The sequence below is a fragment of the Lottia gigantea genome (assembly GCF_000327385.1).
Source record: "Lottia gigantea unplaced genomic scaffold LOTGIsca_20, whole genome shotgun sequence".
NCBI lineage: Eukaryota > Metazoa > Mollusca > Gastropoda > Lottiidae > Lottia > Lottia gigantea.
The window spans coordinates 1,709,097-1,781,185 of NW_008708401.1; the positions used below are offsets into that span (position 1 = coordinate 1,709,097).

The 72,089-nt window shown below is 34.5% G+C and overlaps 3 protein-coding genes across 3 annotated transcripts; 2 read left to right on the forward strand and 1 right to left on the reverse strand.

Annotated features, from left to right (window-relative positions):
• Nucleotides 1–21,678: 21,678 nt before the first annotated feature.
• LOTGIDRAFT_69759 (hypothetical protein) lies at nt 21,679–21,996 on the reverse strand (the record flags this gene model as incomplete). The annotated part of the gene is made up of 1 exon (XM_009053586.1): nt 21,679–21,996. A coding segment is annotated over one exon (318 nt), but the record flags the coding sequence as incomplete, so codon positions are not given.
• A 9,125-nt stretch (nt 21,997–31,121) lies between these two features.
• On the forward strand, nt 31,122–38,882 carry LOTGIDRAFT_159405 (hypothetical protein; the record flags this gene model as incomplete). The annotated part of the gene is made up of 7 exons (XM_009053723.1): nt 31,122–31,224; nt 31,340–31,374; nt 31,542–31,734; nt 32,229–32,908; nt 33,223–34,554; nt 35,629–36,985; nt 37,108–38,882. The coding sequence occupies 7 exons, from the start codon at nt 31,122–31,124 to the stop codon at nt 38,880–38,882; spliced, it is 5,475 nt and encodes a 1,824-aa protein (XP_009051971.1).
• Nucleotides 38,883–47,103: 8,221 nt separating this feature from the next.
• LOTGIDRAFT_231563 (hypothetical protein) lies at nt 47,104–56,150 on the forward strand (the record flags this gene model as incomplete). The annotated part of the gene is made up of 5 exons (XM_009053724.1): nt 47,104–47,254; nt 48,153–49,144; nt 49,470–50,813; nt 51,846–55,864; nt 55,995–56,150. The coding sequence occupies 4 exons, from the start codon at nt 47,104–47,106 to the stop codon at nt 55,131–55,133; spliced, it is 5,775 nt and encodes a 1,924-aa protein (XP_009051972.1). The 3' UTR covers nt 55,134–55,864; nt 55,995–56,150.
• Nucleotides 56,151–72,089: the final 15,939 nt, after the last annotated feature.

The following is a 72,089-nucleotide window of genomic DNA, read 5'->3' on the forward strand; positions in this document are numbered from 1 at the left end:
AAATCAAAACACACATCAAACATTTAAAGAAGCAATTTCTTGGATTTGTATTTTCACTTTAAATATTCACTAATTTTGTTCTTACGGATAATATTGAAACAAAGGGCACAATTCATAGTGATTATTTCGATCACCTGATGGTGAAGGAGTCCACTGCTATACAACTTTTACTCTCGATTTTGCCATACGAGATTTTGATTGACGGAATTGTCAATTGTCCAGTGTGCAAACATTTGAAAGCACTTGCACTCTATCTCAGATAACTCTTAATACAATGGGTAATATGAGTACGAAGAGGAGTAGATACTTTTTTTATTTACCAAAATAAAACCCTACTGTAAATCAAAGGACTAACAGATGTTATACGACAATAACTTCAAACTTAGGTTTCAGATTGCAAAAACATTATGATTTAAAAGTTCTATAAAGAATTATATTTAAAAGGTCATTATGCCCACGATTGGTAACTAAAAAGCTTAGAAAAATTAAGCCCTGACACTTATACCAACAAGGCGGTCCCTATAGTGTGTAAACTTATGGTAGTTTTAAACATTTACAACGTTTCAATACAAAAACTCTTTTTATCAGAGCGATGAGAAACATATTTGTACAATTAAAGGTATATTCAGCTTAAGCTAAAACCTTTTTCTACAGCTTTATAAAGTTAAGCACTTACAGATCTGGCTGAACACTTGGGGTTCTAGTATACTATTATCAGGGAGGGACTTTTAAGAACCCTGGGGGTTCTCTGGAGAGAGAGCTTCGTAGACATTCCTGTTTAGTTCTAACTTTTTAACTTAGTATCTATGCGATATAATATAACAGAACTATTCGCATTAGTGCTTCCGATAAGCCTATTTGGTAACACATTACGAATGTAGCAAAAATATTTGTCCTCGACAATAACGAATACGGAAAACATATCTGGCCTTGAAAATAACGAATGTAGCAAACATATTTGCACTTGATAATAAGGAATGTAGCAAAAATATTTTGTCCTGGATAATAACGAATGCAGCAAAAATATATGTCCTCGACAATAAGGAATGTGGCAAAATTATCTGTCCTGGACTATAACGAATGTAACAAATATAATATTTGACATCGACAATAAGGAATGTAGCAAAATTATCTGTCCTGGACTATAACGAATGTAGCAAATATAATATTTGTCATCGACAAAAACGAATGTAGCAAGCATTTTTTGCTTCAACAAGAACGAATATGGCAAAATATCTGTCCTCAATAACGAATGTAGCAAACATATTCGGCCTCGTCAGTACTAAATGTAACCAACACATTAGTTCTTGACAATAACAAATGGAGCAAACATAATTGTTTTCGAGAATAGCGAATGCATAAAAATGTTTGTCATCGACAATAGCGAATGCGTAAAAATATTTTTCATCAACAACATCGTATGTAGCAAAAATATCTGTTCTCGACAATAGCGACATTAACCATATTTCAGTAGTTAAGGCGTAAAACTTCAACGACAAATTGTGACATCACATGGTAAATAAACAATATACTCGACGAAGTAAAAGAGATTCAACTGAAACTGTATGATTTGATTGTACCACGCACGTACAGTAGAATCTGTTTGTAAATCCAGAGAAGGAATGACACACTTCGACATTTGGAAAAGAAAAACATTCCATGTAAAACCTGTTACATGTCAATATTATGGAAAGAAATAAAGATAATTCGGGTAGTAAGGTTATATCCCTAGCTTATTTCATCTATCTTATTTTATTTAGTAAAGTTCGATAGAAATTAGTTAAGATATCGCATTCTATTAGGTTGTATGGGCCATCTTACATATAGCGTGTATTCTCAATCAACAACCTTCGATCTCATTGGATAATCCTTCCCATTCGTGTCACTATTGATGATCACTTGTAACATTGATTTTAATTGGACGAAATCCCACATCGTAATTCCATCACGGACGCGTGCTGCTTGGCAAGAGTGTTCCGGTAAGTGGGTGGATTCCGTAGATTAACATAGGGCGAGTTATTGATCACGTGACAGGCTACTATATAGAGAAAATTGCCGAAAGAATCTAAAAGGGAACCAAATAGAGGCCAAGTGAAGGGAGCATACTTTTAACATCGTAACAAGGACTCAAACAGGAACTGAAAACAAGAGAATACTATTTAGAGAATACGGTAAGCTTCATTTCTAGTATTTCATAATTTACAAACTTTTTCTACAGCATCACACAACCCGCATTATAGACTTTATCTTTCAGAACTTATCATGTCATTAATTATCCTTAGTTATGAATGGAAATAAATGTTTTAATTGATGATGTTCAAAAGCTAAATTCTATGATTCTTGAAAAGTTTCTGCCCTTGACTATCTCTGATTAAGATGGTGATAAGCGTTATAGCGTCAAGAACTGAATCGTTCATTGCAAATATTGAATGGCTATGATCTGGAATGAAAATGAGCAGAGTTTAACTTTTTCAAATGATCAATTTGCATGATATGATTTATTTTCCTTTCTGTCTGAATTTTCTGCGCTCTTACTGGTTTTGAGAAACACAAAACTAGACAATGCAGGATACAAAATATATTTGTAAAATTGACAGTTCCAGTTTTATGAAATATCATCATGATATGTTCGAAGTTTGTCCGTTTCCTTGTATTTGAACAAAATTAGACATCTATATTGAAAGAACCGAATTCTGTTAAAAAAAAGTTCCTTAATTTCAATTATAGAATTGCTTGTCTTTCACGGCATTTAAATGCTCTCACCTATAAGAGTTGACGTAATCGAACATACCCGTATTTGGTGTGATTGCCGCCTGTGTGATTATGACGTTTTTGATATAAATCATGACAGCTATCAGTTTAGTCCTGCAACAACATTTCAAATGAAATAAATGTAAGACCATTGGGAAATATCTTGAAACTTCAAATGGATTGAAGAAAACTAACTATTACGAGATTGTCTTTCGAAATTGCAGAACCCGCATCACAAATATAACTTATTGTGCAATTCTTGGCCGAGTTACTTCAATATAATTATATTCCTAGCCATAGGAATGGTCCTTAAGTTATTGTAACAAGCTGAACATAATTCTGTAAGTCGGGAAATCCTTAAATAAGTAATTTAAATTAATGAGTACTCCAAACTAATGTCACATAATTGTATCAGATGAAATAATCGCAGACCCTGGAGATAAATGAATTTTATTTTTTAAAAAAAAAAACGACTGTCAGTTACAAATCAGAAGATGAAAGAAAATCACTTTTAAAGGTAATTTATAGCTTAAGAGATTTGAATGCTTTTCATGTCGAATAATATGAATAAAATAATAATCTAACTATGATTTACACTTCTACATTGATCATAGCAAAATGAAATAAAATGCATCAATGTTGCACTAAGATGCAACTCCGTTACTCTAAAGGTCTAAAAATTTACAGAAACGTATCATTGTCGACAATGCGCCAGTATGTTCATGTTTTCCAATTGCTGTACTTATCTAATCTTGATCGTGCAATGAAGGAGCTTTTAGCCACGGCAATGTAGCTATATATCCCTTCTCGAACTGTCGCAGGATTTATAGCGTACACATTCTGCAGCACACGGTGTATCGTCCCATTCGAACGACAAGAAACATCTACCGACTTGCATGATGACTGAGAGAACTGGGCTTTAAAATCACATTCTTCGTCATGATCGAATTGAGAACCCTCGAGCCTGTGGTAAGGGCTTATCCTTTTTTGCAAAAATCAACTTCCTATAACGAGCGCAAATAAGATCCAGCAAAATATGACAAATCATGGCCATCATCGCACTGTTTGAAGGTAATATATGACAAATCATGGCCATCATCGCATTGTTTGAAGGTAATATTCAAATAAAAAGTTGTTATAAATACAAAAAGACAAGAGTCGAGTCGTGACTCACTAATCTTTCCCACCAGAATAATTACATTTTTTCAATTGTTAATAATTGTCAAAATTGGGAAAGAATTTGAAATAATTTCGAAATTCTTTCTTACATTGGATTTCCTAGTTGAATTGTCATTTTCAGAAATTTCGTGCCAGTTGATTTTATGAAACACAATGGGAATATTCTATATCAATATCAATATTGCGATTTAAGCTATAATTTACTTACTCTGCATTTAAAACAAAACTTATTGCTGGGAATTAATACACATAAATATAGTTGGCTAATATTGCACATGGTAACAATATGAGCCCAGAGAGACCTTATTCCATTTTCAAAAATAATAGAAAAATGTTATTCTTCCCTCGTGGACATGCTGGTGGAAAGTAGTAAGTCTCAACCACCCATTGGGATATTTGTGGGTAAACAGCTTGTCCCTTCCTGGGGTATGACAGAAAACAGACAATATATAGGGAATTGCGATTTGATAGGTTACTGAAATATAAAGGCTTTATTCTTTTGGTGTGATAGGAGCGCAACATGAGTGGAAATGTATAGGCATTTCACGAGGTAGTCTGTCGTTTGTTTTGACTGGAATTAGAAAGTCTAAAGATGTTTAAACATGTTATTAACAGAACGGTTTGACAGAAAAAGGTGAAATAGGTCGGTAAATCTCGTCTAATGCCTTAAGAACCGCAGACGTCTGGTAGACTTGAACTCACGGCCTCCTGCTCAATACCAATATCTTAACCCATTGAACCATGCCTGTGGCAAGAATATGTACGGGATTTACGCTCTGTTTCCATTATCATACTTTAGACGAGCAATGTCAACATGAGAACAAGCATAATAAGCGTCAGCCTGATTCTGAAACCGTTTTCATACTCGATAACAAATCTGATGTCCACGTATAGAGAAAATGTACTAGAACAACTGTCGAACATTTCCCATTTTGGTCTACAAAGACCTAAAAGGGTTGTTGTCAACCGTCATTAATTCATAAACAAACAGCAGATGAGTTTTACAGTTATGAAGCCTGAAGGTAGGATTAACATAAAAAATCACACGTTTCATAAATGAATGTAACCTGCACCAACCTTCCACTAGCTAACTGAGCTCTGACCTCAATGACCATTAGCAGATTACACTTTTAATACACTAAGCCTGGAAGGTACGAATAAATATCAATTTCCTCTCAATATTCATTATGAACTATTTTTAATGTCAGTGTTTTGCAAACCCCAACAGAGTAGGTTTTTGTATGCAATCAGACGTGGGTGATCATCTCTTCGGGCGTGTCGATCTTCTTTAGTGCTAGGGTGATATGGAATAAAATTCCTATTATAACCAGGGACAGAGGTCATTCATAATGTGAGGTAACTTTTTTCTAAAATTATAGTTTATTCGATGCAATGTTTGGGTTCAGAACATTCAAAACCGTTTCTTTATGTTTTTGTCACAAATGTTTCTACAACCTTACAAGTTTGAAACGATGAAAATTATGGTTTCCGCTTCCGCTGAGGATAAGCTCGATTCAGTATTCACCAATGCTCCTTTTAAGACAAGAAAACACAGCTTGTGCCGAAGAAAAGGGGTCCCGAGAATGTCAATCTTATATTTCTTAAACATTTGAGTTCGTTCTAAGATTCCTTTCAGTTGTCACCAAGGATGGGTTCGATTGTTGGTGTTGCAACCAGTTATTAAAAGTTATCTGCAGTTTTGTTGTTATTCCAATGAAAAAGCATCTACTGAATGAAACGAGCAAGTAATATATTCTACTACAAGAAATTAGCTCTACAAACACATTGCTTCTGGCAACATTTCTAATGCTAAAAGCTTCTTTTAATACCAAACCCATTATGCACTAATATACTTATACCATAACTGACCAAGAACCACTACAAACTTAAGTTTACCATAACATATTCTTCTCATGGTTTACCAATTTTTGTATAATATTATAGAATCATTTTAAAATCTAATTTACTCGATGCGTTCGTCAAAATACCAGTAAACCAGTAGCTTTTGATTTTGACCTTCATAGAGGGCTCTTGTTTTGACTTCTTTAAAGTATCTCATTTTAAAAAAAATTGATGTATCTTGCAATATTTCAGCTTTTGGGGATCGTTATTAAACTATCTATATAAATTTGCAACATTTGAACGATTTACATTGCTATCATTAGATATATTTTTAGGTAAGGCAATAGAGTTTCGTAGCGAGAATACAATAATGGTGCTATTTAATGTAAAGGAGAAGAAAAATTATTTTTGAAACCTAGAATTGACGTTTAACGGTAGCATGCAAGATGTGGTTTTTCAAAAACTCACGACATATTACATCTAGTCAGGATGCAATTGATGAACGGAAATCCTTAATTGGAATAATAATAAAAAAGGGAATCTAATTAAAAGATGAAAGAGACCGACAATAGGTATGATTATAATAATTGGCTCCTACCGGTGTTATATCATACACCAATTACGCAGGGCACTTTGAGGAATTTTTATATCATACACCAATTATACAGGGCACTGTAGGGGATTATTACAATTCCAGGTATGTAACTTATGATGTGTAACTTAATTAAAGCGAAATCTAATCCAGAAAAATTAGACTTATACATTTCTTGATATTAAACGCAGAAGAACAACACCACATGATATTAGATTCAAATTATTAAATATTAAAAACACACCACCAACCTAGCTGTCTTTCTGCATTCTTTAACCAAACATTCTACACTTACATGTATTTCTTCACCTTTGAAGAGAAAATCATTTCTGCATTTTGGGCTTAATAAAACTGGACTGGCGCCATTACCGTCGAATAGGTTTGGATAGAATTGAGCAAAGTTTTCAATTTCATTGTACATTGTGAGTCGTTTCTCTCATGGTACCCTGCTATGTCAATATACATAACTCTTTATAGGAAACTTTGTTTCGCCAGCGACACTAACCACAGTGCATAGCAGTGCATTATAGTGGGGACAATGCATTGAATTATTTAGAAAATGAAATAAATGTAGTTTTACGTCTTACTGTATTGAATTATTTAGAATCAAATACTGAAAATATATATGTTCTCACTATTCCCCGATGGTGTGATTATTTCGTAACTTGTACTTTTAATAGATAGTCTAATAGGAAATTGTTTGGCTTATCCTCCTATATTTAGTTTTGATCATTGAAAGTTGATTTAATCTTCCGCCCACAGCTTCCGTATTACAGTTTCGACTTGAAACCAATATAAAGAATTTCAAGTCAACGATTTGTTCCATCGCCGAAGAATGCAGGGACTTGGTCAAGTCCAAAACTTAGCAAAGCTGACTTGGGCATTAAAGTTATTTTGTCGACCACAAAAAAACGATATGGCTGTTAGTCAAATGGCGTTGCAAAACACAAAACGATACATTTCCATCACCTTTTTGTTCGATTACGTACATCAGCTGAAGACTTCACAGAGCCGACTGTATAATGTCAATATTTTCAACATTTCTAATTATGTTAATTAACATCATAATTTGCATAATGAGAATATTTTTGTATTCATTTTTTCTTTGTTGACACTGAGTACGCTCGTACAACTCAATCAAATGACAAATTCCGTTAAGGAACCTGGTCATGCAGAAAACCAAAGGCTCAAAAGCAGTAAACATTTAAAAAGTTAGGCACGGAAAGGATCTCAATGTAATTATTTTATGTTTCTTCATACATAATCTATTATGTCTTTCCTCTTTTTGAATTATGCACAACTTCATTCAATATGAATGAAAATGGCATGACATGTTTGATGATTGAATTTGGCAAAGAATATCCCGGAAAACAAATGCCCCACAGCATAGAAATAACAAAAAATCATATTATATAGCACAGGCTCGGGATTTGCTTTTAATTAATTTAATGTTACGTCAAGCATAATTCATTGCCTTTTTCTCTTGTTGATAGACAGACAATTACCCTATTCAATACAACCTAGAACTGAATACAAATGACTTGACATGTTCGATGATTGTACTTAATTAATCAAATTATACAAGACATGTATTTTAATACAATATAATAATCAACCCGACAGCACATTCTTAGCTTATTACTATATTTATCAAATTTTGATGGCAATATTTATTTCTCATTTGGAATTCAGCATGTTAGCTGTCTGGCCTCTGTCATTCTGAACATGGCGTACTAATTAACCTAGAATTAGCTAAGTCTGGATTAGATAATATTGTCAAAACATGAACTGAATTTCTTTCTTAACTAAGTGCCTTATTGGTCTAATGAAATAGAAAATATGGTAGTATCTCCGCAAGGTAGCAATGCGACGTCGTTTATATAAATTGGAAACCAAAATAAATTACTATTAGCTAAGTGGACTACTTAGCGGATGCTATTAAAAAGTAAACCGACAGGAATATCCGGACCATTTCAAATGAGTGTAAACAAGAGAATATTATTGTTTTAAAATAGAAAAAAAAACAACTGGACAATGAGGCCTTTAGTCGAAATATTAACTGAAATCAAAAGCGGTTTAAGAGATATAATAATTTAAGTAACAAATAAAGCTGAATTTTAATAAAATGACTAATCAGTAGAAGATCAGGCTGAACAAAGCTTTTGTGAATAGGACCCCTGAAGATAATATAACTCAACCCCTTCACACCCTCCTCATAGCTCCTCAGCTACGGCATTGGATTAATAACAAATAGGTTTAAAAACAATCTGCTTGGGAAGTATCACATAATAATTCGGTTAATGTAATCAACATCCGAGGTTAACCCGCATTCACCGCAAAGCAGTTTCAATGACTATATATGGAAGTGATTTTTGAGTAGGCACAGCCACAGGCTAAGTAGATAATCCAAATAATGCGACCTGATACAACGATATTAAAACGATATGTCGAAAGTCTACATAAACTTTAACATTTCTGTAACCATAATTTAAAACGGAAATGGTGTCTGTAAAACGTTAATTCTATTTCGCTTAACCATGTTGTTTGTTTGATAAGTCTTCTAGATATAGAAATTAGGGGAAAGGTACCATCAACACAAACTTGGTCTGAAATGAAAGATAACATTGGAATGCGCTCCACAGAACTGTGCCACATTGTGAACCCCAACTTCTAGTCAGTCTGCTCCCCCCCCCCCCTCCCCCCCTTTAATAACATGTGCTCCCAGTCTCGGGATGCTGGTCATGTGTTTTTTTGTGTCTAATATCTCCTTTTAACGACAGCTTTAGAGTTATGAAAGTTATTAAAGATGTCACGGGAATGGCAAGGTCAATGGATAACTAAAATATTATTTTGGCCTTTCGATTTCTTTTATCATATCATTGTTTTGTTTATAAACTGAAAAACAATTGTTATTGGTCATGATGGAGTTTCCAGGTTGTCATGAAAGACATGTAAATTCAATAGTTACTGTGTTAAATTCCATCATTTAGGCTGTGAAAAGACCTTGTTATAATTTGTATTAAACTTCGTTTCCTTCAGAAAATTGTGTTGAAAATCATTCATCGTTAAGTGAGAAGCTATTCTACGCCTTTTCTCCATCATTGCTTTATGATGAAATTTGATGGGTTTAGATGTGTTAAAACTTGAACTCGACGATGGAATCGAGGGTTGTATTGTGAAGGAAATTGAATTTCTGTAACTGATAATTCTATTACACTTCCATTTAAAAGACGAACACAACCGATTTCACTGTAAAGTTATTGAAGAAAATAGATTCTTTTAAAAGGAAGAATGAGATTAGAGAAATTGAAATTGTCATCTATCAGACAGCGATTATTTTTTAATATTTGTTGATTTGTTTTCTTTAAATTTTTTGCTGTTGATTTTTGAAAATGATTGCAGGCGATAGTGATTTCTGTTCATTCTTTGCCATCAGTTTAAACGCATACTGTCTCAGGAAAAAGTTTCAAAAATAGTTTTAGTGTATACACTATAGTAAATGCTACAGATATTTTGAAGAGACGTCAAACTTTATCATAATTTCTGCCAAATAAATGAAAATAGAAATACTTATACTTTCTATTGTTCGTCGTCTAATTTGTGTAACGAAAACTGGATGCAAAAATGTTATTTTAGGGTAAAACAAATTGTAGCCAACATATTTTTGAAGAGACAACAAACGTTTATAATAATTTCTGCAATTAATAGAAATACTTACATTTCCTAATGTTCGTCGTCTAATTGAAATACTGAAAACGGGATATTACCTACATCTTAATTTGTGAAAGCTGATTTCCGAGTAAAAATATATTACAGTTTGTTATTAATAATGTACTCTCGATTATGGAGTTAGCAAAAACACTAGAAATCATTTTACGAATTTATTTCTGCAGGGATTTCAATAAATCCATTAATATTTCATACCAAATTGAATTAAATTCATCATAATTTTACCATACAATGAAAGCAACTATTGTTGAAAATTGACATGAAAATAGAATAAAAGACTCCGGTAGGAAATTGGTAAAATATTGTTGGGGAATTACTCTAGTGTAATGTTTTACTTCCGTGAAACAATTTTTAAAAGTAGCTGTGTATTATAAAAATTTAAGTAAATTGTTTATAATCTTTTATAATCTATCTTGGCGATACATACACAATTTCAAACGGTATATTATGGACGTAGACTGATCACACGGTCTTGTCTATCAAGACAGTCGCAGTGGCTCGGTACCTTTGCCAACCTAGGGATCCAGGGTTCAACTCATGTCGATATATACCCTTTTTTCAATCCGGTTTTTCCTGTTAGCTATGCAGGGCTGAAATGGAAAAGATGTCCAGTCGTTGTAGTACGACGGTTACCAGAGGTACCGAGTGCTACAGGCTGTAGATGTTACAGATACCTCCACAGTAGCAAATTTTCATTCGTTGCCCATAACATGGCGTTGTCAGTCAATAGCCTAACCTGGAGCCGAATAAAGGACGCAAAACATGTCTGCACCACAGTAAGGACATTTCGATATACATAAACCATTTCAAATATAACCAATTATTTCCAACCATACATATGACATTTCGGAACCTAAACCATGTTCAAACAAAAATAAATTGAATATGAATATTACAAATGTAAACGTAACCCTTTCCGAATGTAAACATTGATATGATAAACATAACCAACGCCATTCTAACCCACAAATAATAACATTTCCCAACCTGTAGTATGTCATTTAAAAAGCCATGACATGACACAAATAACCTTTTCTTAATATAAATAAGGACATACAATATTGTTTATTTGATAAATTGAGTGTATTGTGTTTAATAACAATTGTCATTCCGACATCTTAAAAAGGTTAATTCGACGAGGAAGTAATTCATAAAGAAGACCCACGAACAGCATTTTTCATTCTCGATCTTTTATTTACTTTAACGGTGTAGGAGAAAATTCCATTAAGGTATTATGGAGAATTTACAAATATATATTCTTTTCTGGTTTAACCATTTTAAATCAGGCGCCTGTCTAAACAATCCACATTGACAGTTTAGGATTATGAATAATAAAAAGAAAAGAGAGACCTTGAAAACAAGGATGTCATTGGTAATCTAAATATCCATCATTGAAGGTCGTCATGCTTTTTTGTTTTACTTTGTTAAATTTAAAACTTTAACAGACTTTTTCTATAGTTAGTTCAACGTTTCAATACGATTATCAAGTTTGGTTAAAGGACGGTGATCGCGTTTATCGCACACATGCGACTTGAAGCTGTAATACCGTTATAATATCATTAATGGAAATCGGTAACGAATACGGATACTTATCACGATTCCAGGCAATTTTTATAAGTGAAAATGTCTTTTGATAAATTCGACCTTCAAAAAGACGAACTGCTCCACCTTTATTTCATTGTTTCACGATTATGTTACTCTGTCTGTGGAGGCAGTCATTGAGATGTCGACATTTACCTCGTCCGCGTTATTAATTACAGAAATTGGAATGCTTGATATATCAATAAGGTTAATAAAATACTATTATTAGAGGATAGAATGACCACTGTCCACTGTCTGGACATTTACATTGTTTATCTCTTAACTTTATTAACAAATTATCTCATACTTGCGTATCATATTGGCTAAACGATGTTAAAGTTCTTGATTCTTGTCCAAGGAATTTAATTTCTGCCCATTACAAAAATACCCTTTCAGCGCTGAGCACACACCCCGGTTGAACATTTCAAATCTTTGAAAATATTTTTCTTGAATATTTATTTCATATCTCGGTAACAAAAAAAAATGTATGTCATATTTGGGTGCTTCAGTTCACATTTTTTGCAAAAATAATCTCAATCCTCATGACTCACAAAGACGCAACATACTAGTTGATGATCGTTTCATATTACATTGTAAGTTCCGTTTATTTCTCCATTTTGTCTGTTTGATATTAGCAAAATACTGAAGAAAATCTGACCTATGCAGATATACTTAGTTACACAATCCTCAACACTTTACCAGTGTTTTTGACTAGCTATTATTAATTAAAGTGATACTACTAAGTAATTTAAGAAACAACAGTTTTTATGGATATAGACTTCTATTTATTATTGAACACAACGTTTCATTACACATACAGGTAACGTTATCAAGTGATGCATCTATATCCATAAAAACTGTTGTTTCTTAATGTGCTGTGATACTTCTAAATGTCTTACAAGGATTACTAAGTAATTGTTGAAAAAACGCTTTTTCAATAGTCAATTGCATATTTATGGATATTTACTAAGTTTTTGGGGTTTATCGGATTATATAAGGATTCTGTTATGTTATTTATGACACCAGGTATATCTACTGATGAATATGTTCTTATTGGCCAAGTTTAAAATTCTTAAATTTGATGTTCATTCTTAGACGCAGTATTCCCTTAACAAGTCTTCAAGATAACGAGTTGTTCTAACAATATTCCACGATATGGTTCCGTAGATGTTCTTTTTAAATTTACCGCCTCCATGAAATAGCTTTCATTCTGCAAAACAAAGATTCGTTTATAATCAACATTTAGCTCAAACATGGTCACTAAGCCAAATCCCCAAAGCTAAGTTATTAGATTTTGGAGGATGCATATAGTTAATATGACTTTATTTCCCGGTAGTATATTAATTTAAAGAGTATTTAACCCCACAATGACAATAATTCTCCCATCACGATTAGAAATTGCTTAATTTTAAGCCAGGGTCATCGGAGAATCGTTTTTCTCTCATCTCGGCTATTGTTTATGGTAATGAAATTTTGATACACGTATGTCCAGGCGGATTATGGCTTTATTCTTGATTATCCAGCTTAATGCAGTAATTGGAAATATATACTGTAATGAGACGTCCTACTCATCTGCTACTGTAATGAAGGTCCGTCCTTACATAACGTCCGCCATCATGATCACAAACATCATGGAAATCATCTTCATTATGATCATCATACCTACATTCTATTTCATTTAATTTTTATCTCTAGATTTAGTATTGCAATCCGATTCTGCGTATTTTTTCTTACTTGGTCGCAAAAGTCGCAAAAAGTTATAAACGGTCAAGGCAAACCATGAAAAATACGATCAAGGTTGGCTTATTTGTCATTATGTTATTTGCTTTAAACAATGTGACAGAGGTTAGATTTTAGGAAACGATTCACTGTAGCATACTCTCAGATGAATTATACGTAATATAATTATTTATTTCCTTCCTCACCGCTCCTCTTCCACTTTTACTCTCAGGCGATTTTGGTATAAAACTAAAGACTGAAGAGGGTGGAAGTATCTAATGTTTGATAGGTTTGCTATTATATTACTATTGTCACAGTATTCCCCTTTCTCTTCCATAATTTCCCCTTTATAGTCATTAGTAATCTCCCAAGTTAGAGAGTTCCACGGTCGAATTCAAGGAAGTCCTGCGAGAGAATTAACTAATTGACGAATCGTCAATCGTATCAAATTGTCGTTTTTAAAGGACAGAAATCTATACATCGTTGTCAACATTTGGAATTTCCGAATATTTTGTTTCAAAGATAGTTAAATCGTTTCCTGCGTAAATAATGTGTCCTAAATGATTCGCGTTTGGAATTTAAAATGATAACTCGTCTTTTCTTGAGACTCGGTCACATATTTAGGAAAGAAATAAGAAGGAAATTTATAGTTTGAGGTATATTTGAAGGAATTATGCGAGTTTCATTACTTCTGATATACTTACTTCATATATTCAAGGTCCGAATCAACCCCGAAAATGGCGAATAATGGCCATTAATGATAGAGATTTAGCTCTAAATCGTAGATCTGAGTTTGCGTAAGATTATTGCATAATTATATACCACGGATATCGACTTAATTTCCCTCCTTGACAAATGGCAGAACTCATTTTTAGCAAGATTCTGACGTTTTTCAGAAGGAATTTCGATGTTTTTAATTGAATAAGAAAAGAGCTTCTGTATTTGATATAATTGATTGTTATTATAATTTGATATTCATTTAGAAAAATTTCAAATTATAGTGGAATATTTCGACCAAATTAAAATTACTTCAGAATGCATTTTATTTAGCATCACTGTATTATTAGAACTTCTGTGATCTGGTAGATTGTTAATTTCAATTATTGATATTTTAACGTTCTTTTTCTTTAATATGAAAAATGCTTTAAAGCTGAGATATAGCAGAAGTCCAACTCTTATTTATCTTTTCAGAATTTAATCTTCCTTTTACATGAATGTAACTTCATTAAAATGAAATTCGTTCCTTTTTTAATATCAATTTCATGAATGAAATAACTAAGAATGAAAAGTAGTTTGATTTTCCGACAACGAAATTACCTTCTTTAGTGTGAGTGATGTTTCAAATAATTTTCATATAGATATTTAGTTCACAATATATATACATTAAGAAACACAAATTCATTGAAAAATGTGTTTTAATCTGCAATTAATGATGGCGATGGTGGAGCTAGATAAATTTCTCGTCTTTATTGATTTAATCATATCAATTTCATACAATTTATCCAATAACATAATCATAGGGTAAAATTTATAGCTAGTTTTTGTCCTTGAATGCGAAATTATATGTTGCTTTATAAGATTATGAAGAATTTTCTTAAAAAAAGATAAAAAGGTCCAGATAACCATCAGGACTCAAATAATAACTTGACTTATTTTGCATAAAACGTATAACAAACACAAAACATATAACTTGAGTTCAATTGTATATAACTTATAACCAACACAAAATATTTCACTTGACTTACTTCTGTATTACTTATAGCCAACACAAAACATTTCACTTTACTTTGTATTAAATATAAATCATAACCAACTCGAAGAATTTAGCTTGACTTCTATTGTATATAACTTATAAAAAACACAAAACATTTAACTTGACTTCAATTGTTAATAAGTTATAACCAACACTAAACATTTCAGTTGACTTCTATATTACTCGAAGCATTTAACTTGACTTCTATTGTATATAACTTATAAAAAACACAAAACATTTAACTTGACTTCAATTGTTAATAAGTTATAACCAACACTAAACATTTCACTTGACTTCTATATTACTCGAAGCATTTAACTTGACTTCTATTGTATATAACTTATAACCAGCACAAAACATTTCACTTGACTTCTATATAACTTTTAGCCAACACTAAACATTTCAATTGACTTTGTATTAAATATAAATTATAATAAACTCGAAGCATTTAGCTTGACTTCTATAATCGTATATAACCAAAACAAAACATTTCACTTTATGGTTATATAACCGCCTTTTAGTTTTCGTTATTTCTTATTAATATAATTATCTACAAGTCGTATGGGTTGTATCACTGGGGACAAGGACAGATAAGTACCAGACCACAGTTAATTAGGTTTTTTGATGCTGTACTAGGTTTTTTGTTTTCTAATAAATATTTATGAGGATTAAACCAATTGTGAAATCGGTGAATCACATTAAAAAGAAACATCTTCTTTTAATTTTTTTTTTCTGTTGTCTCATAATTTAATCAGACAATTCGTGTGAGTTGGTTGCATTTGTAAACATGTAACGTGCTTTGTTGTTATCATAATAGTATATCGAGTTGCCAGTAGATGTTTCTATATTCTATAATTTTACATTACACTGTGATGCGTTTTTACCTCTCTATTTTGTGATATGGAATAGCAATGGTTGGTTGGGCACCAGGCAGGTTATGATCACACTGTTAGATACCTGATAGCATTTGACATAATTGCTCACTTAAGACTGATATACTTCCACAAATGAAAAGTCTATTAGCTGCTACCAATGTAAGACCAATCGGATCGTTAGTCATTGGGTTTTGTATTATTACAATTTTGTCGTAGATGTGGCATTTCTATGATCATTAACCGCATCCGCGTATTGTGTAATGTGTTCAGAAATCGGTGTATCTGTGCGTCTAGCCAGGATATTTTGTAACTGGAAATGGCCGAGATTTGATTTGCAGTAATGTCTTTACACAGAATACAGGGCCAGGATCATGCTGGTCTGACGTATCTTAAAATGTGATCCCACTTGTTTGAATTTTTCATGAAATATCGTTAGCACTTCAACGTATCATCACTTACAATTGTGCAATAACCTAAACAACTGTCAACATATTTGACAAGAATCATACTATATACTCAAGCTTGAGAATATTACTGATGAAATAATGCGTTGTTTAGACTTTCCGAGTGTTGTCATTAGCAATTTAACGAGCTTCATTCATCCTAACACCCTCCCACACCGGGATACTTCACTAGATATCTTATTCTATGTTGCTTCTGTCTTCTTTGACTTTCGTGATTTTGTAAGTGACGTAAAGTGTTATTTAGACCCCTCTCCCCTGCACTGAAAGAGGGTTTTGGAATTAATAAGCCAGTTCAGCGTAAGTTGATATTGACTTTTAAGACTATATCAGGTGGACCTCACACCAGAGCTATTACCAGTTGCGTATGGTTGCAGAAAGTGACCATGAGTTCCGAACGCAACTCACTACTCAGTTGCATGTGTTCGAAACCTGTGACCGCTGATCTTATTCGCAATCATCTGTAACTGGTGATCGCTATGGTATGAGGGCACCTTAAAGGGACAGATGCTCCATGTTTTGGTGATTTGATTTAGGTCTTGATTTTTGTAAATCTAGAAAGGTACGAAAATCGCATAATTCCTTCAAAAATACTTCAAACTAGGAATTTCACTTTTTATTTCTATATCTGTCTTTTCTTTATGTGGTAGAGTCTCAAAAAAAAGATGAGTCGGGTAATTCTGCACACACATGAATTTGAAGGTTCAAATTTCGACGGTGAGCTGTGAACACCATTACTGATTACCTTAGCTAAAAATAAATTCCCGTTTCTGAGACCAAGGAATGATTTGTCAAATGGATGTTGAATCTGTCCCTTTAAAGTCCCGATAAAGTTACATGTATCTGTTTTTATCTATTAAACAATTGAAATAAATACGGGGAAGTTTTACAAATCGAATGAATATTTTTTCCTCAAGTTCAACAAACTTAACATTCTTGTATGAGTTGTCATGAAGCAAAAATCAAAGATTGTCGAACATAAAACAAATCATGTTTGAAAGGTTACCGCCATCGATTTGGTATGAACAAATATGATAATCTTAACCAACCAAATACTTGATTCCTTCTATGACCTCTTATCAATTCTTGATTGTAACCTTACCGTGCTCTCTGTGAAGTCCACTCTCTAACCAACCTTTAAGTATTCCAAAAGAATCTAACTTCAGAATATTAAACGAATCATTTTTATTCTGTAGTCGTAATTTAAATATGTAAAAAGATCGGCAACTTTTGTATCGTTCTAACAATATTTTGTTTTTAATGAAAATAGTGCTCGCTATTTCGACAATGACATGCTCCAGACACAATAAAAAACAAAGAAAGTAAAAAGCATTTCATTCAATTTAATTTCGAAGACTTTAATGTACCTTTTTAAATTGACATTAGACTTGAAAATAAAACTTAAGATCCAGGACAAATTCTGTGAGAAATGTTTTCCTCTCTGGAATTCAGGTCATATAATTAGTAAGTAGGCAGAGTTGTATAATACTACACACAAAAAACCTTGATATTCTGATGACAATGCTCTAAGTGAATGTAGCTTAGTGGATTCTCTCATTTTTGATAGAAAAAGTTTGATCTTGCTAGTTAATGTTGTAAGGACGAGAATATTGAACAGTGTATTAGGATATATTATAAGCTATATAATTTAGTTACCTCGTGGCTAAATCTGGGGTTTTTCGAAAGGATTTAGACGGACGTTTTACTGGTGGTACTAACTTGCTATTAATCTTGTTAACCTTTCACTTTCTACTTAAACATATTCTACTAGACGGTGTTATTGCAAGTTACCACCACGGATAAAGGGACTGCGTTTTGACTGAAAGAATAGATCTGGGGTTGGTCGTAGCGGTACAACCTATTTATAACAAGTTTTGTCCATTCCACACCATTTTGTATGATAGTTGTGTTTAACTGACGAACACATATTTATATGCTTTAAAGTCGTGTGAAAATTAACTAGATTTTATATCCGTATAGATAACTTACGAATAGACAATATATTCTATGAATTATGAATATAAAGTGTGCACCTGAACAAAATATGTGTCTACTTGGAATCGCATAATTTTTGCAGTAACACAATACATCAATTTTTATTCGATTTTGCATTTCCGATATATAAATTCAATACTTGGGCACACCATTCTCTACAATGGAAACAAATTTGTTGTTCAAGATTTAAATTTTTCGGGCATTTTTTTATTCAATAGTGATGTTATGTCTATTTTCTAAGGTCAAATCATTTGATTCCAGATAAATCAATCTATTTTTTTTTATTTCAGAAGTTTTTTGTCGAGTAAAGAATGAAATCGTGGTCCTCGGTTGGTTTAGGACTGGTGTTAACATTAAAATGGTTATGTACGATATCCTTAGCTGATGCTTTAGATTGTTCCCTGTCAGAAAACAGAGGTCTATGTGATTTAATGGGAGGCAAGTATATTTTTTAGTAAAATCAGCCAATTAAACAGTCACAATAGAGATAAGCATGAGATAATTGGGGCATATAGTGGTATATATTCTAATATAACTTACAAACTTGATCCAGTCTAAAAGACGACATCTGGTTTTCCTATAACCTGACTGATGTTGCAGACGGATGAAGCTTTTCCTAATCAAGTTTGGTTTCATATTCTCGTATTTTTCTGAAGATTTGACCCTTAAATTTAATCAGATATTTTTCACAAATGTCTTGCTCTTGTCAACCGAGTATATAATTGAGTTATGAACAAATGACATCGCCTGTGCTTTGAAAATTGAAAAAGATTATGATAAATGGTCTTCCACACATTGTCTGCTTGGGAAAACTAAGCGTTACGCAATTTTAATGGAATTTTAATGCGATGTGATGTAAAAAAATGTGAAATATGTCTGAGCTTTTACATGAAATCAAGTAGAAAAGAAATCAAATGCAAAAACCACATAGATTGATAACCTGAATTTGTTATATAGGTGATTAATGACAAGTTTATGCTAACTGTTAATGTAGGTTTTTGGTAATTATTACATGTTGGAAAGAGAAGGAAACCCTCCATAATTAATATTAACTTGACATTCTTGTAGCCTGGAAGTTTGTAAATGTAGCGATTTGATTGGTTGTAGGCTAATGAATACAGCCAATCAGAGACTTGACTAGTAATTACTAATTAAGTGGCAATATTCGGATTAAAATAAAGGTGAAATGGAGTTTTACGTCCGACATCTCTTCGCCAGTTGATCCGAACTGGACAATTTTGCCAGGACAGTGACATCAGCCTACTCTAGATTTCCAACTGCCATGGGATCTTTTAAGTAAACCATCTAAAGTATGAACAAATATACCGACAAACCTGAACACGGTGAAGTCTAAATTTTGTCTATATTCATAGATCTCTAACGACTATATAATTTCCAAATAATAATCAAATTGAAATAAGAAAGGGACAATTCAGAACTGAGAAAATTACTAAAATTTATATATTTAATTACGTATCTCGGTTTCTGCTTTATCTCATCTTTATGATTACTTTGAAAATTAAGGTAATAATAACTAGGGCAGTCTCAAAGAAAAATAAACTAATTTGATTTGTACCTCGAATTGTTACCTAATTCAATCTATGACGATCTACTGTTCTTACAAAGACCAACCGCTGCGTAATTACGCGAAGCCCAGGGTTGATATTGGCGCTCGACGAAAAAGCTTCTATAGATTTTCAAATGGAATTTTCCCAGATGGTTAACATACTGTGCACTTGGCTATATCTGTTATTTTGGGGATATTATTTTAAAGTCATGAGACACGGTAGAAAAATTGATAGATTACAATGGAGATAAACGAATATCAGAAGAAAACATCATAAAGACAGAACACGCCCTTAATCCGGGCTCCATTTTGACAATGTCAAGCTCGTGCGAACTCCGTACTTATACCTTGACTGCAATATCCACTTTTCTTGTATCACAGAAGTTTGTAAGTGCAGCGATGACCTGGCAAAATTTCCCCCATTGCACCCTGCATGGCGTTGCCCGTCTTCATTAGCCCACATGGTGCAGAAAAGTAGGGTGTAAAACTTCATTCATTCACCGCTATACCATTGACAACGCATAGTTAGATTAATTAGGCACGTTATTACTTTCCCTGCCCCATTCCCACTTAAAGCACATTCCAAGCACACCATCTAATATAATTTCGTAGAAGATATACCTGCATTCTGGAAACGGGGTTTTATAAGCTTTTATAGGCCAAATTCAGTTACTTGTAATAATATATATTTAATACGATTTCATCAAAATATAATTATGATATAATCAATATTGATGTCTTGCTTTTACTTAAAACAGTAAAAGATATGAACATTCACGAGCTCCATAAAAATGATATAATAATTTACGATAAAACCCTAGATATCATTCTGAATGAAATGTTATACGGCCATTACCAACACGCACGCTCCTTTTTCTTACAATTTTATAAGAATTTTGAAATTCAACCGTTACATAATTAATGAAAGAAAGCATAATGATCATGTAATTGCAGCAGGATCTTGTATGATTAAGGACTGGGTGAATAGCCATCACGAACTTGAAGTGATGGTAAGATGTTTTGCTGATTAAAAGGAATGAATGTGGGTGGGTCAGAAAAATCAAGAAAAACAATCAGTAGATATATTGCAGATATACGTCGACTATGTTAATTGAATTCCTGAAATCTTGATCGTTATACTTAATCTATAATAATGTAGCATTTTTGGAGACAGAATTTTCTCCTGTCAAGTCCTTGTCGAGGTACTATGTCTGGTGCAGTGAAAATTGTGGAATTTCCTTTATAGGAGACTTTGGGTATATGCACGATATTGATATTTATTTTTTATCTATTTTCTGTTTATCATCGATAATTCCACAAAATACACAGCACAGAGGACACAGTACTGCGTCTTTCTTACCACCACAAAACTGGAATTTGTGACGTAAACAAACCAGTAATGCAATATACTAACGATATATCAGATTCTTTTATGTCATAAATCGTGACAAATTGCTATGGACGACAACAAAAAGGTTTATTGTATTGAAAAGATGAAGGTGCGTACATGTCAAAAGATGAAGGCAATGTAGGTACGTACTTGTGAAAACGTGAAGGCAATGTAGGTACGTACTTGTGAAAACGCGAAGGCAATGTAGGTGCGTACCTGTGAAAACATGAAGGCAAATGTAGGGAAAACATGAAGGCAATGTAGGTGCGTACCTCTGAAAACATGAAGGCAATGTAGGTACGTTCCTGTGAAAACATGAAGGCAAAGTAGGTGCGTACCTGTGAAAACATGAAGGCAATGTAGGTACGTTCCTGTGAAAACATGAAGGCAATGTAGGTACGTTCCTGTGAAAACATGAAGGCAAAGTAGGTGCGTACCTGTGAAAACATGAAGGCAATGTAGGTGCGTACCTGTGAAAACATGAAGGCAATGTAGGTACGTACCTATGAAAACATGAAGGCAATGTAGGTACGTACCCGTGAAAACATGAAGGCAATGTAGGTGAAATTGTGACTTTTGTTAGGCAGTCATGCACTTGAAACCTTTGCAGAGAGCAAAAAGTAGATTATAAAGTAACCCTTGAATCTGTCGTAAAGACGTGGTTAACGTACACAAACCACTAAAATGTTTAATTCATAGTCGATTATGTTTTGACAAGTTGAACAGCCTTTGTCTTGGCTGGATAATTCCTTTCACTAATCAATTAATATTTCATCATTTCAACCTATTCGTATCCACGAACCACTTCTTTATAGATTGTGATAAGGTGTCAGAATGTCGTCTTTCTGAATCGTTTATGTAGGTTAGAGGATGAAATAAGCCTTCACATACTAATTACTAGAGGAAAATATCACGATACTATTCAGTAATGAGTAAACAAGAGAAATAGTGGACGAATTTATCTTGTTGAATGGCGCATGAATGAAAAACAGTAATTAAAGCATAGATTTAAAAAGGCTCAGGATATTGTTACGGCAGTTGTAATTTGAAATAAGTTTGTCTACATAACAGTTACGACCCACTTTCTGAGCAAGGACGTGTCACCCTAGACCTATCTTTTATTTATACGGTAAAGAACTTTTCTAAACTCTCAAACCAGCCCTAACAATCTTTTTAAATGTAGTTGCACTCTATTTAACAAAATAGAAGATATGACCATCCCTATATTACGGTTGGTCAGCTGGCTGGTTCGTAAATGACAATGTTATGCTTATATCGCAAACTATGTAGTTGCTGGTAGTGGTAGTCATTGGTTTGGCTGAACTGGATGATTCTGTGCTGTTGGTTTATTAGTTTATTCCTTATATTACCCTAAATAAGTCCCTAAATAGCATTCTTGTCGCTCTAAATGGCATTGACCGCCTCATGCTACCAGAAGAAGCATGCTAAAACATCATGATGTAGCTTTGAAGTGCGGAGTTCACAACTGCCGTCACATTTATCACTTCCAAAAAAAAGGAAATAATTTCTGTTCTGTTACTTTTGTTCGTTAATCGAATTTCAATGATTGCTTTTATTTCAAAAATCCAAATATTATGAGCATTTATTTCTTTTTCATTAAACAAAGTACGTATGTAAGTATGTAAATTCGTTTGTAATGTTATTTCAACGGCAATAATAATTAAATTTAGAGATTAAAATGATTAGAATTTCAAATATTAGCAACCGGTCAGGCTTGTTCTTTTAAAAAGATAATCATATACCGTTGTTTACTTTTTGTACCAAATTTCATAGCCTGATTCGACAAGGTAAACAAAATGTCATATTTAGCGATAAGGTTTACGCGGTGCAACATTTTCATAAAAATGCATGTATTCGTGTTGATAGCAAATTTTCTTCTGGCAATACATAATCTGAAACGTCATTAATTTCATGATTAGGATACACTGATTTAAATTTGAAGCAATAAGAAAAAGAAAGAATTAACTTGCAATCGGATTTGATTCCCCAATAAATGTGAGTTTGCGTTAGATTGATTTGTTTTTCTCTAGAAATCCGATGAACCACCTGAAAACATATTTAACCTAATCTCCCTAATGACATGTGAATAATTTCCATGCCTGTTATTTTGGAAGATGTGTTTCGAAAAAAATTGCTCATTAAATAACGAAGGTTTTATGCTTGAAAACATTGTGAGATATCTGATTTCTGATTGCTGTTGGTATAATGGAATATGAAAAACGTCTTTTGTCTTCAGAAGAAAGTCCATAAGGAATCGGAATATAAACGGATTGTCAAGAAATGAGGAGAAAAATGGACGACACCTATCAATACTTATCATTAAAATCATGAATTACGAAATATCAAGGGAGGTAGCCTACTCCCAGGTGACGTTTAGTTTCATGCTAGTGTGATTGTTTTTCACCTGTTTGAGATCAAGTAATTATTTGTCACTGGTCCCGGGGGTTATACGTGTTAGATGTTATTTACGTGAAGCAAGAGAAAAGCTCACTTGAACTTATGGTCTCTGGTGGCGCTGCGTGACGAGTTCGAGAGGAATGGTAAAATCTGGAATTGCAGCATGAATCAAATGTGACAGGTGTGGAATGAACAGACATTCCTGAACAAAGCTCTCGTATATTATATCAAGTTTGACAGAATCAACATGAGTTGGTTTGGGAGTTATAATCACATTTTTTATACACCACAATGAATTTCTTGTTCTTAATTCTGAAGGAAAGAATACATTGGATTCAGGTTTAAAAGATAACATTGATCTTTAAGCCCAGTGGGAAGGGTGACTTGACATGCTCAAGATAAGACCATCTTCCAGCTTTGTCAACTCAATACCGCTTTCAGAGCATAGTCATTTGTATAACTAACTTTACCTAGGTATATTCATCATTTTCTATTCTTAATTTTTTTTTAAATTTCCTACAACCGAAACAAACAAGGCTGGACCAGTGCTGCACTAGTGTTTAGTGTATGACTTCATATTTGGTAACAAGAAGGTTCAATACCTGCTCGGTTTGTTTCGCCATCAACATTAATAAGTCAACTACTACATTGTTTTCAATTATTTAAGACTAGTATAACAATACAGAACAAAAAGCAATTATAATACGAGTAGGTTCTTGTGAAGAAAAGTAATATAATTAAATAATAATCAAGCCGACCTGGTAATTACAGTGTCGCAACCAAATTATTTTCTTTTAAATGGAATTTGAACTTACAACAATAGACGTAAACAAACATAGACTTTAAGGTTGACAAGACTATATACGGTATATATACTATATAAGACTATCAGAATTATCTGATCGGCAGGAAATTTAAGAATAAAAAAATGTAAGGATACAAAAAAGGCTGACGTATACGTCTAGAAATCATAATAAAGATAAAATACAGATACAATAGTTTAACACCAAGACTATTTCTTATTCCTTATTCGAATATCCCCTTTCTCACTCCGCGGAACATCGTGTCCAATCCACACCCCATTCACCATTCTTCGTATTCGTGATACGATGTCCGCGGAGTAACAACATTTGTTGCAGACAAAACATGATGAAGACAATAAGTTCACGAGAAACAGTTATGTGTCCTGTAAGAATCGGTTTGAAGGTGGTATAATTCATTCGATTCTCATTTTTTTCTATAGGATAACCTGACTTTGAATTTTCACATTATATTTTCAGATGGGGGAAGCGCCGACAAAAGATTTCTACGATTTGGTCGTGCATTAGCTGGTGATGGTTTCCTTAGATTTGGTCGTCAATTTTACAGAATTGGTAGAAGTCCAACCTTTGAAGATAAAAGATTTTTAAGATTTGGTCGTGCTGGTGTTGATGAATCTTTAAGTGACTTAGCCAGTGCTTTCAGGCCTGTTATGCAATATGGACCTTATAAGAATGATATATTATATCGTAAACGTAGGTCAGCGGAAACGTCGGTAGCACCTAAAGACGCAGAAAGTTCAGAAAATTCTGAAATCATGAAACGAGACGCAACAGACCCACAAGCTGAAAAGCGGTTCATGAGATTCGGACGTGATGGTGAAGAAGAAAAGAGATTCATGCGCTTCGGCAAAAGATTTATGAGATTTGGACGAGATGGCGAGGAGGAAAAAAGGTTCATGAGATTCGGCCGAGATCCCGACAAGAGATTCATGAGATTTGGTAAAAGCATTGATAATAACAAAAGGTTTGTCTACCAGCATTTCTGTCTCTGTCTTTCATTGTTGTACGGTAGTTGGTGTCATCAATTGCGTGTATAGCTGTAGTAGGTACTAAAAAGTACAAAGCAGTTTTTAACAAAACATGGCTCAAATATACCAACGGACAGTAGCAAAAAACTACCGAGCTTCTGTTTAACCGAAGCAATCAGTTAAACATATAACTTGCTTGGTTTGGTTAAACTTCGTGGAGTTTGACATATATACTAACCTTTAAAGGGCTATAGACATACAGATTACTTCATCTATTTTTATAAATTGTCGAGTGTCGAGTGCAAGTGTAGAAAGACTTTATTAGCGAATCGCTCTTTTCCATCATGACTGCTGGACACATTTCATGTCTTCCTTATTAATGTTTGTGGATCTGCATACCTATAATTAGAGAATGTTATTATGTAACTTATATGTACCTTCGGAGTCAATATTATTAAGAATTGAACATGTATTTTATAGGTTTATGAGGTTTGGACGAGATGGCGAAGATGAGAAACGATTTATGAGATTTGGTAAATCAGTTGAAACACAAAGTTTGGATGACGAAGATGTTGATAATATTGATTCTTATGATAAAAGGTTCATGCGATTTGGCAAAAGGTAACACCGAGAAATAGTTCTTTCAAAAAAGCCATTCGATCTTATGGAATTGTGGCATGGGAAGGATGAGACGAACAGACCTTCATAAATTATTGAATTCAACGGTTATTGGCGTTTTATTGTATTTTACTGTGCATATCATAGAATAACAATGGCGTTTGTTATGCATGAATGAATTCTTGTCTGGACATTGATAATTGATCAATTGATATCCGACATTTGCTTAAGACGTATTTGTATTGAAAACTTTTCCCATTCAAAATTCAACTCGAACGGCAAAACATTATAGCGAATGTTTGAAATAAGTTTAAATGTTCGAATAGACGAAGTGCGCTGTATGGTCCGCACCAGATAGATACAATAGAAACTAAAAGAAGCAGACAAACGAGTTTCGGGTCCGATTTGCTTCTTCAGCTGTGTCAATAATCACACAAAGTACAGCACCATTGGCCATCGGAACTTTGTTCTTTTGCACCTTAAGAAGAACCACAATTCGTTTTGATTAATCAATTTCTTACGTAATTTTAATCTGAAAATTGTCAGTGAAACGCCTGTTATTTATTTAAAATGAATAAAATTGAAATACATTTCAGATTCATGAGATTTGGACGTGACATTGATGACCCAGAATATGAACCTGAAGAACAGAAGAGGTTCATGCGCTTTGGTAAACGATTCATGCGTTTCGGCAAGAGAGATGGTGAAGAGGAGAAACGATTCATGCGCTTTGGAAAGAGAGAAGGCGAACAGGAAAAACGATTTATGCGCTTTGGAAAGAGGGACGGCGAGCAGGAAAAAAGATTTATGCGTTTCGGCAAAAGGGACCAAACAGTAGAAAAAGAAGACAAAACAGCCACAGCATAAAAAACCAATTTCATTCATTTTTTTTTTTGATGAACATTTTCGTTTCATGTTAATTTTAATCCAAATATTTCAACAACGTACATTGAGATTTAAACAGGATTTTGAAAACATACCTGTCATTTCTTTGGTATAAAAATTCAGGGTTTCTGGGCGGCCTGAGAAATTATAATCTAATCTAGATGTATTTAATACAACTCCTACTCAGCATTTAAATTGATAATTGACACAAAGTAAGGTAACAATATTGTTACTTGGAATAAGGAACCAGGTAACCCCTGGTGTATCGAAGATGGTATCTATTTAACACCAGTTACCGGGGTATGTTTTATTTAAAATAAAATGAGATTAATATTAATATTATATTGTAAATTGGTATGAATAAAGTCATGTGTATTTATAAGACCTTGAACGAATTTTCATCTTCTTGCATCCAGAAGTGTGACGCTCCCGCGTCCGACCGAGTGAATGTAAAGACGTAGACATTACTACTATGCAAAAGATTTATCAATGACAATAATGCATGTATATATATGTATATGTATACGTATATATGAAAGTCGCAAATTGATTATATGTTCCCTGGTCATTCCTTAGCTTCCAAGCTAGCAACATCTACTTTAGTCATCACAATCTTGCCCTACCCGTCGCCCAGACATAATATACTGATGGGATATCGGCACATAAAACGAGTTGCTCCGACCCACATTGGGGCCGCTAGTTTTTGAGAATTTCCACCCTGTTACAAGCCAAATTGCAATTCCATCAAGGCATTATCGAATATACAATGCCCCAATGCCTCACACCGTACCTCAAAACTGTCGAGTGTTAGGAATTTTTCCTTCTACGTAAACTAATCCTAACCCTCGCCTGTATATTGGTGCCGTGTGATCCCATCCGTATATCACGTCCGAGGAACCAGATAGGGCCAGATTTTTCGGGCTATCAATATACAACTGCCTAAATTGGCTAATGTGTTCATCTCGGATTAGGGGAATGAAAATCAACGTATATATTTAAAACGAACTGCCGCAATGAAAGGTATACTGCTTATAATGCAAAGTATAATGGTCGACGAAATTATGGAATTTCGTGGATGAATTGTGATACCAATACCATCTTAAAACAGACAAAAAGAATGAAAAATGTGTGATTCGAGAATATTGTATGCTAGATGTCGCCGCGTATTCATATTCACGACCCATTGTATTAAAATCCTTGATCCTTGATATTAGCAATGCTGCAATCCCGCCAATATATGGTTAACACTACATTTTCCAGATGAGAGACAAGGTGTAGTAAGTTTCTGACTATACAAGAACCAAAATCAAGCAAACCACATACAAATTATCAATACTACGAGACAATTTTCATCTTCAAGATTTTTATTTTTCTATACAATGGTCAATGTTTGTTATGAATCCTGAAAATATAAAAAAGGTAGATTTCACTTTTCACCAAACACCAAATAAAACCATCGGTGCTCCTGAGCCTACCATTAGTCAACAAGAAATTAACCTGTTTGCTATCTACTATCTAAATACTATGAATTATTTGTTGCAATTGATGTGGTACTTTATAGTTAGTAGGCTATTCCAATTAAAACAGTAAACGAAATAGTTTGCAATAAAAGTCGAACCGCACAAGTGGCTATAGGTTTTTAATATTGCATTGCATTGAAAACCAATAACGGTTTGACCATTATACATGTACTTTACACTATAAGCAGTATACCCTTCATTGGGGAATTCTATATAAATCAAGTTGATAATCATACTTGAGAAATGACCCTTTCAAATCTATCTTTCCATTTTCTACATCAGTCATATGAATGATAGGGGATTTTTTGATACAGAAGGGAAGTAACTACAAATATTAATTGAAATCTAACAATATCAGACTAATATTAAGTTACAATACTCAACCAGAGCCGTATATACGACTCCTACTTCAACGCTTCATGTTACTATTATAGCAGTAGGTCTTCAATAGTGTCACTATCACAACAAGTTTTCATCTTCACCATTCTCAAAACAAATAACATAAATTTTGCTTCATGTTCTACTTGTACATTGATTTTTGAATTCAAGATAGAAAATTTACCAAAATGGGCATGCAAAAACATATATATATGTTTTGAAATCGCACGGACTAAATTCTTTTGCATAAAAAGTTTTAGTGGTCTGAGTCCATATGATTATAAAAAATGAAATGAAATAAAATGAATGGAGTTTTACGTCCTACTTTTAAGATTATAAAAAGAGGTATACCCTAATAAATTGAAAGTAAAAGTAAAAGTTCAAAGTTTTATCTTTTTCACTAGTTTATTCTTTGGGTGTAGACCTACCCGAAATTTTACGTCAGAATTCTAAGAAATACGCATAGCATTATAATTTGTCGAAATTGAAACGAGACAGATGAACACAGCCTGATCAAAGAAAAACTACATCTATTATGAATAGTTTAGGTAGGTAAACTTGTTTATTTAATGTTAGAATTGTCCATTGTAATAGGCTTTGTATTATATTCATTGTTGATTAGATATCACACCTCTCGTCATATCTCCGATTGATATGCATTATTCTATTTTTGGGGTGGCTGGCCGATCAGTAGTAGATGCTGTATTTATTTTATGATTTCCTGATTCTAAGCTTGGCCCAGCGACCAACTGAAGACAATCTGACCCCTTTTGCGCAGCCGCCGATTCGAGCTGTCAAGCCGGTCGCATATTTACAGCCGCCAATTCAAAATAGTAATATCAACAAGCTCAAACGCTTTAATCAATCACTGTCATGGGCACATTCATAAGTCCCGTATTAAAGAGTTGTGTATATATAAAATATAACAATTTGAAAGCAAAAGTAGAATATCATACGTAGGCCTTGTATACTCGCTACAAAGGCAATGGTTTACCACTTTCGGAGGTTGTTTTGTGCCTTGAATATTTTATGTAGATAGTCTTCAGAAGTATCAGAAATGTACGAAAATCACACAATTCCTTCAAAAGAAAGTTCAAATTTTTATCATTTTTCACAAGCAAATTCTCCGTCCTTCTGCTTTTCCATTGAGAATTACAATTTCGGGCATGAAATACGACCCATCATACAATTGTTGAGCCTTATATATTTTGAAAGGGCGTGATATTAGGTTAAACAAGATATAAGATATCATATTAAGGGTCACTTCCCCAATCTTAAATATAAAGTGAACGTCAGTTTTTTAATAAGATTTTATCGTACAAAATTCTCACTGCTTTGTATATTTTGAAAGGGCACCATATTAGGTTAAATATAATATAGGTTAAAAGTTGGCACATTCATACTGAAGACAATTTGCCCACCTTTTGAGTAGCCGTAGGCATACGAGGGTAGTTCAAAAAGTTTTAGAATGAATAAAATTAAAGGTCCAACGTTTCTGCACCTAATGCTAATAAGGCTAAATGCGCAAATAGGGCCATGTCGGAGAGCGATCTGCTCTTTTTCGATTTCAAACTGTCGAGGGACTTCATGTACACAGCCTGTAGCACACAGTTTTAGGACCACAATTCAATATCTGTGAAACCTTTTACTGGTTTATTTTCCATATAATCACTTTTCTTAAGATACTTCTTATATCGAACTCTTTACAGAAAAAAAACTTCTCTGGGGTCACTCTAAAAAAATATTCACAGCATAGCGTTTGTCACGAAGGGCAGATTAAAGGTATATGTGTGACATTTTTGGGGGTTGATTTTAATCTTGAAAATATGTAAATAGTCTTCAGAAGTACTTGAAATGTACGAAAATCTAGGAATTTTACTCACTTCTACTATATATATACGTATTTTCTATATACCACAGAGTATCTGAAATTGACGAGTCGTCATTTTAACATTCAATCGCGGATAACATTGATTTGAAGGCTCAAATTTCGACGGTGAGCTTTGAAAAACTATAACCGATTGGCATAGCTAAAAAAATTTCCGTGTCTGAGAAATATTAAAGTATGATTGGTGAAAAATGGCCTACCTGTTTGATGGAGCATGTGACTTGAATATTGATTTCCTTAAGGGCAATTCCTTCCTTCCAATACAAGGTATATGGTTATCTATGTGCGATAATTGTAAGTTAGGTTGGCCAAAACCTTTTTTGACCAATCCGCGTATACTGAGTCTACCTTACTTCTAGACCTTGTCTATAAAGCAGCATTAACTGTGCTATTCCTGAATGTAGACCAGTGCTTCTCAATCGGGATCCATATGCACCCCCAGGGGTAAGGTCGAAATTCTCGGGGGTGAAATTTGTAATCAAGGGAATTTGGTGACGAATTATACACAAAGGGGGACTTTCAAGTATTTTAATGACAATATAGGTATTGAAGTCAATAAAAACACTAGCAACATTTCCGACATTTCCAAGAATCTCATCACTGTATTTCAGAATTACTGCCCCAAAAACAAGTTGGTAAACGATATGAGTAGACCAAACAAAGGTGCACAGTTCTGTCCTGGCAACAGCCGTGGTGGCAGAGGTGGAGGACGGGGTCGTAGGAGCCACACAAGCAGAGATCGCGGTGATCATGGGAACCCAAATGATAGATTTCGCGATGAAGGCAGAAATTTCCATAGACAAGGTAATGATTTCTTTATTGTATATAGTATAAATACCTGCAGTATTTTTGATAATAAATCACCTGAGATATGGTTGGTAACCAAGTTGATTAAAGTTATGAAGTAGCGGCAGTAGCGATAAGGATTTTGTTCACAACATTTCAGATATCTTGATTAATTTCAGTATCCCCTTCCCCCTTTAAATCTTTACTATTTTGTGATTTTCTCCAAGATTTTCCCTCCATCTTTTTGATTTCGGAGAATATAACCTGATTGAATAGAACAATTTGAATTAATATTGTCAATATTTTTTTGATGTTGAACTACAAAGCGTCTCATTTCCACCCCACCCTTATACCCAAACCAAATGTCAAAATTAACCTCTATAGGGTAAAAACACCTGATTTTTTTTTAAATGTCATCTCACTTATCTTGAATCGTTATTTTCTTTTCCCTTTTAGCCCCCTATTACTTTTGAGCGCCGATATAATTTGGAAATTGTTAACATGTATTTCAGATAGTAGAGACAGCAATCTATATGGAAATGATAGTCGAAGAGATAGAGATTATGGTCCGGACTATAGAACACGAGATGGAGACATGAATTATGGACAAAATAGAAGACAAAGCCCAAATAGATACCGAAGACATAGTCCAAATAGAGACTATAGACATGATAGAAGAGACAGCCCAAATAGAGACTATAGATATGATGATAACAGAGATTATAGACAAGACACAAGACAAAGTCCAAATAGAGATAGAAGACATAGTCCAAATAGAGACTATAGATATGATAGAAGAGACAGCCCAAATAGAGACTATAGATATGATGATAACAGAGATTATAGACAAGACACAAGACAGATCCCAAATGGAGATCGAAGACATAGTCCAAATAGAGACTATATGCATAATAGAAGCAACAAACCAAATACAGACTATAGGCGAGATAATAGACAACAGCAACAACCAATTTTTGATGGATATTCTCTACCACCCAGTTACCAAATGATTCATAATCAGCCATCATTTCCACTGCCTCTTCCAGGACAGCCTCTACTGCCAAATCCTGTACCACCTCTTATGAGTTTTACTTCACCACCACCTCCTCTCTATTATGCTTTTCCTAATATGCCTATACATGATACAAACCTGATACGACTCGATTCTACATCAAATCAGTCTTTAGCCTCGGTATGTATGATAAATTCATTCTTTCAATTTTTACCTACTGAATAATTCTAAAACTTTATAGCTTTTCTTATAGTACATTTTGTATGTGACGCGTTTCTGAGCTCTGATTTCGTTTTCCTAGCTATAGATAAATCATATACATGTATATAAATACTCAAAACATATTGGCATCTTCCTAATGCATCCTTAAAATTAATTACACAAAAAATTATGAAGGATATTTGTTTATGACCCCTTAAAGTACAATAAAAAAAATAACATTCTAATCTCTTAAAGTTAGTCGGGAACTTAGCCTTATGCTTAACATTTTTCAGAATTCGTCGAGGCAAAGCACTCCACCACAGTTTCCAAACAAAGGTTCAAAAGATGGTTTTCAAGGAAGAGCTCGAGGACGAGGTCGTGGAAGAGGTCAAGGTCGTGGAAGAGGACAAGGTCGCGGAAGAGGCCAGGGTCGTGATGCACGAAGAAGAGAGTCCAGTACTACATCCAGTAAAGGTGACTGCGAACTTGATTCATTTGGTTCTGATGTGTCTAGAGAACCCGAGAAAATAGCGCCTAAGACTGAAAAGAAGGAAACGTTTCTTTTCTTTATATTCAAGGGAAAGTCTGACGAATCTTTTGATTATGGAGCCTATTTAAAATCTAGAACTGGAAGTCTCACATCTATCGAGTATGATATTCAAGCAATTATGAAAACTGGCAACAGCAAAGTTGTCTTAGGTTTGTTTCACTCTAAAGCCTCAGCTAATAAAGTGATAAAATATTTTAGGAAAACCAACAGCTCATCCGAAATTGAAGTTTTATGTTACACTAGGGATCTTTTACCACCCATTTATCATGATTTAGCCCATGTTAATTTGGAGAAAAAGATAAAGAAGACTAAAATTCAAGAAAAAGAAGCATCTAAAGGACAGGAATCAGCCCAAGCAACCAAAAAGAAAACGAAAAAGAAAAAGAAGGTAGAATCTACACCTGAAATACATGAGACGACACTTTATTTGAGTATTGATGATGCATTGAAGAGCCAAGATGCTGTGGGTTTTATCAGAGCGCGGATGGGTACAGGAACTATTTATCCATTTCAGTTGGTTTCCTCAGTATTAAGTGAAGATGGATCCTCAACCAATATAGAAATTAAGGTACAAAGTGAGGCCATAGCAGACATAGTAATCAGACAGTTGGAAGAGAGCAACACAAACAGTCCAACCAATGTGGTTTGTTCCTTGATCCCAATATCAACAGAATCCACCTCGAAAAGAGAAATGATACAGCAGGTTCTCTCTGGTATCAAAACCAAATCCAAACAACGTATAGAACATCATGAACTTAAAATCAATGATGCAAATAACAGATTAGAAGAATTCGTCATCAGCCCCAATATATCCGTTAAAGAATACAACAGAAAAGTAGCCGAACGAGACGCTATCAAAGCAAAGTTGGAGGAACTGAAGTCACAAAAATTGGAATACCAAAACTATTTCGAAAAGATTACCGCTGACATCAGCAAGTCTGAAAATATTGAGAATTTTAAAGAATATATTCAACAATTGAGTAAACAGTTCAGTATAGAATGTTGCCGTCTTGATACAGCTTTACCGATCTATGCTAGAAGATCAGATATATTATCCTGTATTGCCAACAACCAAGTTATCATCCTGAGAGGTGCTACCGGATCTGGAAAGAGTACCCAAATAGCCCAGTACTTGTTTGAATCTGGTTTGCTAAAGGATAAGATGGTTGTGTGCACCCAACCTAGAAAAGTTGCCTGTGTAAGCCTTGCTAACAGAGTATCAACCGAAATGTTGTCTAATCTTGGTAAAACTGTTGGTTATAGAACAGGGGTAAAACAAAAGACTTCTAAAGATACCAAGATTGTATTCATGACTGATCATACACTGCTTAACGAATGTTTAAAAGATCCTCTCTTCACCAAATTCTCTGTGATAATTATTGATGAAGCTCATGAGCGAAGCATCTACACTGACCTGTTGTTGAGTATTGTGAAGAAATGTCTACCACATAGACCAGATTTAAAAGTCATCATATCTTCAGCTACTATTGATATACAAGTATTTTCAAACTACTTCAAATCTAGTATGCCTATAGAAGTAGCTGGTAGAACGTTCCCTGTTGATGTTGTGTGGAAAACGGAACAGGAACAATCTAGTGATGATTATGAAATGGAAGCAGTAAAGATGGCCATTCAAGTCCATAAAGACGAAGGCCCTGGAGATATTCTTATATTTATGACAACACCATTAGAGACAGAGAAATGTAAAGAACGTTTGGAAACAAAACTTGGTAAAACTAACGATAGTTTTAAATGCTTGACTCTTCATGGGCAGTTGAATATTCAAGAGCAGCAACTCGTGTTTCAACCTCTACCAGAAAACCAAAGAAAAATTGTGTTTGCAACGAATACAGCTGAAACATCCATCACTATCCAAGGAATCAAATATGTAATTGATACAGGTTTGGCTAAAGAAATGAATTTTGACGCCAAAAGAAACATCAATTGTTTGGCAGTTAATGTAATAAGTCAAAGTTCAGCCGAACAGAGGAAAGGTCGTGCTGGTAGAACTGCTCCTGGGAAATGTTTTCGACTGTACACAGAACAAACTTTCTATGATATGAAGAAATCCAATGTTCCTGAGATATTAAGAGTTCATCTGGGACAGGCTTTATTAAAACTTTTACAATTTGGTATTAATCCTTTTGAGGGTGATTTTGTAGAATCGCCATCTCAAGATGCTCTTAATTCAGCTTTGAAGACTCTGGTTCAGTTGAATGCCGTAAAAGATGGAAAGATAACAGACCATGGTAACTGGCTGGCCAAGGTTCCCTTTGAACCAAGATTGAGCTCAATTGTCAAGAAAGGATTTGATAAAGGGTTTGTGTATGATGCTTTAGTTCTGGCGTCTTTGATTAGTTCTGGTGGTTCACTTTTCTATCGTGGTGGATCTGATAGTGAAAAGGACAATAGCGATTTGGTCAAAACACAATTCTGTCAACATCAAGGTGATTGCTTTACGCTACTCGAAGTGTACAAAGTGTGGATTGCTCAGACTGACGACAAGAGAAATAAATGGTGCTTTGACAATTACGTTAATAACAAAGTGATACGAGGGGTCTTTGAAACCGTTTCAGAAATATCAGGTATTTTGAAGAGAGAACTTGGAATCGAAGTAAAGAAAGAATTTTCACAAGACCAAGGCCTCGCAGAAAGTTTTCAAAAGATCATTCTGTTAGCTTTCACAGAAAACATTGCTCACTTTACTGGTCATCGAAAGGCTGGATATTTTGTACCAAGTCTAGATCAGCAGGTCTTTATTCACCCGTCTTCATCACTCAAAGTTTTAAATGATTCTAGTGAGTGGGTGGTATTTTGCAATGTTTTAAGAACGTCAACTGATTTTATTACTACCGTCACACCAGTCAGAGAAGAATGGATACAAGGAATGATGAAACTACATTTTGATATAGAAAACGTAAAAAGTAAACGAATTTCGATTGTCCACACAGAATATTTTGGATCAAGCTCTTTTTCCATGTTTGTTGGTCCACGATTTACTAAATTAAGAAAATATGAAGAGATGTTGACACAGATCTGTGGTTGTATTGTGATGATTGATGCTGATCGAGATAGAGGTGAAGTGAGATTCTATACTTCTTCATTGAATGAAACGGCCAAGCAGGTAATTGCTAAATGGAGACATGAAGCTATACAGCCCGTTTTAATGAAGACAGAAGAATTTCAGTTGGGTTCTAAGCGTACCAGGACTGGAGGAGTTCGAATTGTTCTGGGAAAAGGAGGAGAGGGTACTTTGCTTCTGATGCCCCTTGATTACCGCTCTGTATATATAACAAAGCCCAATTGTAAAACTTCGTCGAAAGAAAATATCAAGGAGAAATTTTCAAAATTTGGAGAAATTGTAGATTGTTGGGAATATAAAAGACCGGATGGTAGATGGGGTTGTGTTACATTTTCTTCAGATGTAGCAGCTAGACTTGCTGTGAAGGAAACTGAAAACGATAATGTCGATGTAGCAATCCCAGATATCAAACAGTCAGAAAGACGTGAGTTCCAGTTCAAATCTCGATTAACATGGTTAAGAAGACCCTTAAAGAACATGGCGTTTGTTGATGTCAATCCTTTACATCTTGCCGAGGCTGTTCATCTTGGTTGTTTTCTCTGAAAGGAATTACAGTGAAGATCGACGTCAATGATGCTTCAACAGGTTTGATCCTCCGTCGTTTGCCACCAAATACCAAAGAAGCTGAAATCAAAGAAAGTCTTTGTAATAGTTTGAGTTTTATATCTGAAGAAGCAAAAGCCAATATTCAAAGGGTATCTGTAGTGAGAGAAAAAGTACAAGCTACCAGTGTCGACGATATAGACAATATAAAAAGAGCAATTTCTGTGTATATTTCGAACTATGTTAATGGACAAACTGGATTTGTTGTAGATGTTGTGAAACCGAAGAAGAACACAGACATAAACTTTGTAGCTTATGCTAAATTTTATTCAGCAGAAGATGGTTATCTGGCTTGTAGAGGTTTAAATGGTGTTATGAGAATTAATAATCAACCAGTTACAATGATTCCAGATGTATCATCTTCTATCAACATTTCACAACAAGTGTATCGTATCATGAAATCATCTATTGATGAAGCTGTAGAGGCTCTTCATAAGACTCTCGATTTCAAATTTCATGAAAAAGAATTGAACAACGGGCGAGTGATTCTGAATCTATACAGCAAATCCTCTTCAGACTTAGCTCAGACAAGAGCCATATTAGATGGTATTTTGAAAGGGGAGGTGATTGAATGCTGGAGAAATGAGAATTATCGCCATCTGTTCCTTAGACATGGACGACAGTTTGTTCAAAAAGTTGAAGAAAAAACCCAAACAGTGATCATAATGGATGAAAGGACAAATTCTATTAGAATTTTTGGACCCATGGCCAAATTTGCCACAGCTCAGATGGAATTACAAAACTACCGGAATGATATATTGAATGGGGGTTGGAAAGAGATAGACTTGAGGGGTCCAAGACGTCCACGGGGTTTGATGAAAACTCTGATCAAACAATATGGGTTAACCCTAGAAAACCTTGTAGAAGATTCTGGTCTACAGTCAATTCTTTTAAATCATAAAAGACAAACAGTGAAGATCATTGGTGAATCTGGAGCCGTGGAGAAAGCCTGTCAACTAATTGATGGTCTGTCTGATTCTCTTCTTGAAACTTTTCATTATGCTAATAATTCTGAATCTGCTGCTGGTGAGCCAGGGGATGAACTACCAGAATGTTGTGCTTGTATTTGTCCAATTGACAGTTTGGCAGAACTTTACCGATTAGAGAATTGTTCCCATGCTTATTGTCTTGGCTGCTTTAAGCAACAAATACAGGTTGCTATACAGAGTAAGGATCTTCCAATTCTCTGCAGCGAAGAGTCCTGTCAAGAACCGTTTACTTGGGTTGATTTCAAGCACAGTTTTACTAAAGTCCAGATAGATCCCCGGGCGTTGATCAGAGCAGCTGTAACAAAATTTATGTTGAAAAGTGGAAGAGGTACATATCATCATTGTCTAACCCCGGATTGTCCTGTTATCTATAAAACTAATACAGAAAATACCCAGTATATTTGTGAAGAGTGTGGTATCAGGATCTGTTCATCCTGTCATATTGAATACCACGATGGTCTGTCATGTGCTATGTACAAATCTCAAGAAAGGGACAAAGAAGAAATCGAGGCGTATTTAAGAAGCCATGCTGATACAATAAAGCCTTGTCCTCAGTGTGAATTCCCAATCGAGAAAAATCGTGGATGTAACCATATAGTTTGTCATGCATGTAAAGTTGATTTTTGCTGGCTTTGTACAGCCACATTTGTTAGTGCTGATGAATGCTATGATCATCTTCACCAAAAACATGGTGGAATTGCTGATATCGGCGATATTCTTTATGACTAAAAATCTTATCAAAGTCTTATTTTTTATACCATAATTTTAATGGTTGTACTGTTTTTGCAATCGTAGCAATGTTACTGTAATTTATATGTCTTTTCTGTGATTCCTATACTAATGGATTTACTGTTATTTTAATTGTAATACCAATATTGTACTGGATAAACCAATATTATTCTGGTAATACTAATATTAAACTTGTTATACATATATTGTAATACCAATGTTGTACTAGTAATACTAATATTACGGAAGCGTATTAGGGCCATTCAATTTATTTTTTTTTAATTTTCAAGTTAGAAACTTGAATTTTCAAGTTAGTAACTTGAATTTTCAAATTAGTAACTTGAATTTTCAAGTTTGTATCTTGAATTTTCAAGTTAGTATCTCGAATTTTCAAGTTACTAACTTGAAAATTCAACATACTAACTTGAAAATTCAAAAAAAAAACTAGTAATACCAATATTGTAATGGATAAACCAATATTATTCTGCTGATACTAATATTAAACTTATATTGTCATACCAATGTTGTACTAGTAATGCCAATATTGTAATAGTATTACCAATTTTATAATGGTAGTACAAATGTTGTAATGGTAATACAAATGTTGTAATGGTAATACCTATATAGTTAAACCCCTCCAAATCGATATTCCCTCTAAACCGACATAAGTCCCGACGGAATAACTATAACTATACTGAAACCCCAAATTAACCAACACCATCTAAACCGCAATCTGGCATCAAGATGGTCTCTATAAACCGGCAACTCCAGATTATTTATCGGTAATCCGTTGACGACATGAAAAGTAATGGTGACATTTCAAAATGAATCCAATACTTAAAAAAATATTAAAGGAACTAGGATTAATTACTAATCCAGTTTAAATCGATTTCCATTGTTTCAATGATTGAACATTACTCCATTGTCAATTACTCATGCTTGACAAGGCATGTAACTGTTTTGAGTAAACTATTCCACTCTTAACCGATTACCCCTACAAACCGGTATTCTACGTTAATCCGGTTGCATGCCGGTATAGAGTGAATAAACTGTAGTGTAACGTATTTGCAATACCTATTGTAAGGATTTAACAATTTTTGTCTAGTTTTATTTGTTTTTTATTCGTTCCTTTCTCTTCCTTTCTACTTTTTATTCTCTTTCTCTTCTCCTTCTGAAATTTTAACAAAGTCTAGTTTTAGTAAGTGATTTTTGATGTATTGTCAGTTTTATAGGTTGTGATTTACATTCCACTATTCTGATGACTGTGCAGTAATCGTCCTACAGTTATTGTTATACATTTAAACTGTTATAGTAATGGTTATACTGTCATTGTTATGGTTATACTGTTACTATAATAGTTATACTGTTATTATAATAGTTATATTGTGATTGTTTTTGTTATTCCGTAATTGTAATAATTGTTATATTGTTAATGTAATGGTTACACCGTCAAAGTAATGGTTATGTTGTTATTGTAATAGTTATACTGCCATTGTTATAGTTATACCGTTATTGTAAGAGTTATACTGACATTATTATGGCTATACCGTTATTGTAATAGGTATTGTAATATTTATACTGATATCATTATGTCTATACCGTTATTGTAATAGGTATTGTAACATTAATACTGATATCATTATGGTTATACTGTTATTGTAATAGGTATTGTAACATTAATACTGATATCATTATGGCTATACCGTTATTGTAATAGGTATTGTAACATTAATACTGATATCATTATGGTTATACTGTTATTGTAATAGTTATACTGTTATTGTTATGGTTATACCGTTATGGTAATTGTTCTACCGTTAGTGTAATAGTTATACTGTCATATACTGTTATGGTTACACCGTTATTGTAATACTTTTATCATTATTGTAATAGTTATACCGTTATTGTAATAGTTATAATACTGACATTGTTATGGCTATACCGTTATTGTATAGTTGTTGTAATATTTATATTGACATCATTATGGTTGTACCGTTATTGTAATGGTTATCCTGTTATTGTTATGGTTATACAGTTATTGTAATAGTTATACTGTTATGGTTATGGTTATACAATTATTGTAATGGTTATACTGTTATTGTATTAGTAACACTGACATTATGGTTATACTTTGATCATAATGGCTATACCGTTATGGTAATTGTTCTACCGTTAGTGTAATAGTTATACTGCCATATACTGTTATGGTTACACCGTTATTGTAATAGTTTTATCATTATTGTAATTGTTATACCGTTATTGTAATAGTTATACTGCCATTGTTATAGTTATACCGTTATTGTAAGAGTTATACTGACATTATTATGGCTATACCGTTATTGTAATAGGTATTGTAATATTTATACTGACATTATTATGGTTTTACCGTTATAGTAATAGTTATACTGTTATTGTAATGGTTATACGGTTAATGTAATTGTTATACTGTCGTTGTAATGGTTTTAACGTTATTGTAATTGTTATACTTTTATTGTAATGGTTATACTTTTATTATAATAGTTATACTGTTATTGTAATGGTTATACCGTTAATGTACGTGTTATACTGTCGTTGTAATGGTTATACCGTTATTGTAATTGTTATACTTTTATTGTAATGGTTATACTTTTATTATAATAGTTATACTGTTAAGGTAATTGTTATACTGTCGTTGTAATGGTTATACCATTATTGTTATACTGTCGTTGTAATGGTTTTACCGTTATTGTAATGGTTATACTTTTATTGTAATGGTTATACTTTTATTATAATAGTTATACTGTTATTGTTATGGTTATACTGTTATTGTTATGGTTATACTGTCGTTGTAATGGTTATACCGTTATTGTTATACTGTCGTTGTAATGGTTATACCGTTATTGTTATTGTTATACTGTCGTTGTAATGGTTTTACCGTTATTGTAATTGTTATACTTTTATTGCAATGGTTATACATAAAAGTATAGCCATTGCAATAAAAGTATAACAATTACAATAACAGTATAACTATTATAATAACGGTATAACCATAACAATAACAGTATAACTATTACTATAACGGTAAAACCATAATAATGTCAGTATATTTTTGTAATAGTTATACTGTTAATGTTATTATATATAAAAGTTTATACTTACTGTAATTGAAATATTACCATTTTATTGTCATCCTCACCATTACAATTGAAATGGTATTAGTTACAATGGATTTGCAATGGTTTTGAAAATAATGTTGGTTATTGGTTATTAGCACTTGTTGTATTTTCGTGAGTTATCACTTGTTATTTTTCAGCTTAATTTAAAGTCCTATTAGATACACACTTCATCGGATTAGGTTTAGTTTTTCTGGTTATGGATTTTTCTTTCTTTGTTATCACGTTAACCTACTTATATAGCATCACAATAAAATCTTAGCTTAATACGAAAAGCTTATTTATATACATGTACTTATGACTGCCACTTAAAACCTTTGCGACTATTCCTTACGATTGTGCTTTCACGTTTGCATGAAGTTTTCACATGAAGTATTCATATGTATCGTTTGCTTTTCTTACAAAATTACATTTGTCAAGACATTGGTAGACATGGCAAGGGGCAGAATTCGTCTGAATATAATTAAGAATTTAAATTAAAGTTAAGAGATCCTGATAATGCGAAGATTCTTGGAAAATAGCGTCAGTCTGTCCGATCACTAAGTCCTTTCCTTCAACTTATAGAGCACCATAGACTATTTGATTAAAAATGTTATTTGTAGTCTTTATTGAGTATTCTGACGACTATTATCTAGTATATTATTATTAACCCAGTTTTTCCGACGTGATATTTGGATGAGATATCAGAATTGGGTATAGGGCCAGACATTATAAGTTTTGGTATGTCGATCAAGATATTGTCGAACATCCTGCAATGCCTCTGTGCCCCGCACGGTACCACAATACATTCAAGGGATATGTTTGTCCATGCTTCGTATAACTCCGTAAGTTCAACCTACTCCTCGACACCAAACATTCTGCCAAATTAGGCTTTTGTAATGGTGAAAATTCCTAAAAAATATCGACGCCGATGAAAATCGACATTAGCTCAGTTTCGATATTCCATCCGAATATCTCTTCGGAGGAACTGGGTAGAGCCAGATTTGTCGGACTAATTAGTATTAAGTACATTTAACATGTGATAGTTACGAAACATAGAATTGATTTACTGCATTCTGACACATTTTTGAGGGCAAAAAGTATAAAAATCATATTTTAAATTTTTTAGAAATAAAATGGGGGTATAATTGGGGGTTCCTCTATCCACATGAATCATTCAGTATGAAAAAGCAGTTGAACATCTCAGATCAAAAGTGCGAGTTTCGCTTTTAGTCAAAATGGGAATAGAAATAGCAAAATCCGCGCCAATACGTGGTTATAATTACATTTTACATAAATGACAAGGTGTAGTAAGTTTCTGACTATAAAAGATAAAGAACCAAAATCAACTACATACAAATTATCAATACTACGAGACAATTTCCATCTTCAAGATTTTTATTTTTCTATACAATGGTCAATGCATGTAACAGGCCAGAAAAAGCGGGAAAAAATCGTCAAAATATAAAAAAAAAAGTCATAAAGATACATTTCATTTTTCAACAAACACGAAATAATATGTTACCCAGGTGCTCCAAAGCCTACCTTTCGTAAACTTGATAAATCAGTAATAAGTTTGTAAATACACTTGATGTTCCGTCAAACTTCTCTTTCCATTTTCTGCATCATGCACAAGTTGTTTTTGAAAGTCCATGATGCAGAAATATGGAATTTGTTGATACGGAAGGGAAGTAACTACAAATAATTGATGAAATCTAACAATATCAGACTAATATTACGTAATTATGCTTCGGGCATGTTATGTTTACTACCACAATAAATTACCACTTTCACAATTCTCGAAACAGAAAACATAAATTGACCTCATGTTCTGTTTGTACTCAACATTAACTCAATCTCCTAAGGACCAAAGGCCCAAAAAGCAGCTTTCATTGAATTAAATTCTTGCAGATTGATTAACATATTTGAAGACAAAGGCTACCAAAAACTGAGACACAGACGGAGGCAGAACCAGGCAGACTGGAGTTGTCCCCGATACATTTATTAAGTTTATAAATACCTCTTTACAATCCCTTTAAAGCAAATCATATACCAAGATGAATTGATTAGACTAAGCCGATAAGAATTTTGAAATCGAAACACATCTATACTTGTATTTCAATTATTATTACAGAAAATAAACTCTTTGCGCTTTCTATAAGATCTTAAGTTACAGTGACAAGCGTGAAGCCAAGCATTGGATCTTTATATTTCAAAGTAGCCAGATTTTGAAAAGGCCATGGGTGTTTTTTTTCTCTCTAGGCATGGGGAAGCTCATTTGTCTTAGGTTATTTGAGAGCGGCAAGTTGTCATCACACTCAGTTGCGTCAGGATATCGGTATCAGGTGAACGTTTATTATTTTGGACGTTGATCTTTGAATACTCTCAAATATCCAGCTGATAGTGTCAGTATAGTCCTATATAATATAGGTCGGTTTATCTATGTAGGCTATGAAATAGAAGATATAATAAGAGGTAAAATATAACAAAGTGAAAGTAAAAGTAGAAAATAATACGTAGGTCTTATATACTCACTTAAAGGCCACTGTTCACCATTTTCGGAGGTTGTTTTGTGCCTTGAATTATGTAAATAGTCTTCAGAAGTACTAGAACTCTACGAAAAGTTCACAATTTCAAAAGTATATCCATGTAGGAATTTCTCATTTTTATTATTATTTTGTTACTAGTTTATTATCTGTCTGTAAATTGGGGTAGGCGTACCCGAAAATTGTTCATATTGTTAATAAGGTCCTTAAAGAGAAATACGGTGTAGCCTACTTATGGATAGTTTTTGATTCAGTTTAAACCGTTCTACAGTATGGTGCAAAAAGGCGAGTCGTCAATGTAATCTCCAAACACGAATAATAAACGTTCGGAACATTACTGGTTAGCTTAGCTTAACAATTTCCGTTTCTGAGAGGAAGATACGATTGACCTCCGGAAATGGTGGACCATGGCCTTTATGTCAGAAACAAAATTTTTCCACGAAATTCAACCTTCTATAATATTATCCAGTAATCTCGTTCAATGCTTTTCTTCACGTCACATCTGGAACATTGGTTAAATGTCTGGTTAAAAAGTTGATCTATTAAATTATATAACTATAAATATTTTGAGTTGTGTTATTAGCTAATCTAATTTCCTCATATTGCCCCCAATAAGAAATTTCACACATCAAAATCGAATCTAGACCAAAAAGGACCAGGCATGCAACATCTTAAAAAAGGGATGAGACCACGGACTACATTCATCAATGCTGAATTTGTTGTGGTCTGAGTCATAGACATATGACAATGTACATGGTACAGCAACACTTTGAGTAAGGACAATAATATTATGGTGTAGATTGCATGAATAATGTTAAACTTGACAACTGTGGGATATCCTTTAAGGATGTATCAACAGGGAGTATAATAGGCCTACTAAATATAGATATCCTATTTATGGTTATCGACAACTCGTGTAAGCTTCGGGACTATAAATAATGCTGCTAGTTGTCAATGTTCATCTCACGAAAACTAACATTTGCGAAGGTTGAGCAGAATGGGTTATCGAACTATTACGTCTGGATAATCGACGTCATAATTCTAAGAATTGCGCATAGCATTCGTCGAAATGGGAACGAGACAGAACAGGTGAATACAGGCTGCTCATAGAGAGACTACAACGCAATGAATCCAAATATTTTCAAAAGGTAGGTAAATTTATGTATCTAGTGTTAGAATGTCAACAAATTGCAAATACTTACTTTCAATGTCTATCGATATTAGGCTTTATATTCTTTCTTGATGAGAAATACGCAGGTCTATATTTACGATCCCAGCTGAAGTCGAAGACAGCATACATACAATAACAAATGTGGACAAGTCAAATCGACCCAAAGTAAAAAAAAAGGCTGAATTTTGTGCCTTAAAGGTTATGAAATTACTTCACATTTTCCCAGAGTATCTCATACATCCAAATAAAACATTAGCGTAGTCCCATCTCTATTAAGTTTCATACATAAGAGTTTGGTAGCTGACCAACGTTTTATGATTGAATGATTCGGAGCATGTACATTGAACGTTAATTTCCTTAGAGGCAATTCCTCCCAATACCGGTACAAGGTAAATCTATGGTGGCCAATCATTTCCCCTCAAAAATACAAATGAAAATAAAAATAAATCTAGATCAAAATGAAAATTCAAAACGATTCTAAAAAAAATTAGAATAAAAAAATTAATAAAAACAAAAGTAAAAAAAAAAAGCAAATAAAAAAAGTGTGGAGCTAGTGTTGGTTCCTTGACAGATGTGATCTACAAGGGCGGGGTACTTTGATTTGGTTCGTCTGGTTTAGTGACAGTGCAAGAAAAAAAAATGAATAAAATGATAACTGGACCGCCATTAACAAAGGAGGTTTCGTTAAATCATATCACGCGATTTCCCCTTGATACAAATCGCTAATTCATTGAAATTAATCGACCCGTGCGCAATGCATCGTTGTATACTGTGATATAGCTGTAGGCTCTTTTCTTTACTTTCGTTTTTATGTAGCATTTTATTCTTATATTTTTTTTCTAAATCATTTTGTATCAAATGAACTTTCAGTTTGATCTAGGTTTACTTTTATTTTTATTTGCAATTTTAGGGGAAATGATTTAATTTTAATATTTTGAATGATAGCGGTAGGTCACCATAGTTATCTATCTCCGATATTTATTAGTAAGGTGAGCCAAAAAAAACTTTTTGACTTAACCTCGTTTACTGAGTGAGTCCACCGTAGGCTACATCTTAATCTTGACTTAGAAGCAACATTAACAGGGGGTATCCCTGAATGTATTCGGTAGTTGTGATAACGCAATCAACTTTCACATAAAAGATACATATTATTTTTCATACACCACATTGATTTGCTGAGATATTAATACATTCATGTTTTCAATTTCAATTTTTTAATATGAGAAAATTTAAGGTATTTTTAGTAAATAAAAACACTAGCATCATTTCCGACAGCTGCCAGTGGAGGTATGTTAACATCAACTTTATGGTAACTGAAGAATCTCATCACTATTTTTCAGAATTACTGCCCAAAGAACAATTTTATAAACGATATGAGTAGACCAAACAAAGGTGGTTCTGTTCCTTTCAAAAGCCGCGGGGGCAGAGGTAGAGGCGGTGAGAATCACACAAGCAGAGGTCGTGGTGGTCATGGGAACCCAAATGATAGATTTCGCGAAGAAGGCAGAAATTTCCATAGACAAGGTAAAGAATTCTTTATTGCATAAAGTCTAAATACCTGCAGTACAGTCAAGTAACCTAATTTCGTGGAAACCTATTATTCGTGGATTTCCGGAAAGGATTAATAATTTACATGAGCCGTGCGCGACCCCCGCATTAGTTTGTTTTGATAAACATGGGATTTCTCTACAATATCAGCTAGTAGAATGAATCCAGTAGTTTCAAGCAAGGTAAAGTGTATAAATGTATACTTTGACAAACACAAAATGGCGGATTTCTGTTATTACCAAACGTCACCATTTTTTATCGGCCGAATTTCCTTATAATCCCAAGCGGTAATCGGAATTCCAAGTGTCGTCTGCTAGAATGTAGTCCAAAGAATGAAGTCACGTGATCAACTAGCGGATTCTGTGTCAGCAGAAAATTTCTATGGAACATAAAGTGGGCCATATTCTTATGTTGTTTCAGTGACTTTTAGCAATAAATCACGCTACGTATCATATTTTGTCAGTCCCAATTTTTTTTTAAAATCGTGGTTCTTTGAAGGAATTGTCACTAGTTATAATGAATTGATATTAAAGATAAATACTAAGAGAAGTTAATTATACCACCCGGTATCCATACAACGTGTTTTTCTAGACTTATTTATAGATCAAACATTGTACACGAGAATAGCATTTCAGATATCTTGATTAATTTCAATATCCCCTTCCCCCTTTAAATCTTTACTATTTTTGTGATTTTCTCCAACATTTCATTTCCACCCCACCCTTATACCCAAACCAAATCTCAAAATTAACCTCTATAGGGTAAAAACCCTATGTCATCTCACTTATCTTGAATCGTTATTTTCTTTTCCCTTTTAGCCCCCTATTACTTTTGAGCGCCGATATAATTTGGAAATTGTTAACATGTATTTCAGATAGTAGAGACAGCAATCTATATGGAAATGATAGTCGAAGAGATAGAGATTATGGACCGGACTATAGAACACGAGATGGAGACATGAATTATGGACAAAATAGAAGACAAAGCCCAAATAGATACCGAAGACATAGTCCAAATAGAGACTATAGATATGATAGAAGAGACAGCCCAAATAGAGACTATAGATATGATGATAACAGAGATTATAGACAAGACACAAGACAAAGTCCAAATAGAGATAGAAGACATAGTCCAAATGGAGATAGAAGACATAGTCCAAATAGAGATAGAAGACATAGTCCAAATAGAGATAGAAGACATAGTCCAAATAGAGATAGAAGACATAGTCCAAATAGAGATAGAAGACATAGTCCAAATAGAGATAGAAGACATAGTCCAAATAGAGATAGAAGACATAGTCCAAATAGAGATAGAAGACAGAGCCCAAATCGAGACGGAAGATATAGCCAAAGTAGAGATTATAAAAAAGACAGAAGACATAGCCCAAATAGAGACTATGATAGGCATGAAAGTCCACATAGAAATAGAAGACAGAGCCCTAATAGAGATTATAGACACGACAGACGGTATAGCCCAAATAGAGAATATAGCCATGATAGAAGACCAAGTCCAAATATTGATAGTCCGAATAGAAATAGAAGAAAGAGCCCAAAGCAGACTGGTAAAGAACCAACTATTGTTAATGTTTATGTGAATAATAAAGACATCAACTCAAGGAAACCAGCGATACAACAGCAACAACCAATTTTTGGTGAATATTCTCTACCACCCAGTTACCAAATGATTCATAATCAGCCATCATTTCCACTGCCTCTTCCAGGACAGCCTCTACTGTCAAATCCTGTACCACCTCTTATGAGTTTTACTTCACCACCACCACCTCCCTATTCTGCTTTTCCTGACATGCCTATACTTGGTACAAACCTGATACGACTCGATTCTACATCAAATCAGTCTTTAGCCTCGGTATGTATGATAAATTCATTCTTTCAATTTTTACCTACTGAATAATTCTAAAACTTTATAGCTTTTTCTCATAGTACATTTTGTATGTGCCGCGTTTCTGAGCTCTGATCTCATTCTCCTAGCTATATATTTTAGTCCTACATAAGTCATATACATGTTTATTATATAATGCTTCAAAATACTTGCATCATCTAAATTCATCCTAAAAGTTAATCACCCTGAAATTTATAAAGGATATCTTTTATGATCCCTTGAGGAAAAAAAAACATTGTAATCTCTTAAAGATAGTCGGGAACTTTTACTTACTTTTACTTATCATTTTCAGAATTCGTCGAGGCAAAGCACTCCACCACAGTTTGCATACAAAGGTTCAAAAGATATCTTTCAAGGAAGAGGTCGAGGTCGTGGAAGAGGTCAAGGTCGTGGAAGAGGTCAAGGTCGTGGAAGAGGTCAAGGTCGTGGAGGAGGCCAGGGTCGTGATGCACGAAGAAGAGAGTCCAGTACTACATCCAGTAAAGGTGACTGCGAACTTGATTCATTTGGTTCTGATGTGTCTAGAGAACCCGAGAAAATAGCGCTTAAGACTGAAAAGAAGGAAACGTTTCTTTTCTTTATATTCAAGGGAAAGTCTGACGAATCTTTTGATTATGGAGCCTATTTAAAATCTAGAACTGGAAGTCTCACATCTATCGAGTATGATATTCAAGCAATTATGAAAACTGGCAACAGCAAAGTTGTCTTAAGTTTGTTTCACTCTAAAGCCTCAGCTAATAAAGTGATAAAATATTTTAGGAAAACCAACAGCTCATCCGAAATTGAAGTTTTATGTTACACTAGGGATCTTTTACCACCCATTTATCATGATTTAGCCCATGTTAATTTGGAGAAAAAGATAAAGAAGACTAAAATTCAAGAAAAAGAAGCATCTAAAGGACAGGAATCAGCCCAAGCAACCAAAAAGAAAACGAAAAAGAAAAAGAAGGTAGAATCTAAACCTGAAATACATGAGACGACACTTTATTTGAGTATTGATGATGCATTGAAGAGCCAAGATGCTGTGGGTTTTATCAGAACGCGGATGGGTACAGGAACTATTTATCCATTTCAGTTGGTTTCCTCAGTATTAAGTGAAGATGGATCCTCAACCAATATAGAAATTAAGGTACAAAGTGAGGCCATAGCAGACATAGTAATCAGACAGTTGGAAGAGAGCAACACAAACAGCCCAACCAATGTGGTTTGTTCCTTGATCCCAATCTCAACAGAATCCACCTCGAAAAGAGAAATGATACAGCAGGTTCTCTCTGGTATCAAAACCAAATCCAAACAACGTATAGAACATCATGAACTTAAAATCAATGATGCAAATAACAGATTAGAAGAATTCGTCATCAGCCCCAATATATCCGTTGAAGAATACAACAGAAAAGTAGCCGAACGAGACGCTATCAAAGTAAAGTTGGAGGAACTGAAGTCACAAAAATTGGAATACCAAAACTATTTCGAAAAGATTACCGCTGACATCAGCAAGTCTGAAAATATTGAGAATTTTAAAGAATATATTCAACAATTGAGTAAACAGTTCAGTATAGAATGTTGCCGTCTTGATACAGCTTTACCGATCTATGCTAGAAGATCAGATATATTATCCTGTATTGCCAACAACCAAGTTATCATCCTGAGAGGTGCTACCGGATCTGGAAAGAGTACCCAAATAGCCCAGTACTTGTTTGAATCTGGTTTGCTAAAGGATAAGATGGTTGTGTGCACCCAACCTAGAAAAGTTGCCTGTGTAAGCCTTGCTAACAGAGTATCAACCGAAATGTTGTCTAATCTTGGTAAAACTGTTGGTTATAGAACAGGGGTAAAACAAAAGACTTCTAAAGATACCAAGATTTTATTCATGACTGATCATACACTGCTTAACGAATGTTTAAAAGATCCTCTCTTCACCAAATTCTCTGTGATAATTATTGATGAAGCTCATGAGCGAAGCATCTACACTGACCTGTTGTTGAGTATTGTGAAGAAATGTCTACCACATAGACCAGATTTAAAAGTTATCATATCTTCAGCTACTATTGATATACAAGTATTTTCAAACTACTTCAAATCTAGTATGCCTATAGAAGTAGCTGGTAGAACGTTCCCTGTTGATGTTGTGTGGAAAGCGGAACAGGAACAATCTACGGATGATTATGAAGAGGAAGCAGTAAAGATGGCCATTCAAGTCCATAAAGACGAAGGCCCTGGAGATATTCTTATATTTATGACAACACCATTAGAGACAGAGAAATGTAAAGAACGTTTGGAAACAAAACTTGGTAAAACTAACGATAGTTTTAAATGCTTGACTCTTCATGGACAGTTGAATATTCAAGAGCAGCAACTCGTGTTTCAACCTCTACCAGAAAACCAAAGAAAAATTGTGTTTGCAACGAATACAGCTGAAACATCCATCACTATCCAAGGAATCAAATATGTAATTGATACAGGTTTGGCTAAAGAAATGAATTTTGACGCCAAAAGAAACATCAATTGTTTGGCAGTTAATGTAATAAGTCAAAGTTCAGCCGAACAGAGGAAAGGTCGTGCTGGTAGAACTGCTCCTGGGAAATGTTTTCGACTGTACACAGAACAAACTTTCTATGATATGAAGAAATCCAATGTTCCTGAGATATTAAGAGTTCATCTGGGACAGGCTTTATTAAAACTTTTACAATTTGGTATTAATCCTTTTGAGTCTGATTTCGTAGAATCGCCATCTCAAGATGCTCTTGATTCAGCTTTGAAGACTCTGGTTCAGTTGAATGCCGTAGAAGATGGAAAGATAACAGACCATGGTAACTGGCTGGCCAAGGTTCCCTTTGAACCAAGATTGAGCTCAATTGTCAAGAAAGGATTCGATAAAGGGTTTGTGTATGATGCTTTAGTTCTGGCGTCTTTGATTAGTTCTGGTGGTTCACTTTTCTATCGTGGTGGATCTGATAGTGAAAAGGACAATAGCGATTTGGTCAAAACACAATTCTGTCAACATCAAGGTGATTGCTTTACGCTACTCGAAGTGTACAAGGCGTGGATTGCTCAGCCTGGCGACAAGAGAAATAAATGGTGCTTTGACAATTACGTTAATAACAAAGTGATACGAGGGGTCTTTGAAACCGTTTCAGAAATATCAGGTATTTTGAAGAGAGAACTTGGAATCGAAGTAAAGAAAGAATTTTCACAAGACAAAGGACTAGCAGAACGTTTTCAAAAGATCATTCTGTTAGCTTTCACAGAAAACATTGCTCACTTTACTGGTCATCGAAAGGCTGGATATTTTGTACCAAGTCTAGATCAGCAGGTCTTTATTCACCCGTCTTCATCACTCAAAGTTTTAAATGATTCTAGTGAGTGGGTGGTATTTTGCAATGTTTTAAGAACGTCAACTGATTTTATTACTACCGTCACACCAGTCAGAGAAGAATGGATACAAGGAATGATGAAACTACATTTTGATATAGAAAACGTAAAAAGTAAACGAATTTCGATTGTCCACACAGAATATTTTGGATCAAGCTCTTTTTCTATGTTTGTTGGTCCACGATTTACTAAATTAAGAAAATATGAAGAGATGTTGACACAGATCTGTGGTTGTATTGTGATGATTGATGCTGATCGAGATAGAGGTGAAGTGAGATTCTATACTTCTTCATTGAATGAAACGGCCAAGCAGGTAATTGCTAAATGGAGACATGAAGCTATACAGCCCGTTTTAATGAAGACAGAAGAATTTCAGTTGGGTTCTAAGCGTACCAGGACTGGAGGAGTTCGAATTGTTCTGGGAAAAGGAGGAGAGGGTACTTTGCTTCTGATGCCCCTTGATTACCGCTCTGTATATATAACAAAGCCCAATTGTAAAACTTCGTCGAAGGAAAATATCAAGGAGAAATTTTCAAAATTTGGAGAAATTGTAGATTGTTGGGAAGATAAAAAATCAGATGGTAGATGGGGTCGTGTTACATTTTCTTCAGATGTAGCAGCTAGACTTGCTGTGAAGGAAACTGAAAACGATAATGTGGATGTAGCAATCCCAGAGATCAAACAGTCAGAAAGACGTGAGTTCCAGTTCAAATCTCGATTAACATGGTTAAGAAGACCCTTAAAGAACATGGCGTTTGTTGATGTCAATCCTTTACATCTTGCCGATGCTGTTCGTCTTGGTTGGTTTTCTGTGAAAGGAATTGCAGTGAAGATCGACGTCAATGATGCTTCAACAGGTTTGATCCTCCGTCGTTTGCCACCAAATACCAAAGAAGCTGAAATCAAAGAAAGTCTTTGTAACAGTTTGAGTTTTATATCTGAAGAAGCAAAAGCCAATATTCAAAGGGTATCTGTAGTGAGAGAAAAAGTACAAGCTACCAGTGTCGACGATATAGACAAAATAAAAAGAGCAGTTTCTACGTATATTTCCAACTATCTTGATGGACAAACTGGATTTGTTGTAGATGTATTGAAACCTAAGAAGGATACAGACATAAACTTTGTAGCTTATGCTAAATTTTTTTCAGCAGAAGATGGTTATCTGGCTTGTAGAGGTTTAAATGGTGTTATGAGAATTAATAATCAACCAGTTACAATGATTCCAGATGTATCATCTTCTATCAACATTTCACAACAAGTGTATGATATCATGAAATCATCTATTGATGAAGCTGTAGAGGCTCTTCATAAGACTCTCGATTTCAAATTTCATGAAAAAGAATTGAACAACGGGCGAGTGATTCTGAATCTGTACAGCAAATTCTCTTCAGACTTAGCTCAGGCAAGAGCCATATTAGATGGTATTTTGAAAGGGGAGGTGATCGAATGCTGGAGAAATGAGAATTATCGCCATCTGTTCCTCAGACAGGGACGACAATTTGTTCGAAAAGTTGAAGAAAAATCTCAAACAGTGATCAGAATGGATGAAAGGACGAATTCTATTAGCATTTTTGGAACCATGGCCAAATTTACTACAGCTCAGATTGAATTACAAAACTACCTGAATGATATATTGAATGGGAGTGGGAAAGAGATCGACTTGAGGGCTCCAGAACGTCCAAGAGGTCTGATGAAAACTCTGATGAAACAATATGGGTTAAACCTAGAAAGACTTGTAGAAGATTCTGGTCTACAGTCAATTCTTTTAAATCATAAAAGACAAACAGTGAAGATCATTGGTGAATCTGGAACCTTGGAGAAAGCCTGTCAACTAATTGATGGTTTGTCTGAATCTCTTCTTCTTGAAAATTGCCATTATGAATCTGCTGCTGGTGAGCCAAGGGATGAACTACCAGAATGTTGTGCTTGTATTTGTCCAATTGACAGTTTGGCAGAACTTTACCGATTAGAGAATTGTTCCCATGCTTATTGTCTTGACTGCTTTAAGCAACAAATACAGGTTGCTATACAGAGTAAGGATCTTCCAATTCTCTGCAGCGAAGAGTCCTGTCAAGAACCGTTTACTTGGGTTGATTTCAAGCACAGTTTTACTAAAGTCCAGATAGACCCCCGGGCGTTGGTCGGAGCAGCTGTAACAAAATTTATGTTGAAAAGTGGAAGAGGTACATATCATCATTGTCTAACCCCGGATTGTCCTGTTATCTATAAAACTAATACAGAAAATACCCAGTATATTTGTGAAGAATGTGGTATCAGGATCTGTTCATCCTGTCATATTGAATACCACGATGGTCTGTCATGTGCTATGTACAAATCCCAAGAAAGGGACAGAGAACAAATCGAGGCCTATTTAAGAAGCCATGCTGAATCAGTAAAACCTTGTCCTCAGTGTACAGTCCTAATTGAGAAAAAACGTGGATGTAACCATATAGTTTGTCATGCCTGTAAAGTTAATTTTTGCTGGCTTTGTACAGCCAAATTTAATAGTGCTGGTGAATGCTATGATCATCTTCACCAAAAGCATGGTGGAATTGCTGGTATCGACGATATTCTTTATGACTAAAGTTGCGTCAAAGTCTTATTGTTTATACCGTAATTTTAATGGTTATACTGTTATTGCAATCGTAGCAACGTAGCAATTTTTATTCCTTTTCTGTAATTCTTATACTGATGACTTTACCGTTATTTTAATTGTAATACCAATATTGTACTGGATAAACCAATATTATTCTGGTAATACTAATATTAAACTTGTTATACATATATTGCAATACCAATGTTGTACAATTAATACCAATATTTGAATGGCAATACCAATACAGTAAACTGAAACCCTCCCTAATCCGGCACATTTCAAAGTCCCGATCTAATCATTATATACTGTTGAAGGAAAGCAACATCATCTGAACCGCAATCTGCACCAAAATAAGGTCCCAAACCGGTAGCTCCAGTTTATTCGTCGGTAATCCGTTGAGACGAATTATCAAAGATGATTACTCACTAATCCAATTTAAACTGATTTCCCTTGTTTCACTTTGACATTTACTAACACTTTTCTGGACTGATACATGGCCAGGCATGTAACTGTTCGAGTAACTTATTCTACTCTAAACCAATTACCCCTACATACTGGTATTCAAGAGTTGGATGCCGATTTAGAGTGAATTCACCGTTGTTTAACGTATATTCGCAATACCTATTGTACGATATTCCACACAATTTGTGTTTGGGTTTCAGTGAGTGATTTTTGTTGTATTATCAGTTCTATATACATCTTTATATATATATATATATATATATATTTATATATATATATATATATATATATTGAAAAGTGTGATTATCAGGTCTCACTCTTTTCAATATATATATATATATATATATATATAAAGATGTATATAGAACTAATAATATTCAGACGAATATATATATATATATATATATCCTCACCATTAAAATTGAAATGGTATTAGTTACAATGGATTTGCAATGGTTTTGAAAATAATGTTGGTTATTGGTTATTAGCACTTGTTATATTTTGTGTTTATTTAAATTAAATTATTTTTTTCGCGAGTTATAATATGTTGTTATTATTCAGCTAAATTTGATGACAAATCTATTTTGTGTACATTCCTTGCGCAAATTAAAACTGTTTATGTCAATCGGATGAAATTATGCCACAATACAAAATGCTTAATTTGTAAATTAGATAAAAGAAACAAATAAGTGAATTTGAAATGAAGAAAAAGACAGAAGGATGTGAAATACTAAAGTCCTTTTAGATACACACTTCATCGTATTTGGTTTAGTTTATCTGATATATTAATGTTTTTCTTTATGTTATCACGTTAATTTTCATGTGTATCTTTTGCTTTTCTGGTAAAATTGCATTTGTCAAGACATTCATAGACATAGCACGTGACCGATTTCGTCTGAATATTATTAAGCATTTAGATTTAAATTGATTAGAAATTAAGGTTGGCTATCCCTGATGATATGAAAGAGTTATTTGTAGTCATTATTGAGTATACTGACGAGTATTATCTACCTTGATTCGTATTTCTACCCAATATATTATAATAGTATATTATTATTTACCTGACAAATATGGCCCTACCCAATTTCTCTGACGTGATTTTTGGATGATATATCAGAACTGGGTATAGTGCCAGACATTATAATGTCTTTGGAGAATTTTTATCATAACAAAAGCCCAATTTGTCATAAGTTTTGGTATCTATACAAAGTTGAACCAGTAATGAATCGATCAAGATATTGTCAAACATCCTGCGATGTGTCTGTGCCCCACACGGTACTACAATACATTCGAGGGATATGTTTTTCCCATGATTCGTAAAACTTCGTAGGAGTTAAGCTTATCCCTTGACTGTATTCTGGTACCGTGTGGGGCACAATGCCATTGTGGTTAATGGTTCAGCTTTATATAGACAGTATAGTTTGGTCATAGTGAAAAATACTAAAAACTAGCGACTATGAAAATCGACATTAGCTCAGTTCCGATATCCTATCCGAATATCTTGTCAGAGGAACTGGGTAGTGCCAGATCTGTCGGACTACATATTCACATTTAACAAGTGATAGTCGAGCTAATTATGAACTAAACTGTTCCAGCTAATCTTAATATAAAGTAAAATTAAACTAAACCGTTAAGTCAAGTCAAACCTTTAATATTACAAATATTTTTTACATTAGCCAAAATATCGTATTGATGATAAGAATCTGGATCTAATGAAAATAAATGTCTTTTCTCGACTATAGTTTATTAATGTTTTGGTCCCTATGCGAGGAAGTGTGCAGTGGCGCTTGTTAGAGCAGCATCGACAACATACTCGGCTCATGATCTAAAGACCATACCCCATTGCCACTCCGGATGTATTACTTGTCAAACAATCAAGTCTTGACAACAGCTGAAAGTAAATAATTTGAAGAAGAGTTACCAATCTCGGCTGAAATAAAATTAGTTAGCAGGAATAGGTGATTTATTTGGCTGGTCTTACTAATTACACGACAGTTTCAACATTACTTTATCTTCTTCGTCTATGACGTCAGTGGTTCACAACAGAAATTGAACCTGGAGCATCATTGAGAATCAGTGTCAATCTCGAATCAACACAGTTTGACACCGTGTGATCGTTCGCTATTTCGTTCAAGTATTGGGTACTTAAGAGAGGCTATATAATTGAATTGGATCAAAACACAATAGATTGATAAGAGTAATATGTCGTATTGAACAGTGTGTAACTGGGCTAATGAAGACAGGCTTGAGCGAACATGCATGTTTTTTGTCATCATGGTATTCCCAAGGTGTACGAGTCAGTTTCGACATCTTACTCAAGATTTAGTCTTCTATTAGACTCACCGACTAGTATATCCTTTTTCGGAAATGATCGCTTATTAGTCAGATTTAGAAATTGGGTAGCCCAGTAGTGTTTCTTTTGAGAGTAGTGAGCTACCTCACAATTCCTGGACTGAATACAATTCTTAAATGGAAAAAAGTAAATGTAAATCTGTTCTAAAAATAGATACTGCACCATCAGATGCATGTGTACTATATAACCTCTATCCAAATGAATTGTTCGAGCAAGAAAAAGGAGTTGAACGTCCCGAGATCAAAAGTACGAATTCCGCTTTTAGTCAGAATTGGAACATGTTTGTTATGAAGAAAATGTTTCGTTGTGTAATTTTGCTCAAACTGAAAATTAGGTCTGGTAAATTCTTTTTACTCGACTTTTTCGAATAATAGAAAATTGTTCGCATTGATGTATAGACACATTTTTTTTATGTGAAGTCGAACATACCCCATACTGTTTAATATACCATTCTCATGTATACCACGGTGAAAGTACCTCTGTTATTTTATGAATACTATATGTACAGTTAGACTTTAATCTGATTAATACAAACAGGTTAATTACCTTCCAGTATTAATTAAATACAAACACTAACACTTAAAACACAATTCCACAAAATTTGACTATCAGCCAAGTTCAAAGCTATCATCACACCGAATACAATTTCAGCAAATTCACAAAAAGAGAGGACCAGTTATTCATAACTTATTTCATTGTCTTCACCGTTTACGCGAACCTCGTTTTATCACAAATCTTTACTTTGTGACTGACCTGTATGTGGAAAGGGTAAAAGGGGGAAGAGGAAATCTCTATGATGACTTCATCGAACTAGTTGAATGTTCCTGTCAATTGGATTATCAATATTTTAAAAATAAGAGTGTTAACCAGCCTTGATTTTGAAACCTAGTTAAGGCGATACATGTCGAGAACAGAACCTTCATTAACCCTCGAGTGCCAATTAAGACAGGGAAACAAATTGCTTCTGCTGATGATTTGTCGAGTCGATTGTTAATTCAACACAATAGCTAAGCAGATTATTCAAATCGTAAAGAAATGTTTTTATGGTACGAAAACTACTGATGGCGTTAACTGTGGCGATATCACATCCGTATATTCCGTTCCAGAAACAGATAGGGCCAGATTCTCGGGCTACCTTGACATTTGGAAATGTATAGTAGACTTATGTTGCTGTACTGTCGAGATGCCCCTTGTAACTGCAATGCTTCGCCTTCTTTAATAGAGTAGAAAAGTAGGACACAAAACTCCAATTCCAATTCTTATTTCAAACGCAAACTATTTTTATATGAATGTTTATCAAACCAACACAGAATTAAACGTCAATCAATCAAATATTTATTTATCTTGAGTTTGTTATTCGGTTTCTGCCACGATTGTATATTTCTAGAAATTCAGTTAGTTTTCCATAATAACAAGATGTACGAATAAACACATATTGTGCATAAACAAGAATAGTGTATTTTCAAGGATAGACGGTGTTTTAATTAAATCTACATATCGTACGCACGTGGCATGCCCATGCCCCTTACGTTACCTGAAGTAGCTTAATGGCTATCTCTGTTTTCTGGAAACCAAGATGCTTATGAAGCTGAAGCAGTTGTGGAGTAGAAGAAATGGTATGTGGGACCATGTATGTCGAACGCGCAAGGTCATGTTCCTTTAGCAATGATAAGACAACCTTTCCGTTGGGCTTGTGATCCTATAATCTCCTCATTAAGTTGATTGGTAGAGAGTTTTCTTCTCTACCAATTAGATTCCTTCAAACAAATTATTGCGGGAAAATGTTTGAATAACCAGACAAAAAATTTTAGTAACAAATTTGCTTTCTGATAATTGAGTCTCAAAGTTCACGGTTGAGTTTAAAACAGCTATTAGATAGTTTTCAGAAGACAAATGAAAAGAATATCTTTACAACAGAATATTCATATCTAATTGAAATATCATGCTAATCAATGATTCGGCAAAGCGAGTACGACTACACGAATGAATTGTGTCGCCATTACCGGAAAAATCCCACGTGGAAACTTTGAAAATTGCTAAAGATGGACAGAGGTGTTAGAATGCTTTGAAATGTTTTTGAATATTAAGTACATGTATACGTGTTGAAAACTTTCTGAGAGCAACGGATAGATTAAACAACCTACCGTTGCTTAAGGAAAATGGCACTAGATATGTCGCTGGCGTTATCTCAACATATGACCCTCTAGTGTGTTCTCTGGCAACCAAGATGCGCATTTAGCCGAGTCCTTCAGAAAGCAATACCTTACCGTCGGGTTCGTGACGTTGCACTAGTTAAAAAGTCGTTTTAGTCGTGGTGATACACTCCGAAAGTGTGGCCTACATATTTAGCATAGGACACAGTTTTATAAATTGTCTTTCTCCAGTAACATTTTGATTTAACGACACCTCAAAACATCCTTATTGTAGGTGTTGCTATTAATGGCTTTGTAATGTAGTTGGACTATATTATTTATGAGCTGCAGTGTAAAACCGGCCAAGTTGTTAATAGCCAGTTTAAAGATTGGCATGGCCCAACTCTACCATCAATAATACAACTTTATCGACCAGCTACGTTCATTTTCTTTTCATGTAGGTCTTTAACACTAGATCATAAAGTTATATAGATTATATTTTTATATTCGAACCAATAATGAGCAACAATCGCGGATACTAGTAGGAAACGTCCAAACATCATGCAAAACAACTACCATTTATTGTTTTACATTTACGAGGTATGGTTACCGGTGCGTTGTGCGATTCGAGATTATGGATGTAGGAGACATAAGAGGAAGCAAATTCTCAACGAAATGCCGGACAAGATTTGCTTTTTCGGTTTTCTAGTGTTTCGACAATCCTGCACAGGTCACCATGATTCGTCTCCTAACCCTCCTCAAATCGAAACCCATCGTCAAACTCTTCGTCAACCTAGAAAGTCTGTTATGCACTAAGATGTGGTTTTAAGACGAGTAACACTGTGCCAAAAATATCAACTATAAACGTGGAATTTACCACTTACTTACTAGATAAAATTAATTGAAATTATCTTACTAACTCTGGCAAACACCCATGATGTCATAGTCCGCCTGTACATTTTAAAACCCACTTCACGGTAAGAAGTCCATCATTGGAGTTTGTACCCAGAAAAAGATGCTGCCCCGTCTTTGCTTCCTCCTTTCCTACCCCACCTTTCCAATTTCTTACCATTGTACATAGTGAAAGATTTACTTGTGAACCTCGTGGCGATTCGGTGGCCTCTCAGCTAATGGTACATAGAAACGCTATTGAAATTTGTACAATGTGTGGAAAATTTCTTTGACAGTACTTAAAGTGCAAAAGAGACAAATATAAAATTATAAGAACCTCTAATTTTTATGTAAATTCGAAAGGGAAAAGCTCAAAAAATTTTAGATCAAAAGTTTTAGATTTATATAAAAACGTAAAGTCACCCGTGACTTATTAGACTTACCATTGATTTTACTAGAAAGCTATTGGTATGACAAGATTTCAATATTCAGTCACATGAACTCAATGTTTGATTTCGTTTTTATTGTCTACTCTTTTGTTTAAAGATTATAATCGCGCTTTTATCTCAACGATTACAATTTGTCTATGTGTAAATGTCTACAATTCCTATACTGTCAAATGAAACTGCTATTTTAGAAAAACAGTGCTTTGAGCGTAAGAAGTGTACCTCTAGATACAAGGCTTTGGATTTAACATTTCTGTTTGAAGCCTGCAAAAGACCCACGCACCAATTAGCGTCAAATTGCGTAAGTGAGTAAGGCTAGAACTCATCCCATTCTGTCGACTCATCAGGATAGCAATGTTTTTTTTAATGGGTGTTAATTGTCAAAATTGCAAAGTAAGAACCTGCAATTAACTACTAATATCGTTTAAACAGAATTTTTATAATATTTCGTGATCAGGGTATTCAGCTCGATGCTATAAAAAACTATACACGATATCACATTTTACGTTAGTTCAGTACAAAACAGAAAAAATGCTGTTTTAATGAATGGATATAACATTTACTCACAAACAATCGCTCTGTTACATAAACTTGTACAACTGTACTGTTTAATCGTGAGATTCCATTCTAGTCTCTGTGCATAAAGTTGGACTAGAGATGACGTGTATGCAGTTTAAATGATTGGATACACCAAGATAACTTCTTAACTATCCGATCATCACTCTGCTACATAAACTTGTAATTGGCTATACCACTGTTTCATCGTGAGATTCCATGCTAGTCGCTGTACATAAAGTGAAGTAGAAGACCATATTAATTATGTATGCACGTTTAATAACTGGATATAACATGGTGCTCCCAAACCATCATTCTGTTACATAAACCTGTACCACTGTTTTATCGTGTGATTTTATACTACTTGCTGAATATAAGAGTGGCTTACAAGATGATTTATATGCAGTTTTTATGAATATAAATTGTGTTCATAACTAACTGTTAAATACAAACATAACTGTTGAATACATACCTTTCTTTCTTCAAAGTTAATGTCTTAACGAAAGAGTATATTCCTTGTATTGGATGGATTATAGAAAATAACAGATTTTGTTTTAAAAATGGAATAAGCAAGGTGTATCCCTGACACATCATTCTGTTCTGTTACATCAGTGTCAAATTACAGTGTTTGAATGGTACTGTTCCCTAAATGAAGCAGTTGTGATTAATTATTAATAACCTACTCTATATAGTTTTAATGAATTGAAAATCATACGGCGCGTTCTGAGCACTTAAAGTATAGTTCTATTACATAAACTCTATCATCGTGAGTTTGGATATTACAACACTGAGGAAAAAGGAGGGAAAGCTTATGTAACGTTGTGTATTGAATTGTAATAGTGTTTGAATTAGTTTCAAAGATCCATTGTATATTTGATCAAAAACCGAATTGCTAGTAAAGGATTGGAAACCCAAATTATAGTGGAGTCAAGAGTTCAATCAAGGTAAAAACAGTTGTTAATACTTGGTTTTCTTTCACTAATTATTTTATGTAATATGGCGGGGTCGGATGGATAAAAGATGCTCATTTAGTCTCCACTCGAGAAATACTGTGCCGGATGTCATTGGCTAAACGGGATATATTTATCCTTAGGGAACACCTGGTATTAACTTGCTCTTGAGTTTGTCAGCTCAGCATATCTTTCAGAGAGTTCGGAATAAAACCATGAAGACTACTTAACGACTTAAGAACAGAAGCCAAAAGAACACTATTCTAAAACGCATTGACCATGTTTTTGTTTTTTCATTTATTATTCATCTTCTAATCGGCATTCGTGTCTTGAGTTGACCATGAAGTTGGTAATGGGAAGTATAATGTACATCTATTTTCTCTTCGTTAAATGTACATGTACTAAAAAAAATTAATGAACCATCCCCATTTAGTCACACAGCTTATCAGAACATACGATTCATCGTGTTCACCATGTTAGTTGGTTGTACGATAGCAGTAAGTAATTTTTGCAGATAGGCTATAAATATGTTAACATTTGTATCGACAAAATGTTCGGTGTACAAACTTGTAACAACTGTCTAATGTTCAGTGTACAATATTGTGTCCACCGACAAATGTTCAGTCTACATTATTGTATTCACAGACCTATATTCAGTGTACATTATTGCATTCACAGACCTATATTCAGTGTACATTATTGTATTCACAGATCTATATTCAGTGACTGCACATTATCGTATCCAAAGACCTATATTCAGTGACTGTACATTATTGTATCCACAGACCTATATTCAGTGACTGTACATTATTGTATCCACAGACCTATATTCAGTGGCTGTACACTATTGTATCCACAGACCTATATTCAGTGACTGTACATTATTGTATCCAAAGACCTATATTCAGTGACTGTACATTATTATATCCACAGACCTATATTCAGTGACTGTACATTATTGTATCCACAGACCTATATTCAGTGACTGTATATTATTGTATCCACAGACCTACATTCAGTGGCTGTACACTATTGTATCCACAGACCTATATTCATTGACTGTACATTATTGTATCCACAGACCTATATTCAGTGGCTGTACACTATTGTATCCACAGACCTATATTCATTGACTGTTTATTATTGTATCCACAGACCTATATTCATTGACTGTACATTATTGTATCCACAGACCTATATTCATTGACTGTACATTATTGTATCCGCAGACCTATATACTGTGTATATTTTTGTATCCACAGGCCTATATTCAGTGACTGTATATTATTGTATCCACAGACCTATATTCAGTGACTGTACATTATTGTATCCACAGACCTATATACAGTGTCTATTATTGTATCCACAGACCTATATTCAGTGACTGTACATTATTGTATCCACAGACCTGTATACAGTGAGTGTACGTTATTGTATCCACAGACCTATATACAGTGTACATTATTGTATTCACAGACAAATATTCAGTGACTGTAAATTGTTATATTCACAGACCTATATATAGTGACTGTACATTATTGTATTCAAAAAAATTAAAAACAGTGACTGTACATTATTGTATTTACAGACCTATATACAGTGTACATTATTGTATCCACAGACATATATTCAGTGACTGTACATTATTGTATCCAAAGACCAATATAGAGTGAGTGTACATTATTGTATTCACAGACCTATATATTCAGTGACTGTACATTATTGTATCCAAAGACCTGTATACAGTGAGTGTACATTATTCTTTCCAGCGACGGGGTAAGTTGTTATTGCCGTTACAAGTGATTGATATACCTCAGTTGTAGGGAACTAAAAATACACTACTCCTTCTCAATGTTTCGAAGTCTTTGTATTCTTTAAGCATGAATTGGAGCTGTACCAATAGAGTTCGAAGCGTCTGGATTGTTCAGAACAGGTGTGGCTGCAATAGAGTGGTTTATTCTGTTTAATTGAGGAAGGTGTGTGAATCGTTTTACCAGTTCTATTACGCTAATCGAATCACTTAGTGGATTCTTGTTGGCAGAAGTTAATAGTTTTCCATCTGATAAAATAAAGATATGCTTTTCTTTTTGAAATTTACCAGCCAAATGCGTCATAAATCAGCCTATATGAGATAAAAGCTTCATTATTCTATTCTTCGACTCAAACTGTAATCATTTATACCGACTTATAGATATGAATATAATATTATTGTGGTTCTTGTTTTTTGGACATAACTCATCTTTATTCCACCATTTTTTGCTTTTTTATCTTCATTTTTCTCTTTTTCTGTTAGTTTTTAATTCACCTTGATTTGGTCACTTTTATGGCCTCTGCAACACTCAAACTGTCATTAGCCACATGTCTCTGTTATTGTCTGTCTGTAAATGTATTGACCTCTGTAAACTTTGATTGGTCAAGAGAAATGTACTACTTCCTCTGTTAGTTCTGTTTTATCATCTGTAAAAGCGACATGCATGTTAAATGCTGTTTCTTTCTCCCAGCTTCTCAGTAGTTCTGTTGTTAAAAATGTGTCTTAATTATGGATTTTACATACTGACGACAAACATTTGTTGGCATATTTGTATTTGGCCAGTGCAAGCTCCGGCTCTGCTTACTCTGCTGACTCGCTAATAGGACAGTCACTCGGCGACTAAAAATATAATTGGTCGCCGGCAAACGTGAAGTAAATTTGTAAAATTACAAATTCTATAACAGTCGCTATCAACATGAGACATATGTTGCTTTTTCAATAGAAAAAGGCGTACTTATCACGCTCTGATCTAATATTCTATCTCCGTACGAGCTCAGTACTAACGGACGCCTTTTCGGGGCTATAACAGTCGATTTTGATAATTTTTCACGTCAGTGTATTAAGACAAAATACTAGACAACGATCATAACGGTTGTAACACAGTTACCTAGTACAATATAATTATTATATGAAGCTGATATAATGAAATAATTAATACAATTTAGTGTTTAAATAAACTAGTTATCAAATTAAACACACACTAGCATTCTAAGAATATAAAGATTTCGGCAATATTATCTTAACACAATACGGCTTGCCAAAATATCATGCTAAATTTGCCAAAATACAATACTATTCTCAATGAGAGATCAATTTTCAAAGCGAATGATGTTTTCATTCTACGTCTTAAAAATAGCTAGTTGCGGGATATTTATGTAACACGCAACAGTTGTAATTAATGAAACGTTTTATTTAATTCAAGATAATCAGGTTACATGTTTTGGTGCACCTGCAAATTACTCTGGCAGTTACCTTACTGATGTTAACATGTTAGGAAGACTTGTCTAATGGTAACATGGAAATCATTACCCATACTTAATGATAATAATGTAACGTGGTTATATGCTTGTTATATGGACAGTTAACCCAACTGATGGTAGCTGATGGCAATAATAAACTAGTGTCCAAAAGAAACGATACCAACTTATTTTCAAAATTGTTTTTTACTAAAATTTCGTGAAAGTGACATTTCCCTCTCTAGCATGTTCTGCACGTGCATAAAAACTGTATAAAACGGCTGATCAGACACGTTGATATCACAGCAACAAAAAGAACACAAGATATGCCACGTTTGACAGCCATCGAGAGAGAGAGAGCGGTTGGAATGGTCCAACAAGGAGCGACACACGTCGACGTCGCCAGAAGGTTGGGCTGCGCACGCATCACTATCACCAGGTTGATGCAGCGGTTACGTCAGACAGGTCAGACGTCCAGACAGGCCCAGGAGTGGAAGACCATGAGTAACCACGCCCCTTGAAGATCGTTATATCCGGGTATTACACCTGAGGAACCGCACCGTAACAGCGACGTCCATGGCGGCTACAGCACTGGGACACAGGATCTGTCGACAGACCGTCTACAGGAGACTACGGCAGTATGGTATCCAGCCACGTCATCCCTACCGCGGACCGCTCCTGACGCCTCGACACCGGAACAACAGACTGATCTGGGCCAGGCCAGTTCGACGTTGGCAACGGCGGGTCTGGGCACGTGTTATGTTCTCTGATGAGAGCAGGTTCCTCATCTTCAAAAACGATGGACGGCAGCTTGTATACCGACGATTTGGTGAACGTTTGGCGCCTAACTGTATCCAATAGGTCCGGCCGTTTGGAGGTGGAGGGTTAATGGTTTGGGGTGGCATATGTGGTGACGTCAAAACGAGGCTTGTCGTAATTCGTGGAAACCTGAATGCACAGCGTTATATTGATGACATCCTACGGCCTGTTGTGGTGCCCTTTATTCAGCAACAGCCTCGTGGACTCCTTTTCCAACATGACAATGCAAGGCCATACACAGCAAGATTGACACAGAACTTCCTTGCCAACGTCAACGTACAGGTTTTGCCATGGCCCGCATGTTCGCGGACATGAATCCCATCGAGCACTTATGGGACCACCTCGATCGGCAAATCCGACGTCGTCATGTGCCTCCAGTCAACGTCCGAGGAATGGCAACGCATCACTCCCAACGACATCAGACGTTTGACGGCATCAGTCCGTAGGCGTGTTCTGGCATGTATTGATGCTCACGGTGGACATACCCGCTACTGACTTGACTTTGTGACGTGTGGTGTGACATTTCCCGTTGTTTCTGTGATCAGTGCTCTAACGAAATGTTCTTTTTTCGACCCCACCCATCTTTAAAGGCTTGTCATATTGGTTGTACAGATTTTATTGAAATGAAATTTTTGTACAGATGTTGTGAAAGGATTTCTCAAAAGCATAACACCAATCCTAAACTTCTGCATTGTTTAGTTTTTCTTTTATGTCGTTGCAAACAGGTGGTATCGTTTCTTTTGGACACTAGTTTATATATTTAGTACAACTGATGGTAACATGACAAGTCAACCATCCGATGGCATTACGATATGTTGACCCAACTGATGGTAGCATGACATGTCAACCATTTCGCTGGCATTACGATATGTTGACCCAACTGATGGTAACATGACATGTCAACCAATCTGATGGCAATAAGATTTTTTTACCCAATTGATGGTAGCATGACAAGTTACATATCTGATGGTAATATAATGTGGTAATTTTGTATGGTTATCCAACTGAACAGGACGTGTGTACCACTCTTCTGAAAGCATTGTTTTTGGTAACATGACAAGTTTAGCTTACTGAATGTAACAGGTAATAGTGCACTCGCTCAAATTATTCTTGGATTATTCCCATTCATTATAGACAAACCATGATGAAAATCAAATCGTTATTATTCTGATCCAATAAATCTGCTGCCGGCATTTTAGTCTCGAATAAAAAAAATCAATTTTATCAAAGGTCTAATATTCATAAAGAATTTTTATGGTGATCTTATACTCAAAGTTAATCGAGAAGGCTTATTATACTTCTTATTTCCGGAGCCATACGACGGATTACTGACGAAAGGCAATACATGGTTGGACTGGAATATAGAATGATTTTCAGTTGATAAAAGAAAACCAGGAAGCTATGTTCGAGTATAATGAAATCGATTTCCCGGGTAAATGACCTTTACCGACCAATATTTTGGCGTTTATCCATAATAATTTCTTTTTTATTCATAACCCGTGACCGATATACAAACTCATTTTTCATTTTTAGCCCACGTTTCTTGTTTGTAAAAATCAGTATACTGTTATTTGCTGTAATAGAAAATAACCCTACTGGATAAACATTCAATTGAAAAGGCTAAGCCGGATATTTGACACAAAACATTTTTTTCACCCTGTTTGCTCTAGACTCTATAGTATAATATGCAATTTTAGCATCAGTAGAGAATTGAGAGTAGAACCGATACACAACTTCACAACGCATTAACTGACGCTGGACACTCAAGTATTAAAAACCTTTCTCTGGAAACGTACATTATTATAAAATGGGCAGACTTGATGTCTTTTTGTGATTAAGATTCATGAGCGAACTGATAAACCAAGAGGAATATTAAAGGAATATTTAAGATGTAACAGCGACAGAGATGTCAATTCTTCACGAAGAAGATGTTCTGAAATGTGACATGCCTAATTTTACTCTGGTGCTCGGATGGCACATGCCGTGGTCTTCGATTTGAAAATCGCAATATGATATAGGCGAGTCGGCATCACCATTGCACACTGACAAATTTCTCTCATTAAATATTTACCTTGTTTGCAGTTTCTTTAATCCAAAAATTCGAACTGTAAAACAGTAAGGTGTAAGAATAGGCTACATTTTAATTCAACCCATTTCTACGGATGCATTTTGTCATAACGACTCAAGGATGCAAATACATGTATAGTGGGCAAGATGAGATGATTCCACTCGAAGGGTGTGTCTAACTGATATTAATAAGAGATGTCTTTTCTTGCCTTTCCCAAAGTCTTGGCTGGAATACTGGTCTATAAATAGATCAACGGATCGCTTCATTTTCATTTTATGGAAAATAGTATAATTTGATTTCGATTGACGGGTCATGTGATTGGAGATTGACGTTTCCAATTACAACACCGCAGCAGTGTTCTATGATTGGCGGTATGAATACATGTTATTAGTTCTTTGAGTTTTATTCTGATGATAGTCATATTCGCGTTTTATTGCCAACCTCTCAATCAATCGCGATATCACCTTTGATATGCACCCTTACATAATATGCATTTTAGGAACAATTAGTGTCTAAAAATACTGCCTTGCATCATCCTGAGATTGAAGTCCTGGGAATTTGTGATGGCGATGTTTAATTCATTCTTTTCCGATTAACAATTATTTACAGTCATCTGATTTTATAGCGTCCGCGGCCTGTAGTACCTTATATTTGTTCCTTCGGAAGCTGATATTGCATTTTATCATGAGCACTTTATACTTGTCAATCGTATGTAGATTTACCAAGGTCACAGGGTACAATCATTGTCCTTTTTGTTAGAAAGAAAGGATCGTACTTTTAGCTCCATTACATTACGTGTTGTTTTGTTGTGTTGCGTCACTGGTAAGCTAGAAGTTGCGCATCCTTCCAGAATACGTTGTGTCAATCTTCAATGAAGGTTGCCAATACTCAAAGCCACATTTCGATATTTCAGAATCAATGAATGGCTGTTTATATATTTTCATTCTGATATATCTTATTGTTCAGAAACAAAGTATCAGGCATCTTCTGAACATAAGAATGAAAAAGTTAGACTTAATGCTGTAAAACTGTTCTATATGTCATTCCCATATCATTTCTTATGATAACGAACATATTTAATTAACTTCCATTTATATCAACAGAAGCCACTCGACATGTGGTTATTGTATGAAACTAATCATCTTAATGAGTCCACGTTGTATCCGGTGATTGAATTAATTGTATTTAAAATCAGATCGTGTCTTCATACTTTAATGATGAACATAAGATACCAGTAGATTGTGATTAGTATTATTTATGTTTTTGTTTTGGATTCAATCAGTCAAGCTAATCGTATTGATTCCCTGCATTAAGCAAATAAGGTAGCTTATTGTAGCTCCGTTGCCTTCTGATCGGTCTTGGGTTTTGGAATTGAAAGGTATGGGTAGTGATCATCAGAATGATATTTGAGTCGTCGTAGGTTTTTGTGAATTGTGGTTATTAAATTAGCTTTCTGTTACTTGATGATGACGTTGATGGGCACATTCCCAAGTAGTTCCCCCAAACTAGGCAGGATTATATCGGATTCGGTCTGGGAGGATAGGGACCTATCCAGAAAAGACCTAGCCCACCATAGTCTCATGGCCAGCAGATAACCATTTATTTATGTATCATCCACAAACAAATTGCTAAGGCTGATATTGATGACTTAAGTCCATTGGAAAGTTACCACTAGTCTTTAGCTCTCTTCGTTATACTACATTATCGATAATAAGGTTGCCCCAACATGACCTTCTGGTGGTGATTAGATTGGCGGATCAACCAGAGTGATATGGACACAATTCTGGAAGTCATATTCGCCGATACCAATGGCTATAAGAAACAAGAATGTGTTTTGGATTGGAAGCAAAAAATATATTATTCCCTATTGCCGTATGCAAAATATTGCTTTAAGTGGTCTCAGAATATCAAGCCGACATTTTATCTCGTATCTTTGCCCATCTTTTCCATGTTGTGCTGAAGGCTAGTTTCTTGGTCTGTTCTTGGTTTATTTTAGTATCGCTATAAGGCTATAATTCGACATAGATATGATCACAGCCAAAGGTATTACGTTTTTTTGTCGAGTTTTATATAATGTTTGTTGTTAACATGTTTCTGTTCTGTTTATTTTTTTGTTAATTAACACCAATATTGTAAAAAAATAAGGCATTGTGGAGGAGCGCATTCAACTTAAAACTTAAGAAACCCTTCAAAATTCCATCCGTCGATTTGCCTTTAGGTCAATAAGAAAACATACGATTTTGTGGTAATATTACAATCTAAAATAGAATTAGCTCAAATATATATAATATAGAACGAGGTTGCTTAGACTAAGTGTTAATCCTTTTCAAGGATATTTCAGAACTCTTCTATTCTTGTATAATTATTATTAATCATATCGTTCATATTTCCAATGGATTTAGATTTCTCTTCAGGCAACACTAATATCAAGCCTAAGAAAAACATATCAGACTATCTTTAAGCTGGCATCTACTTCTCTTATATAGAAACAGATATATTAAAAATTCACATGAGTTGATGACGGTAAGGATTCTTCGGTGGGTTACATGCTATCTTGTTAAAATATGGGTCCAGAGACTGATCTTCGCACAAGTTTCTAACCCGGGGGACTGTAGCGGTTCTCTTCTTTTCTGGCTTCAACTTACCGTATAAAACCGACTTAAGTGAGGAAACTTTACATATTTGATCATTTGTTATGCGGATTATGGAAAAAGAGAGTTGAACCTAGAATGACGATCAATGTCCTTCACTATAAATGATAAACAGGGGCGAGTGGGTATCGTCTTGATAGCAGAGAAGCTGTTTCCAGTGAGCTTGAATTATTAGTAGCTGTTTTTTGTAATTTTGCTGATTAGTCGTTATGTGATCTATTCTATATCTACATCTTGGCCTTGCAGTGGGTGTGAATGTACTCATTAATACAAGTCAATGCATAGTCTTAATTAAACATTCTAAATTCAAGAGGGATAGGGTTCCAGCTTCATTAAAGTGGAAGTATGCC